This window comes from Phocoena phocoena, chromosome 11 (assembly GCF_963924675.1).
Source record: "Phocoena phocoena chromosome 11, mPhoPho1.1, whole genome shotgun sequence".
Lineage (NCBI taxonomy): Eukaryota > Metazoa > Chordata > Mammalia > Artiodactyla > Phocoenidae > Phocoena > Phocoena phocoena.
In genome coordinates this window covers 64,804,476-64,872,907 of record NC_089229.1, presented here as the reverse complement: position 1 = coordinate 64,872,907, position 68,432 = coordinate 64,804,476, and the positions used below count along the sequence as shown (strand labels likewise).

Sequence of the window (68,432 nt, the reverse complement as noted above, 5' to 3'; positions counted from 1 at the left end):
AATTCTGCCCCACTCCACCGCCCATGGCCCTGCAGGGATCTCCACCGACTCCCGGTATGAGACTACGGACTCTGGATGCCCCAGAAATGCAGCTTCAGCTCAAACCATTCGTTTCTCCACCTCCCTCACCCCTGACCAAGCCTCTCTCTCCCACCCCAACTCCCCGACCGTGCCAGCTTCCTCTCCGGCTCCTCCTCCCCCTAACACCACCTTACCCACCTTCATATTCCTCCTCGAGCTCGCACAGCCGTGCAGCCTCTAGCAAAAGGCGGGGGCTGACGGGAGACCCTCCGCCCCAGCTTCCCCCCGCCAACAGCGAGCCCCTGCTGTAAGTCCCAGGCGAAGTGAGCAGGCCAATTCCTGGCTGGACCCGCTGCCAGGGCAGCCCGAGCCAGGCTGGGTTGAGAGTCTCCTCTTGGGTGGGGGGAAAGCTGGGGACTTGAGGGGCGGTGTTCCCCCACCCCCAGCGACAAGGAGCCCCGAGCCTCCCCTCCGTCCCAGACGAAAGAGCCAGCTGGCACCGGGCGCTGAAGCGAGGCTGCAGCTGGCACTGGTCCAGGCGGGAGCTGTCACACCCCCTGCGTGGCCCGCCCTCTTCCCTTCCCGCGACGGACCGGGAGGGCGGGGAGGACGCGCCAGGCCTTACGGTAGGGAAGGGGGCGGGGGCGGGGGCGGGGGCGGGGGAGGGCACGGGCGAGGGGCGGAGTCTCGAGCCCAGGGTGAGCCGAGCCGGCGGGAGCCCGGGCCCCGAGAAACCCTGGTGGGCCGGAGCGCCCTTGGGTTGCGAGCCGGGGCCGCGGCGGCGGGGGTGTCGGGCTAGGGGCTGCGGGCCGCTACACCGGCCGCCACGTGGCCGGGAGGAGAAATGCAAACAAGGAAACCGGGGGAAGGGGGAAGGGGGTGAGTCATTGCGGCCCCACCCGGGAGGGAAATCCGGGCTGGGGCCGCTTCCCGGCCGGCCGGGGGCCTCCTGCCTCCTGTTTCGGTTCAGGGTCTCGAACAGGCCGGGGGAGGGATGGGGCCGTTTTCCCGCAGGGAATCCCGCTGCCGAGCCTCCCACTGCCGCGCTTCTATGCACACACCCCGTCCGCCCCCTCCTCCCCGCCCTACACACACACACACCCGCCGCGGGTGGGGACACTGAGGCTGGAGAGGAAGGACGGCGCTCGGGGACTGTGGGCGCTGGAGGTGGGGCTGAGATCCCAGAGGAGCTGGGCTAGAAGGCCACGCCCCCCGGCGGGTGAAGGTCGAGCTCGGGATTCCAGAGTCCTAGGCGGGCTCTTTGTGGAAAGCCATCGCCTCCCTGGGCCTCAGTTCCCACCGCCGCGCTGCTGGCCCAGCGCCCCCTCTTCGCTGCACTCCTGCTTCTGAGTCCGCGGAGAGACAGTGGCTCCGGGACAGCAGCTCCCCCAGCGCCGGCGCCGTAACTGCTCAGGGCGTCACCGAGGGTTTTGGAAGGAGTCGCACGCCTCGCCCCGCCCCCCCCCCCCCCCCCCCGGCTTTCTAGGACTCACCCCCTTTTTGCCCCACCTGTGTCCCTTTCCCTTTGCCGCTGAGCCTGCCTGGACAGAGGAAGACATATCTCTAACAATCCATGTCCCCTGCTGTTTCACCGATGATTATTTTCTTGGAGGGGGGGTTAATTGTGATTAAAATCAATTTTAATGTGTCTTTGAAAATCCTTCCAGGAGTTTATCAGATTGTAAGTTCCATCCCCTCAAATTCAGATTCAGTCCTATTGGCATGAAGTGGAAAATCTATATTTTGAACAAATACCCCAATCTGCTGGGTTCCCACTTTGAGAAATGAGAGTGGAGTTTTAAATGACCCCCTCAGGGAAGGAGGGGAGCCCAAAAATGAATCTGGCCCCCAGACCAAACCCATCCACTCAGGTTTGGGGAATTTGGAAGAAGGAAGAACAGCTTGAAGGGATAACAGCCTGGGGTCACAGGTGTCCATGGGGAAGAGAGTAGAGAGGGAGTGGGGCTGGGGGAGTGAGTTGAAATTTCAGGTCTCTGGTGCCAGTGACCTGGTCTAGAAGTCCTTGCAGGGGAGTTTCCAGAGACTGGCAGTCGGGACAGAAAGGGGTCCCCCCTTTCCTATTCATCCTGCCCCTGCTTTGGGCAAGTGGAAATGGAGCCAGTGGGTGAGGCAGGACATCTGCGTCCCTCTCAGCAGGCCACAATAGTCTGTAAGTGCCTGGCACTGTTCCAAGTGCTTCACAGGTATTCTATCTCTGCCACCACCCTATGAAGTAGTACTACTGTCATTCCCACTTCAGATGGTGAAGCTGAGGCTCGGAGTTATCAAGTAGCTTGCCAAGGTCAAGGGTACAAGGATCCAAAGAAAGTCATTCAAATTGGACCTTCCACTTGTCTCGTTCTTGTCACTGGAGGGCAAAGCCCCCCACCTCCCGCCAAGGCAGGTGATGGAGCAGGTGTTTCCTTCTCAGGATTCCTGGTTGGGACTGGCCTGTGAAATGAATGCTCGGTAGGTGTTTGATGGAGCCTAAGACCTGGAGGGGGCAGGGGACTAGGGGAGTGTGTCTGAGGAAGACACTTTAAGCCAGATGGTGAGTCATCACAGGGAAAATCGTGCCATACCCTGGTGCAGCCTCCACCCTCCTCTGACTATCTTTAGATGCCTGGAAGTTGTGTTGGGACAGATAAATGATAGCAATAGTTAACATGCACCAGGCCCTGTTCTTGGTACTTGTTATACTGGTTGATGTTCTTGATACATTCGCTGATTTAATCATCACAAGAATCCTATGAGATAGGTATTATTGTTATCCCATGTTGCAGGCGAGGAAGTGACATGGAAAAGTTAACTGACACACCCAAGTTTCCACAAGTAAGATGTGGAGCAGTGAGTGATTCTCCCCAAGCACTTAGAGGAGTCTGTATGCTTTACCACTCTGTAATCCTGCCTCTCAAATATACTGACAGCTCCTGCAAAGGGAGAGAAGCCCACATCCAGAGTCATTTCCCTCACACTTGGGTGCACAGGCTCCAGACGTACGGGGAGGGACAGACAGATAATGGAGGCTGACTAGCAGGGCCTCTTCACGCTGTCCACCCACATGATGAGCTCTCTGCCAGGGCATGAGCCTTATGGAACCCTGCCTCACTCCCTCGGGCAGGTGGCAGGGGACGGCAGAGGCTCCCAGGGAATAGTCCAGGAGGGTTAATGGGAAAGGAGGGCTTCTTGGCCGGCTGTGACTCTGGGCTGTATTCCTCCCACCGAAGCCTCTTTGCTGAACTCTACACTCGTGGAGCCCACAGCTTCCTGAATCTTCACACTACACGAGTCTAAAACTCCCTTCCCACCCCAGCTGCCTCTCCTCCCACCTGGCCTCTCTCAGCTCCCTGCTCCAGGACCCCCACCACTGCCTAAGCAAGGCACCTGATACCTCGCTCCCTCCCTCTCCCACATCTCATCAGCCTGCAATTCTGGTTGATTCAACCAATGGATAACCTCTTGCATCCACCCATCATGCCCCATCCCCACTCAAACTGCTCTAGCAGAACGATGGTCTCTTCCATCACTTACTATGTACTGTGTACTCTGTTTACTACTTTATAGACATCATCTTTTAATCCTCAGAACAATCACTATTTACAAGTGAGGAACAGAACTGAAGAACAGAGAGGTGAAGTAACTTGGCCAAGGTCACACAGCTAGTAAGTAGCAACGCCAAACTCAGTCTGACGGCAGAGCCTACCCTCTTAATCACTCTTTGGTGATCACTACTCTCAATCTTGCCTTCCTCAGTCCTTCCTGTGCAGTGCCACAAGAATCTTTAATTCCTTCAACGGCATTTACTGTAAGTTCCAGCAACTCTGCTGTAAACTGGAGATCTAAAACTGGGCAGATACTGGGCTCCAGGGCCACGGAGCCTGGTGGAATTTTCTGGTAGCTCACTAACACACTAATCTGGTCAGGCCTCCATACCCAGCACAGTGTCTGGCATAAAGCAGGTGCTCAGTGATTCCGGGTGGAAATGAGCTGAAGTCGGTGGGATGGTCAGCTGGGGCCTGCTGTGGGCCTGTACCAAGGGCAGGGCAGAAGGGAGAGGGGCTGCTTTCCCAGTTCATTTTTTGGACAGTTTGTTTCACCTCCCTCCCGGCTGCTTCTTTGTCTCCTATCTTTTCTCCTTCTGTGCTGCAAACCTTGCTTACGAGGCTCAGCTGTGTCCCTTGAGGTTGCTGGTGGGTTGGAGGGTGGGAGGTTGGAGGACGTCTTAGCTGATAGGCTGGCAGCGGGACTGAGGAAAAGGGCCAGCTTGGAGGCCAGAGGATATAAGGGCTGTGCCTGGGTACCTTGGCCTGCTGCAGCTTCCCTCAGCATCCTGATGTGATCCCCTGGCCATGGCTTACCAACAAATGGAGAGGGACTGAGAAGAGAGCCCAGGTACCCTCACCTGGGCTCTACCTCCCGGCTCTGGAAGGTTGAAGGTCCTCTGGCACTTGTCCAGGCTTCTGGCCCCGAGGATGGTTCCAGTCCAGTTCCCCCATCTCCTCCCCTGCCCATTCCTGGGGGGCTGAGGCAGGGAGCTGGAACACTGATGGGCACCAAGCCAACCCTTCCTGGGACCAGCAGGTCACAGCCAGTCACTCTTGAGCCACTGTGACAGTGGTAGAGCAGGGACGCAGAGGAGAGATGGGCTCCTACTTCTCCAGGAAGTGGGGGGCAAGCTGGAGGGAGGTCTGTGAGGGCGGGACAGGGCTGGGGAGCAGTGGGGAGCTGACTGAGGCGAGAACAGAGTCCCCACACTTTCCTGGAGGCACATTCTTCTGGCTGGTGGTCAAGCTACCCGTGCATGACAGGAGCAAGGAAACGGTCACCAGACAGGCCTGTGGTGCTGATGGCGGTAGCCAGAGGGTGAGGAGAGGCTGGCAGAGCAGGGCAGAAGGCAGGGGCAGGTCTGGAGCTGTGCTAAAGGGAGGGGAACAGGCCTGCCTAGCAGGCAAGTTTGGTGGTATTTGAATGTGCAGGAAGTGCTTTCTCCCTCCAGCTTCTGCTTCTCAAGTGTGTGTGTGTGTGTGTGTGTGTGTGTGTGTGTGTGTGTGTGTGTGTGTGTGTGTGTGTGTATTCCACATATCCAGTGTGTATGTGTGTGTGTGTGTGTGTGTGTGTGTATTCCACATATCCAGGAGACACTGCATCTGCCCTTTCAGTGCTCTGAAACCGTGGCTCCAGCCCAGTCGTGACCACTTTCCCTCAGGCCCAGAGCCCTCTCCTTGGCTCCCTCGCCTGCACCCCTGTTGGGGCTTCCAGTCTGCCCTTGCCGGCCCACACCACTCCCCCGCCTCTCCCTGGGGCTCACTGCCCGCACTACCTCCTCCCCACATCCCCAGCCTTCCCCGGACCCTCATCTCAGGGGCTCCCATCTTCCCTGGGCCCTTGCTCAGGACTCGAACTCTGCACCCACTTTGCCCTTTTAGAGACTTAGGCAGGGGCAGCTGCAGTAGCCCGAGGGAGGGTTCCGTGTGGATCCAGAGCCCTGGCCAAGGAGAGGGCAAGGCTGTGAGTAACCAGGCAAGCAGGCCATGCAGAGAAGGCCCTCCCTAGCATCAGAGCAGACCCCAATCCTGCCCCCAAATCCCACTCGGGAAGTGCTGGGGCCAGAGGAAGCTGAGCACTCCAAAGACTCGGCACCAGAACCACTGTCCGTTTCCTCCCTCCAGAGAGGACGCAGCGAAAGGCCAGGGGAGGCTGCAGAGATGGGGTCTGTAGAGGGAAACAGAAAAGAGAGGTGACGTCTGCAGGTCTGACTGAGAGAGAAGGCCGCAGGCCACTCCCTCCCCTCCTGGGATCAGTCCTCGGCTCCAGGATGGAGAGGCGGCCACCAGCGGCTCAGACTTCCCACCCAGGCCTCAGGAAGTGCTTCCTGCTCCTGCCTCGGAGCCCCCTCAACTAGGAGCTTTACCTCCAGAGAAATGGAGAGGCAGCGGACTCCCCTTAAACCTGCTGCAGGGCGGGCATGGAGCCCACCTCAGCATTCCCCCTCTCATTCCACAGAGGACTGGATCCTGATTTAATCTCCAGTCTCCCCCAGGCCTCAGCTGACGGTGCCGGCTGGGGTCCTGGGTGCCAGGCGAAGCAGCCACTGCTGTGCCCCTGCCGGGTTCTTCTCCTCCCACAGAGCCCGGCTTGTGTCAGCTCCTCCTGCAGGGCCCCATTTCTCTACCACACGCCTGGCACTCACCACAACTACAATTAGAAATCCAGGCCGCGTGCTTAGCACAGCCAGGGCTGTGGGCACAGGGGCCCTCAGGAGAGGCTGCTTCTTATTTGTTTATTTATTTATTTCTCGTTGGTGCGCGGGCTTCTCGTTGTGGTGGCTTCTCTTGTTGTGGAGCACAGGCCCTAGGCACACGGGCTTCAGTAGCTGCAACATGCAGGCTCAGTAGTTGTAGCTCGCAGCTGTAGAGCACAGGCTCAGTAGTTGTGGCACACGGGCTTAGTTGCTCCGTGGCATGTGGGATCTTCCCGGACCAGGGCTTGAACCCGTGTCCCCTGCATTGGCAGGAGAATTCTTCACCACTGCGCCACCAGGGAAGACCCAGGAGAGGCCTCCTGAGTGGAATAGGTGAACTCATCTCCCCCTCTCCTGCCATGGGTCCTTCTACCTTTCTCATGGGTCCCCCAGGTCTGCCTCTCCTTCTTTCTGTTACCTTTCCAACCGGTTCTTGGCCCATCTCTGTTCCTCGCACTGCCTCAGTCTGTCTCTAGCCCATCCTCTCCCTCCTCCAGGGAGTGCCCTCAGGTTCGCACCTCAAACCTCTCTAGGGTGCTATTCATGGGTCCCGAGCGCTGGACTAAGCACAGGTGTCAAGCTTTTGGGGGATCTGTGTGTACTGATCAAGCCTCCGTGGTGACTTTCTCATTCAATAAATCTAGTCCCTAAACTCAAATCTGAAGGACAAATATGTACTAATCCCTGTGCCGGGCTTTGTCCTTTAGGGAGAGTTGATGCCCTCCCCTCCTGGCCTCAGCCTTTGTATTCGCTCACTCCCCACAGCCGGAGGCTCCAGTCCATGCAGAGGTTAACTCCTGGCTTTATCTCTCTCTGTCTCTTTCTCTCTCTCCCTCTTTCTCCCCTCACCCAACAACAACCCCACAGCGAAAGGGAAAGGAAAAGAGCGAGCGCATTGGAGGACGCACCTGTGATTGGGGGTTCAGGTCAGCAGATGGAAGTCACCAGAGGACAAGGAGAGGCGAGCAGGCCTAGGCCCCGGGCCCCTCCTTGTTGCCCTTCCAAATGCCGCGGCGGCTGTGATCGCTAACACGCGTACACGCTCACGCATTCTCCCTCTCCACACTTAGCCGTCTCTGATGCTCATCTAGCTCTGGAGCTCAAAGACCTGCTGCTTCCTCTCAGCATCTTCTCACTCAGCATCCTGTCCTCTGCGTGGACCTCCAGGTTGTCAGTGGGCAGGCAGAGGAAGTGGGGTCTCAGTGAGAAGCCGGACTGTGAATGGTTTCACTCTAGCCGTAAAAGGTGAAGATGTCCCCTTCTAGGGGCAGAAGGCAGCCACGGCCCCAGGGAGCAGTGCTGGGGGAGGGGTGGCCAAGGTGACCCCCTGGATCTGAGTCCTTAACTCGGGATTACTTCCTGCAGTCTGGGCAGCTGCGCTGCTCATGACGGGGCCAGCTCTTCCCTGCAATGAGCCACCCGCTCTTCCTCTCTAGAATGGTCCTTTCAGCTCTGTGGTCTATAAGCCTGACCTCAAGAGGAAGACGAAGCTGCAGGGGGACCAGCTGAGGCGGGCTGGGCCCAGGGAATCCACCTCCGTGTCAGGCACGGCCTGGGGGGCTGCCTTAACCAGGGTCCTTAGCCTTGAACTCCACAAGGGCTGGAGGTGAGCAAAGGGACCACGTAAGTTCTGGGGAAAATCTTGCAAATAAGATTTTTAGCCCAACCTTGCAGAGCTCCGTCTCAAGACACAAGGGTGGAGAAGGCTGCCCCCTAGAGCCAGGATCAAAGAATTCTTTATGGACAGCCAGCCATTCTTGCCTTTATTTATCGCACAGATATTTATTGAGTTCCTACCTAAGCCCCTGGCATTAGACTAGGTACTGGGGATACAGAAGTGATCAAGGAAGACAATAGGATGACAACCATCAGAGTTTTCCCTAGACTCAGGGGTTTCCTGGAATGTTGGACGTGTGTTGGTAAAGCCAGGACAGTCCTAGGCAAACTGAGAGGAGTTGGTCCCTAAAAGGTAAAGCTCCTGCCCTCATGGAGGCTATATTCCAATGGGATGGCAAGGGTGGAGCTGGAAAGGATAAACAAATACGCAAGACAATTTCACATAGTGCTATCACTTATCACAAGATGTAAGACAGAGTAGGGGACTGTACTTTAGAGAGGAAGGACAGGATTGCCTTTCTGAGGAAGTAACATGTGACCTGAGGCTTGAATGACAAGCAAGCCTTATGAATCTTATAAGCACTCAGAGGAGAGCTTTCCAGATGCAAAGTTACCAAGACCCCGGGGCGGGAACAAGCTGGGCACATTCAAGAAACAGAAAGAAGGCCAGTGTGCCTGGAGTGAAATGGGCAGAGGTGAGACTAGTTGGAGTTGGCAACTGATTTGTTTACCCCAATTGCTATGGAATCTTTTGGAGGGATTTAAGCAGGGGACTGCCATGTTCTGGTTGTTATTTTTAAAAGACTATTCCAGCTGCTGGCTGGAGAGTGGATTGGAGGGGAAAGAACGAGCAGAGGAGGACCACGTAGGGAGCTGCTACAAGTGGGGAGGTGGTGATGATGGTGCCTGGACTAAGCAGTGTCTCGGGGAGAAAGGACAGGGCGGACCCAACCGTGCTTGCTAATGAAGTGCACATAGCGGGTAAAGGAAGGAGAGGACCAAGTGGTGCCTAGGTTTGGGGCTGGAGCTACAGTAAACAAGGATATACCCCAAAGGACATCAGAGGTCCCTCTGTGTGGGGATTAAGAAGCAGAGAGGAGGAAGCCCTCACACGTCCAAGAAACTCAATGAACTGTCATATAGCTTGGTAGGGGTATCCTTGATGTAGCATTGTGGGAGGAGATCTATGTCTGGAATGTGCCTGCTTTGGGGGAATGAGAAAGAAATGTCTTAGGAGACAAGATGTCTGTGGGTGGGAGTCAGGAGTCTGTCTTAATACTGGTGGGGCCCAATTTAAAAGTGACTTCGGAGGGATTGGTAGTTCAGACAGGTTATCTGTATAAGAGACGTTTTCATGGCCTGAAATGGAATGAGGGATGGTGTGTTAGGGTAATGAGGTTAGCTGTAATGACCCCGAAATCTCAGTGGCTTAGCACGAAGAAAAGGGTGTATTTTTCATTCATATTACAGTCCGAAGCAGGTTTGGGGAATGGAGTGGGTAGTTCTGTTCATTCATTCATTCAAGGGTCCCAGGCTCTTTCCATCATGTGGCGCAGCTGTCTTCAACATGTGGCCTCTAAAATCATCACAGAATGGGAAGAGGGAATGAGGGCTGCATGGGAGATTGTATGGGTCCAGCCTGGAAATGGTACACATTGCTTCTGCTTTGATTCCATTGCTCAGAACTCACTCTCATGGCATCAGTTTAACTGCAAGGAAGCTGGGAAGTGTTCAAAGTTCCTATTTAGTAGGTCATGCGCCAGAAGAAGGATGCTAATGGTGGACACTGGTGGTCTTGTCACAAGCAGGGAGAATGGCTATCTCTCTTGGGGTTGGGGGCGGGTGGGCAGTGGTGTCTGTCTTGGGTTGGGATGGGAGTGCACTCTCTGAAAGCACCTTGGAAAGGAAGCTGATGTGGGGAGAAGAGCATGCGTGGTGCATACCAGTGTGCTTTGCAGCTTCATAACCCTCCCGTGCTTTCCCTTCTCGTGGCCTTTCTCCAGATAAGATCTTAATGATCCCACATCTCACCACAGAAATAGCCTTGTGAACGCTTTCTCTTCTACAATTTTCTTTTCCCATCAAATCCAACTTGGATACCAAATAATCTTCTTGAGGCATGGTTTATGTCATGCTAGCCCTGTTCAATAATAACAATAACAAGTTTCAACAACAGTGATAATAATTTGTCAAATTACCGTGTTGAGTGCTCTAACTGCGGTATCTCAATATCTCCCGATTGCTGTAACAAGCCAATGATGTATCATCATTCCCACTACACAGATGGAGCGACAGGGGTTCCGAGAAGTTCCTGTGCTGTCAAAGATGGTAGCCACTAGCCACGTGTGCCTATTTAAATTAAAATCAATTAAAACCTCAGTTCTTCAGTCATACTAGGCACATATCAAATACTCAACAGCCACATGTGACTAGTAGCTGCCATTCTGAAGAGGGCAGATATAGAATATTTTCTTCTTGGCAGAAAGTTCTCCTGAGTTAGGGGAAAACTGCCCAGGTCGCACAGTAAGTGGTGATCCCATCTGAACATAAAATCCTTCAACAGCTCCGTACTGCTTCTACATGCAAGAAAAAGTGTCAGCCTGCTGGTAACCTACATCCTGGGCCCAAGCTACTGTTACATAATTATCTCTCGTTATTTTCTTTCACAACCTCACTCTCCAGTGTAACGAGTTTGTTAACTCCTCTCCAATACTCCTGACGTGTGCACTCATAATAAATATTTTTGCTCTCCTCCTTTCTGTCTGCCCAGCTAATTAATTAATTGCTACCTGACCTTAAGGTTCAAATAGCTTAAATATTTCTTGAATCAGTCCCCTCTTCCCCATTCTCACTGCCTCAGCCTGAACCACCTTTCAGGCTCTCCTCATGTGGCAACCTTTCTGGTGCTACTAACCATACTTGCTGACATTTATTAAGCACCTGCTACATACTTGCCACTCTTCTAAGCACTGCCTCTTCATCGTAACACGTTGAAGTAGACATCACAGCTGTGCCCTGTCCCCATTTTACAGACGGAGTACCTAAAGCACAGGGAGGTGAAGAATTTGTCCGAATGACCTCTCTGCTTTCTAGTCCTTTCGAAGGAAGTTCACCCTCACACTATTACCCTGGCCACATTTCTAAAACACAGAACGGTTACTTCCCTCCCCTGGCTTCACAGAGACAGGGGAAAGCCTTTTCAGCAGAGCAAGCAAGGCCCTTTATGTTCAGAACATTTCCAACCTCAAAATCCATCACTCCACCCACAGACCACAAACTACTTACAGTTTCCCGAACCTGCCATGTTATTTCTTCCTTCTGGGCTGTCACACAGGCTGCTCCCACTGCGTGGAGGACTGTTATCCCTGCCAGCCAGCTCTGGAACCATCCGTGGCAGTGTACTCTGGACCACAGGGCTCGCTCCCTCCTCTGAACAGCCAGCACTAACTCTCTCCATCAGTGGCTCCCAAAGGAGGGCTGGATGCCGAGCTCACCTCATTAAAATCACTTCTCATTAAATATATATATATACTCCCAAGATTCAAATTTACTGTCAGGGGTGGAGTCTGGGGGTCTTTTTTTTTTTTTTTTTTAAATGAAGCTCCCTAGACTATTCTGAAGTGAGGCAAATGTGGTTTACATTGCTCGCTTGGCAATTAATCATGTCCTGCCTAGATTTCTTGTGTATGATCCCCTTTATTGTTATTTGATTCTTACCTTCATTCACTCACATTCATCTATTCGACAAATGTTTACTAAAGGGCTACTATGTGCTGTGAACTCTTCTATGTGTTGGTGTGAATGAAAGAGGCACAGTCGCTATTCACGGAGATTACATTCCAGAGAGGTGTGATAGCAGAATAATGGCCCCCCGAGATGTCAATGTCCTGATCCCCGGAATTTGTGAATACGTTACTTTACATGGCAAAAAGGATTTTGCTGATGTGATTAAGTTAAGCATCTTGAGATGGGGAAATTATTCTGGATTATCCAGTTTCTTAATCATAAGGGTCCTTATAAGGGAAAAGAAGGAGGCAGCAGAGCTGGCAGGAGAAAAGGAGATGATGTAATGACAGAAGCAGAGGTCCGAGGGGTGTGTTTGCTTTGAAGATGAAGGAAGACCTTCAGGAGTCAAGGGATGTGGGCAGCTCTAGAAGCTGGAAAAGGCAAAGAAACAGATTTTCCCCTCGAGCCTCCGAAAGGAAGGCAGCCCTGCCATCCCCTAGACTTTAGCCCTCTGAGTTCCTTTTTTGGACACCTACCTACAGAACTGTAGGATAATAAATGTGTGTTGTTTGAAGCCACTAGATCTGTGGTACTCTGTTACAGCAGTGAAAAGAAGTAAATACAAGGTATATTGGCTACTTATTTTGTGCCAGTATGTGACGGGCCTCCCCAACTAGATTATAAGTGTTTGAGGGCTCCGTGTGTTGTGGTTTTTGATTTTCCCTGCCGGCTCCCAGCGTGGCACTGGGCCCACGGAGGGAGCTCAGTAGACACCTGCTATAGATTCCAGCCTCTATCTGATGGGAGTGATGTTTGGTAGATTTGGGGTGGGAGGATGAGGCTTGCGGAGATTAAAGGAGAAGGGAGCTGTCCTTGAGGGTGAGGTGTTTGACGTCAGAAGACGGGGCAGATGTTCCGTGAGAAGAATCTTCTGAGAATCGCTTAATCCCTGAGGAGGGAACCTGATGGATAGATAGGGGCGAAAGAAATCATACTCACTGTGTACTTTCATCTATCTCAATTTTTATATCTTGAATTTTAACGAGAAATTTACATCTTAAATTTTAAAGGAGAACGTGATAAATTTTAGAAGTAATCACGGCAGCTGGCTTGGACACCCGTACATTTCCGGGCCCCGCCAGGGACCAAATATCCTGTAGCTCAGAGGACGAACCCCGGAACCTGCCTTTTTAGGCGGCATCCCCAAATGATCAGGGGGCCCGAGGACTCAAGGCCAAGCCCAGGACGCGCCCTCCACTGTGGTTCCGGGCGCGGGCGGCCTCCGGCCGGGGAGGGCGCTGTGCCGGCGGCGCAGGGGGCGGGCCGGGGGCGGAGCGCGGGCGGCCGGCCGCTACGGCTCGGCCCCCGGCTCCCGGCTCCCGGCTCCTGCTCCGGGCCCTGCACCTGTGACCGTCGGCCACGCTCGCCTTCTGCGCCCGGCGCCCGCAGCCCCATGGCCCCGTCCCGCCTGCAGCTCGGCCTCCGCGCCGCCTACTCCGGCCTCAGCTCCGTGGCCGGCTTCTCCATCTTCCTCGTCTGGACGGTGGTCTACAGACAGCCGGCGACCGCGGCCATGGGGGGGCTCGCAGGTACCCCGGGGCGCGCGGGGGTCGCTGGGTCCCGGCTCCGGCCGCGCGGACGCGGGCGCGCGGCTGCGGGGAGGAGCCGGCGGCTGCTCCGCAGGCTCCTCGCGGGCGGCGCTTCCCGGGGGAGCGGGTGGGGTGTTTACCCAAAACTGGCCGTGGGCAGAGCAGGCCCCGCGCGGGCCCGGGCTCCTGGACATCCTCGGGGGTCCTCAGGGACTCAATGCCCGCCCGAGGCGCCGACGTCCCGTATGTGCCATTTGCACCAGCCCCGGCGCCCCCGGGTTAGCCCGTCCGCCCTCCACCCTGGGCCCAGTGACAGCGTCCTCCCTGCACGCCCGCTGCTCTCGCCACCTCCTTCGCGCAGCCAGGTGTGAAGACCCGGCGGTCTTCACACACACACACACACTTGTGCTGGGGGATCCGCGCCCCTTCCCTGGGGACTGGGTGAGGGCAGAGAAGAAGTAAGTGGAAAGGAGGGCTGGGGGTTCCCGGGGAAGCCCATGTGCCTCCTAACAGGGTGGAGTCCACCGCCAACGGAGTCGCCCTCGGAGTCCTCGGCGGAGCCCCGGAGGACCGCGCTAGGGATCTGATGGAAACGACTTTTTTTCCCACCACGTTGGTGTCTCTTTGCCACTCTTCTGCTGTGGCTCCTGGGCCAGGGTCGGCTAAGCCCCGCCGACCGCCCTTTCTGTGCCTCAAGGAGGCCAGAGGAGGCTTGTACCGGAGTTGAGAACGTCAGTGCGCTGGTGGAGGTCCGGTGCTTACCGGTTCCCTGTACTCGCTGTGCACCTTTGGGCATGTTGTTAACCTCTCTGTGTTGTAGAATTGGTGTGAAGACGAAGCATATCATTTCTACTTGCTAACTTTTTTTTTTTTAAATGCTTCCTATGTGTCAGACACTGTTAAGCAAACTGCTTCCATCATCTCATTTAATCCTTACATTAGTCCTAGGAAGTAGGCGTTATTATTGGGTCCATTTTACAGGTCAGGCTTACACTGAGGCTTAGTGTAAATAAATAGCTTACCTAGGGTTACACAGCTACATGAAATTATACGTGTGGGGAAAGCACTTGGGGAAAAAATACACGTAAGGTTCATAGTTCTGCACAGGGTGATCTGACTCCATAATTAAACTCCTCTGCCAAGGAGCCCTAAATGGACTAACTAAAAATAACGAGATCTGCTCATGGCCCCAAAGCTTACTGAGTGCCATACCTGGGTCAAGAAGGGATGGGAGGTGGGACTTCTGCCCTGTCAGAGGGGTGTAGGTAACCACGGCCTAAGCAATGCCAGGCAGAGCACTTGGGCTCTCCGAGGAAGGGCGCGTGGTCGCCTGGCTGGGCTGTGCTCACGCCTGCCTAGATGCCCCACCTGTGGTTCCTCCCGGGGGGGCCGGCCTGCCCACCTCTGCTCAGTTATCTGCACCCCCTTCCCCGCTGCACCCCACCGCCCACCACGTTCCTCATGATTCTCTGGTCTTTGCAGTGCTTTCCTGTTTCCTGTCGGCCTGCTGCTTTCCCCTCAGGAAGGCGGTGTGACTCTTCAGGCGAGGCCCAGGGGTTGCCCTGATGAGACTTGAGATGAGGGGACTGGTTGGGGGTGAGGAGGGAGGGCTGCCCCTGGGATTAGAGCCGGGTGTGTTGGAGTCTGGCCTGGTGGAGTGAGCCCCACCGAGCTGTGTGACCGTGGGCACATCGATGCCTCCTGGGCCTCAGTTTCCTCATCCGTAGGGAATGGAAGGAGATTCCGCTGACAGGGGTGCTGTGTGAGACCCCATTCAGGTCTGGAGTGCTACAGCTGTATGTCCTCTCCCCGAATCATCCATCTTTCAGCTGCCCGTCGGGGGGCAGCTCCAGGGAGTCCCAGGGTTTCCCTCTGACCTGAGCCCTGCCCTCTCTCCCTCCCTGCAGATTTCCCTTGGCCTCTGAGGCAGGCCAGCTGTGGAGCCGCCCACAGCAAGAGGTGCTAGGGCAGCGACCAGCTAGAGCGGGGTCCTGGCACCTCCCTGACAGCCATCGCAGAACCAAAGCCGCCTGGTGACGGTGGTGGTGGTGGCAGTGTGGCAGGTGGGGGAGGGTTGCCGGGGCCACACACCCTCTGCGCCCTGAATGGGTGCTGAGAGGGTCTGCAGCCAGTCAGCCTCTTCCTCTTTTGGGGATGAAGCATCTGCAGATTTGTGAGTACCCGCTTCTGACTTGGCATTTTCCAGAAACTGCTGAGTCACCAGAGGGCAGCCCCAGTGTGCTCCTTCCCCTGTGTGCCAGGTGGGCTGCTGGGGGCTGTTGATTTCCTGGGGACCTGGGAGAAACGTTCATGGGTAGAGACCCAGTCTCTCCCATCCCGGTGTGCGTCTGGGAAGACCTGGCTTGGAGGAGAGGCGGAAGAAATAGTTTTGCTGTGGGAACGCTTGGGAAAAAGACTTGCTCTAGTCTAGTAGACCGAGGAAAGGACAAGAATAGAAAAGTTGCCCAGGAGTCTAATCAGCTCTGTGTTCTTCCCCATGAGCTGAGAAAGGACAGGGGTGAAGGGGAGGGGTGGAGGCAGAGAGTAGGGCCTGGGTCCAGTGGCTCACTTGTCTGTTTCCCTGTGAGCTCCCCTGGGCTCCTGGCCCCTCACCTCCAACCCAGCCGCTGGGCGTACTTTCACTGACCATCTTTGTGCCTTCCTTGTGCTGGGCCTGTCAGCTCTGAGCCCCGAGCCACCGAGCAGAGCCCTGCTCCTTGAAGCAGGTGGGGTAGAGCGAGGGGTGAGGTCTGGTGTGGACATGCATCCGGGTGGGCCTGGGAAACCGTCCGTTCTGCCCTGAGTTATGCAGACCAGGCTTCCTGGAGTCCAGAGTGTCCCAGGGAAGTGAGCAGGGCTGAGGTGTGGGAGGGACCGGCGGGGGGCTTGTGCTCCTTCACTGACCCCATGGATGGAGTTGGGGGAGATCCCTCTTCTAAGGACAGAGGCGGGAGCCAGGGCCGGTGGGGACGGGCCTGCTTCCAGATGTGGCCTGTGTTTATCTGGAGGCCAGGGCTGTGTGCAGGGCAAGTGAGAGGTGGGGCAGGATGTGCCTGCTTATTAAGAGAGAGCTGGGGCCTGGCACACCCAAAATGGTCATCTTCCTCTTCTGCTCAGCCCTCTTTGGTACATGGATGTATGTGTGTGTGTGGGGGTGTTCTGGGGGCACCACTGGAGCGTGGCCAGTGGACTAAGAGAGGGCATCCCACAGGCCCCTATTTCAACACTTCCTAACCTAGAAATTGCTGAGTCACGGGGGAATTGCTCTGACCTTATTTTTCCCCTAAGCTGGCTTCTAGAATCTTTGAGTGGTAGAGCGTCTGAGAGCCATCTCTCTCAGCCCCTCCGTGGCATAGTGAGCAGATAGAGGGCAAGTGGAGCGGTCGCAAAGGTACCCGTCTGACGGTTCCTTGGATGTGCTCAGTGACAATACGCTTCCTTCCGTGGGCCCTTTAAGAGACCAAACAGCTCCCCCAGTGAACACTTAGGACCTGTGTGAGAGGATTGGGAAACACTTCTGGAAAAGGTGGCTAGCACACCGTCCATCCAGATCACGGAAGACGTTAAGCTGAAGCCGGGGGATTGTTATTCTTTCCACCTCTGGCCTGCTTCCACTTCCTCCCTAGGCAGGGACGGAGACAAGCTTGTCTTGCCTCACCCTGATCCCAGGGCTGCAGGGACCCATGTTCCAGGCCCCCAACCTCTGAGGAAGGCTGAGGGTGGGCGAGGGCAGAGCTGGGAGAGTGTGGGTCAAACAGCGTGGGAAGGGAAGCGGCAGGTGTTGGCAGAGCTGAGTCCTCACTAGCAGGGAGCCCTGGGTCACCGTTTCCAGGCTGGCGGGACCTTCGGGCTCCCCCACTCGCAGATGTGGAAGCGCCGAGGCTCTGAGAGTCACGAGCAGCACATCGGTGCCAGGCCCAGGTCTCCTGGTTGGCAGTCTCGTGGTTTTCTGGCCCTTGCCAGGCTGCCTGAATTGTGACAGCTTCTGAGCCGGTAATCAGAGCAGAGATCTGGGATGACATTCCCCCCTGCCTTTTGATTTTCCCCCAACTTAAAAAAACATTATGAAATATTGCAGGCAAGTAAAAAAGGACAGGCAATTTGGTGAACTCCCTCGTTCTTACCATTCAGCCTAAAAAAATAAAACGTCATAGATTCAGTCAAAGCACTCTCCCACCCCGATCTCCCTGTCACCTTCTCTTCCTTCGCTCCCTTGCCAGAGCTGACCACTTTCCCCAGCCTTCCTGTGCTACTCTGCGTGCTGCGTGTACGGCTCACTCTTTGGAGGGCCTCCTGACTCCTAGGATCCAGCGGCCTACACACAGGTGGACAGCTTGCAGCTGGCTCTGCCCTGTCCCTCGTTCGTCCCTTGTCGGGACCCTGCGGCCCTGCCCTGGACCCTTGCCAATGGAACTGCTATTTGCTCCACTCTCTGGGCTGCGGCGGCAGGCACGGCCCGGCACAGAGGGCATTCATTGTATTGTCTGAGCGGCAGCTGGCATCGTAGGGGAACTGCCCAGCCGGGCCCAGAGGGCAGGCCCAGGACCGGCTGGGGGCATCTGGCCTGCCCTTTCAGCAAACGACTTAGTAGAATGGAGTCTGGCTAGGGGACTTCCCTGGCGGTCCAGTGGTTAAGACTCTGCACTTCCACTTCAGGGAGCACGGGTTGATCCGTGGTCAGGGAACTTAGACTCCGCGTGCCTCGTGGTGTGGCCTAAAAAGGAAATTAATAAAATGGAGTCTGGCCAAGGGCAAGAAGAAGGCCACTTGGGTACTGGGTGGCCCTGGGGGTTTTAACCACTGGGCCTCCCCATCCCATAACACCAATACATGGAATTTGGGAAGAGCCCCACTGCCAAGAGCTCAGCCACAGGCCTTGCAACGTTACGGTGGTGGCCTCTGAAGGCTGGGAGAGCAGAAGCATCAGGGCGGGAGGAATGCTTCTCACAGCTGTGGTCCCCAGGGTGGGTAGTGGGGAGTCCCCGGAAAGCAGGCTGGGCTGCAGCAGTCCTCAAACTTTCTGACTTTAGGACCCCTTTACACTCTTTAAAAAGTGGTGAGACCCCAAGGAAATTTTGTTTATGTGGGTTATATCTATCGATATGGACTGTATTAGAAATTAAAACTGAGAACAGTTTTAAGCATTTTAAAGTAATATTAAAAATAACATTGTGGGCTTCCCCGGTGGCGCAGTGGTTGAGAGTCCGCCTGCCGATGCAGGGGACACGGGTTCGTGCCCCGGTCCGGGAGGATCCCACGTGCCGCGGAGCGGCTGGGCCCGTAAGCCATGGCCGCTGAGCCCGCGCGTCTGGAGCTTGTGCTCCGCAACGGGAGAGGCCACGACAGTGAGAGGCCCGCGTACCGCAAAAAATATAATAATAATAACATTGTGTTAACATAAGTAACATTTTTTTGTAAGAAGTATTCACGTTTTCCAAAACAAAAAAATTAGGGAGAAGAATGACATAGTTTTATATTTTTTGCAGATCTCGTTAATGTGTGGCTTAGTAAAAGGCAGCCAGATTCTCCTAGCTGCTTTTGCGTTCACGTCCTCTTCATATCACAGGCCACGTGGCCTCCAGCAAACTCCACTTTACCGGGAGAGTGAAAAGGCCAACACTACTGTTATTATGCGAAGAGCCTGGCCTGGGGGACCTGCAGGGCACTGGGGGGTCGGCAGGTGAGGAGAGGGGCGCTGCCTGAGCCGTCTCTCCCGGCAGGTGTGCTAGCGCTGTGGGTCCTGGTGACGCACGTGATGTACATGCAGGATTACTGGAGGACGTGGCTCAAGGGGCTGCGTGGCTTCTTCTTCGTGGGCGTCCTCTTCTCGGCCGTCTCCGTCGCCACTTTCTGCACCTTTCTTGTGCTGGCCGTCACCGGACACCAGAGTAAGGGCCTCCACAAAGGGAGGGCGTGGGAGGGCCGGTGGGTGGAGCACTCAGGAGGCCCGGGATTCCTGTCCTGGGTTCAACACTTACGCCCAAGGGACTGGACAGACCACTTAACCTCCCTGTGCCGGAGTGGGGAGAATGGACGCCCCCCATCCCCGCCCCTGGGTTGGAAGGGGTCAATGAAACACGTGGGAAGTGTGTGCTGCATTTCAGCACCCAGGAGTGTGTGGTTAGCCGCCCTTTTTAGCCTCCAGCGGAGGGTATGGGAGCGCCCCCTGGTGGCTGCAGTCTGCAAGTAGCCAAAGGCTCTTCCTGCCCGCTCTGATGCTGAAGCACATTGGAAGGCAGTGGGCCTGGGGTCAGTGTCACAGAAGCAGAGCGGATGATACAGCCCAGTGATTAGCCAACCCCCTGACCTTCCCTCATCCCCACTGCTTCCTGCCTGCAAACTCTGAGCGCTCTGAAACCTCTATCACACCTGACCTCTCCATTGGCTCAGTTCAGCCTCTGTTGGAGGTTGTGGGGAAGGATGGCCCGGGGCTTGTGGCATGGTGGCTAGGGTCAAGGGCAAGGTCCTCTCAAGTCACGGTTGGGTTCCTCTCCCCTGCAGGCCTCACAGACCCCAACAGCTACTACCTCTCCTGTGTGTGGAGCTTCATTTCCTTCAAATGGGCCTTCCTGCTCAGCCTCTACGCCCACCGCTACCGGGCTGACTTTGCCGACATCAGCATCCTTAGCGATTTCTGACCTGAGCGATGAGGTCTCCGCACCCTGGTGGTCCTCAGGACCTGGACTCAGCCTCTTGAGACAGCAGGAGGGCCTGTACACCCCCTGGGAACCCCAGAACCGGGGCAGAAAGTATACAGCAGGAGGACGGTGGTCTCCCTGGGAGCTGTCCTGTCCCCTTGGGGGGAACCCTGTGTGCCGTGGAAAGGGGTCCTGCCACGTTGCTCATCAGCCTGACTGGAGAGCGGCTTTAGACCTTTTCAAGTGGATCTATTTTCTTAGCACTCAGTGGGCAATCTTTCTAAGTAGGGCCAGGGCAACAGGCAAGGGGTAGGGCAGTGGGGCCTTGACCTGTGCCTGGGGGCAGGGGTCCCTGCTGCCCTAGACACTCTCCCTCAGGTGGGACGGGACCCTGGGGAGGTCAGGTCAGGTAAGGGATCTCTAGTAGAGACTTCGCAGCCCCTTACCCCAGCACCCCCATCTTGTTGTCCCCCAAGAGTCAGGTAGCTGAACTCATTGGTCCCAGGGATGGTGACACTTGCTTTTCTTTTCCCAAGGCCTGGGGACCCGAGGGGAGTTCAGTGTCCCTCTTTCCACCCACCCTGTTCCTCGCAGAGGTGGTTCCCATGAGTATGCTAGAGCCATCCTCCCCTTCACCACACACCCCAGAGCCGGACGCCCCAAATGAGGCCAGAATAAGGGTCTTGGGGAAGGTGCTTCTGCCCCCCGAAGGGCTTTGGGGAAGGGGGCAGCACGGGGTGGGCTAGAAAGAACCCTCAAACCTGTACCAGGCACCTCCAGCCCCACATTTCCACTTGGCCTTCTCATGCCTGCCCCTCATGGCACCCAGACTGCCCCTGGCCCCGAGATGCCTCCCCCACTCCTGCCCCTGCCCTTCACCCAGAGCTTTTCTCTTTTAAAATCTCCCTTCTGAAGGACAAAATCTGCTTTACTGCCTATACACTGGCCCAAGGGCTCACCTAACTCGGAAGGGAAGGGGGTCCATCCATCTTTTTGTCTTAGGTTGTCATTTTGCACGGTCTGCCCCCTTCCCACCTGATGTGTCCTGCCCCTCAGCTCTTTGCCTTATCTGTGTCACTGTCACTTTAGCAGAAATACAGCAGCCATTTGTTATCAGCTAGCCTCTGGTGCTTTCTTATGGGGTGGACTGTGGGAGCGGTGGGTGGGAATGGGGGTCTCCAGTCATCTCATCAAGCCATTTCCTTAGCTCAGAGGGGACCCTCTCCCTCTGGTCCCACTTGGCATGGGGGAACCCACAGTTCAGCTCTCTTCCTCCAGCCCCCTCAGCAAACCCCCCAGCCAGGGCGAGGATGCCCCCCGGGCACAGTCTCAGCAACGTCTGTGGGATTGAGTGCCTATCGCCCCAAGAGGCCAGGACAGATGGGAAGGGGATGAACGTGCTTCCCCTCGTATTCTCCAGGCTGTGAGGGGCTTGGGCCCAGGTCGGAGGTGATGAGGCCGCTCCTTCTGCTGGCTGAAGAAGCCTGGCCGCCTCGGAACCATAAAGACAGGCGCCACTGGATGAGCTCGCCCAGGCCCACCGTCTCACCCGTTCTTCTCTTCTAGACTCAGCACATGCTTAAGAAGTCATGGTACATTAGAGCAGGAAGGAACCAAACAGTATCTATTTCGGGAGCCTTTAACTGATAAACAGAGGCCCCAGGAGGTGACGTGACTTACCTGAGCTCCCAGCTGGGACTTGAACCCAGGTACGTCTGATTCAGGACTCTTTAGGGGAGCCTTAGCGAGCCGGGTCTGCAGGCATCCATGTTCCCCACGCCCTTCCGGGCCCTCTGTCTATGGACTCAGCCCAGAGCTGCCGCCTCTTCACTACCCAGAGGTGGGGCAGGCGGGGGCAGCCAGGGTGTGTTCAGAATGGATTCTTCCTGCAAGGCAGCGGCCACAGAAGGCCAAGGAGCTGGAGGGGGGCTGCCCCACGGCCCAACCTGTCCCTTCTCTTCCACAATGAATCAGGCACAGGCTGTGCTGTGTAGCTGTAGGCCCGCTGCCCACCCCTCAACCCCCGGAGGCCCTTTCACATGAACCTTTAAAGCAAATAAAACATTTATTGTTCAGATTTTTTTTCCATTTTTTTTTCTTTTTTACAAAAACATGCATACATACACAGGGCATGGTGGTCCTCAGGAAGACACACTCGTGCACACACATACAAACCCTCCTCTTACTCGCTGTCTCTCTCTCTCTCTCACACACACACACACACACACACACACACACACACACTTTCCTTCTTGGCCCCAGGCCTGGACCCCAGAAGCCTCGAAGTCTTTGCCAGGGCAGCCTCCCCTCCCCCATGTCTTCCATTCACTCTCCCACCCCCTTTCCCCTCAGCCAAGCTAGTCCTATGTAGGGCAGGAGTCAGCTGGGGTGGGGGAGACCCCAGAAAGAGAAGGCTCACGGAGGCGGGTGGTGACTACTGAGGGGTCCCTGGGGGTCATGCCGTGCTTCTGAGGGGAGATGAGGGGTTTGGCACCATTGGATCAGGAAGCAAAGAACTCCAGGAGCACCTGTCTGCTACACCAGAGCCCTGAGATGGCTGACGCAGGTGGCCTCTGGCAGGGGCAGGGACCAGATGGGAGGCCTGCCGATGACTGCTCTCAGAGGGAGGTCTGTCTCACTGCCCAGTGGTGGGGAGGAAGCTTCCAGAGTCATCTGAGGAAGCAGGAGAGGAGGGACTCCCCCTGCACGCAGGGACATGGGACCCCTCTGCCCCTGCTACCCATCCTCCCTCCCCCAGAGCCTAGGAAGGGCCACTCTGGCAGAGGCCGAGTTCACATTTCTGTGTGGAGCCTGGGGCTGTGTGCAAAGTCGGGGGTCTACAGAACCAGGAATAGTGGTTGTGAGCGGGCCCGGCTGTGCCAGTCCTCCTCTGTGCAGGCCTGAGGGTCGGGGGCCCAGCTAGGGGCCCAGACCCCAGAGGGGTAGACTGTGCTTCGGGGAGAGCCCTACTGGGTCCCGGCTGGCTACGCAGCCGGCCTCCTGTCAGGGTCTTCTTTGGTCCCTATGCTAGACCCAGGGGCCTTCCCAGGCTCCTTGGGGTGACTGTCGAGAGGCTGTTCTCTGGCCCCGACTACCTGCCCGAAGGATCTCTGAAGACCCCGGGAACGGGTACTGTTGCCAGAGGTTGGAAGAGAACCGGGTCCGAAGGGCAGGGCGGGGCGGGGCGCGGCAGGGGCAGATCCGTCCTGGAGCCTAAAGATTCATGGGTTCTTCCTCCTCCACCAGCTGCTCTGAGGTCCTGGGGGAGGGAAAGGGGGGGGGGGTTGCTGCTGAAGAGCCAGGGGAAAGGCCTGAGCCCAGCTTCCCAGGAAGCCCGAGAAGGCCGTCGTGGCTGGGCTGAAGCCTGGGCTCCGCAGGTTGGGAGGGTCCGAGGGGGTGGAGGGGCTGTGAGCCAGGGGTCTGGCATTACCGCTCTTCAGTCAGGATGCCCACGGAGAGGGATGCCAGTGCAGTTACTGCCTCCACTTCTTCTGCATCGGCCCCTGGCACCCTGGGCACCCAGGAGTCTGGACAGGAGGCCAGGCGCTGCATGCAGCCCCAGTATTCACCTGGGTAAGAAGCCGGGTCAGAAAGGGCTGGGCACAAGGCGCTCCACCTGCCCACCACGCATCCCAGACCGATCCTGAGGGTGCACATCTGAGGCCCAGGAGTAGCGGACGCGTCCTCGGTGTGGGGTCAGCTCTCACCTGCCTCCACCCTCGGGCAACACGCTCCCTGACTCGGCCCCCCAAGCCCCGACAGGGTGAGCAGTGCGGATTCAGTGTGGCAGTGAGGGGCCCTCGCAGAGGTCCAAGCCAGTGCCACACGGCTTTGGCTGGAAGGCCACCGCTAACCCATTCCCAGGGGTGTGGGGTTCCTAAGTGCCCCACTGGGGCCTCCCTTCCCCCAGGTGGGGTCTGTGTCGTGGTGACCTCACGGAGCCCTGAGCCCTGGCCTGCTGGAGCCCAGGGTCCCCCTCACACGCAGCCCCTGGCAACGCTCAGCGCAGCACAGGCGTGGGAGGCCAGAGGACACAGTGCCGGGGGGGGCCGACACTGCGGCCACTCTGTCTGGCTGTTGGCAAGCCACTTACCACCCTGGACTCCCACCGCCCCATCTAGACCACGGACACGACCGTCCCGCCTGCCGTGGCGAGAAATAACGTCCGCGGAACACGCCCGGCCCAGAGCCCGGCCCAGCGGGAGGGCTCCGTACCGAGTACCCGCGGCAGCTTCGCTGTCACGTACAACAGCCCTACTGAGCCCGGGTGTGGGATTTCCCCGGATGTGGGAAACCTATTTTGTTCATTTTTGTATCCCTGGCCTAGATCACGGGTCTGTACGTAAAGAGCTCCACAGATGCTGAGCTGAAGCTGAAAATTTAAAGTGCTTTCCAAATGTGGGGTTAACCTAAGACTCAGCCCCCAAAGCACCCCGGAGCTCCTAAGACCCTGCGGCCAGGTTTGAGGGTTAGGGTGGGAACCAGCACTTCCACAAACAAGGCCTGAGTGTTGCTGTGGGCGGGGCCCTGGCCTAGGGCAGCAGCTGGGGATGGGAGGCCAGTCCTGCCTGGTCCCCACTGGGTCCATCTGGAGGGCTCCGAGGGTATCCACTCATGGTGGTGGTGTGGGGGGGCTGCTTCCCATTATCGTGGGGTACTTGATAGGAAGCCTACTCCAGAGCAGCAGTACCCCTGGTCACTGGGGGCAGCAGAGCCCCAAGTTTCTCCCAAGTCTGGGGTCAGCGGTGTCCTCCGTCCACACTCACTGTGCACCCGGATCACAGCTTCCAGAGAGCGGATGGCATTGAGGTTGGGTTTCTGTTTCCAGCCTTCTTCTGAGAGGGGATCCACCTACAGAAGAAAGGAGTACACATCAGTCACCCATCTCTCAGGGACCCCCAGGCCCAGCTCTCTCCCACCCCCGGGCCCCCGCTTTCCGAGCGCAAACAGGCATGTGCTCCCGGCTCTCCCTAGGGCAGGGGACGCCGGCCCTGCGCCTGACCTGGGGAAGAGGCATCCACGCCGCTCCCCTCATCCCAGGCCCGGCCACCCCCACCCCGCCCATCTGCATGCCCTCAGGGAGGCGCCCTGTCTACCTGCTCCCTGGGGCACTCCTGGGAGAGCCGGACGCCCTGCCCCACCGGCGCACGGATCAGGGGCAGGCACCTCACCTTGTTGCCTAGAAGAGCAGCCACACAGGCCTCAGAGGCGTCACAGATGGCTGTGAGATCGTGGCCACCCTCCAAGGCCAGCACCACCGCGCCTCCCGCCAGGCTCATCAGCTGCTGCGTCATGTACCCAAAACCTAGACGGTCGCGCGAGGGTGAGGGGGCGGCGTGGAGGAGGGGGGGCCCTCTCGACCTCTGGTAATTCCCTGCTTGACTCCTCCCTTAGAAAGAGCGACTCACGCATAAATCTCTACTTTCCCAAGTGCTTTCACATGGAATCCCCTGTAAATCCTATTAGTGCCTCACTGAAGGCTCAGAGAGGTTAAGGGCAGCTAGTAGGTGGCAGGGCTAGGACCGGAACCCAGGGCATGGACTCCAGCCCATGTCTCTTTCGCCAAGACACACCATATTCCTCTCTGTCCTCCAGGCCCCGTGGCCCAGTGGGCTGAGTGGGCTCCCTCTGTTCTGAGAACACTGCTCCTCCCCACTGCCCCCCCAGGAGAAGCTGCCAGCCCAGCCTGGGAAGGACACAGCTGGGGTGGGAGGAGTCCTGTGACTGAGCTTCCAGGTCTATGGGACTTCAGCCCCCTGGGTGTGACTTAGGCCTCCCACGGCGAACTGACCTGGTCTGTGCTGGGACCCTGGGCCAGCCACTGCCACCCCCCCCCAGCCTTGGGCTGTGCCGCCACTCCCGGCCTAGCCTTCACTCCCTATACCTGCCCCCTGGCTTGGGCCCTCCTTACATTTGGCGGAAACATGGTAGCCACCCAGTGGGGGTGGGTGACCCTCGGCAGCATCAAACCCAGCTGACACCAGGACCAGGTCCGGAGAGAACTCCCGGGCGATGGGCATCACGACTACCCTGTGTGGGCAGAAGGGGGGCTCGCCACGCTGTGCAGGGCTGCCAGGGGCAGAGCCCTCTCCCACCAACTCTACTGGGGGCACCCTGCTCTTAGGACTCCAAGACACCCACTCTCCCAGCAGGATGGGCATATGCCTCTGACTTCCTTGACCTCGGCCGGCCACCCATGTCCCTGGTACAGCCTACGGACTCAGCCACCCAGGGCACTTCACTGGCGAGAGGCGGGAAGGCACCCGAGGGAACGAAAGAGGAGTGGGCGTGTGGGTGTGTCGGTGGGCAGGGCCTCGGGAAGGGGCAGGTCACTAAGCCTCAGGGAAACACTGGAAACACTCAGCGCTAAGCTGCCGCCCACGTAGGACTGAGTTGGCCACACCTCACCACTCGACCTGAGAGCTGACCAGGGCGACGGACTCCCTCTGAGGTCCCGGGCCACCAGATCCATTCTCGTCCTCTGCCCCCGCTGGCCCCTCACAGCTGCCTCCCTCCATCCCTCACCCAACTCGGGGGTCTATTTTGGTGTCCTTCGAGGCCCCGGGCTCTGGGCACACAGATGCCAGGAACTCCCCAGCCCAGGGCTCCTACAGAATTAGCTCTCATCGAGAACACTCTAGAAAAGTATATGGCGACCTACTTCCAGGGTTCTCTTTTTCCAAATGGAGTATAGGAACCCTCAGAGTGAAAGATATAAGCAATCCTGAGCAAAGCCCCTCTTCTACAACGGCCTTTCTTAAGCAACTCCCCCAGTACGGACGTCACCTGCTTGCTCTCCCTCTTTCTCCACAATTGAAGTTTCTCGGTTCCCGTGCAGAGCTGCTCACTCCACCCTGCCCATCTCCCCGCACTCAGGTCAACACTGGCTCTTGGTAACGTGTGACATTATAAACTTTATAATATAAAGCACCCTTTGACCTTTCACTCTGTGTTTCCTGTCTTCCCACAGGGACTGGAGGCCCCTAGAGGCCAGTGTAACAGTGCCTTTCCCTTTGTTTGTCTCAGTCCATAGGCCCACTCCGGGGCTGGCTTGTAACGTCTAGTAATTGGATGAGGACAGGCTGGCCACCTGATCGCCTCCAACCTGGTGCTGTTGGAAAAGGGGAGGAGAGGGTGGCCCTGCTGGGCCAGGCCTCCTCTGGGTCCCCAGAGCACTTACCTGAAGGCGGCCAGGTACTCAGGATCCCCCACTGGGGGGTCCAGACCTCCAGCCCAGGCCACATTGACATTGAAGCCCTCACCGCTGCCAGCTCCCACCTGGAAAACAGGAGGCAAGAGAGACGTGAGGAGAGCAGAGTCCCAAGAGAGGGATCCCAGGATGTCAGTGCTGCAAGACCAGCTCATCCAGCCTCTTCACTTCCAGATGGAGAAACTGAGGCTCAGAGCGGCTCAACGGTCTGCCCAGATCACACAGCTAGTTGTGACAGGGGCAGAGTAAGGGCCACAACGGAGAGTCAGTGGGGCTGGAAGGTGTGGTTACCTCATCCACAGCCCCACTGCCTGGGAAGAAGTTGCCATCGTCGTGGCGATGAAGGGAGATGTAGAGCACGCTGGGGTCCCGGTAGAAGGTCTGCTGTGTGCCGTTGCCATGGTGAACGTCCTGTGCAGGGAGATGGGCAGTGGATTAGGGCAGGTCTGAAAGCAGAGACATGGAGACTGGGGCAGGTTGGAAAGGTGTCAAGGTCGGTGACCATTCTGAGGGTCAGGAGTCTAGACTGGGGGTGAGAACACGGGGGCTCCTAGGGCTAAACTGTTGCGTGACCCACGGGCACTCTCTGAGCCTCAGTCTCCCCCTGTATGTATAGATGTGTACACAGCACGCTAGGTGGGGGTAGCAATAACACGAAACCCTGAAGGAGAGGAAAGAGTACGTGTCAGGGAAGGATTAGTGCCAGGAGAGGGAAGAGTCCAGGGTCACACAGGTCAGGAACTCTCGCTATTGTGTCTTGCCCAAGGTCATGGAGTGATGCAAGTGATGGAAACCATGCTCCGCAGCAGAGGGGCCGGACCACGAGGCCCAGCGCCGCCCCTCCAGGGAGAGCCGTGGTAACTCACAGGACCACGCGTGGGCGCAAGTGTGGAAAGTTCCTCCACTCTCCTCCATTCTGTGTAGGAATGTCCCATAAGCAGATGTCAATGCAAAGTAGTTAGTTAGATGTCAATGCAAAGCACAGCACGAGGCCGTGCTCCAGAGCTAACAGGCCTTGGTTCAAATCACAGTCTCAGGACTGACGAGGTGTAGAGCTGTGTACAAGTTACCTAACCTCTCTGTGCTCACTTTCCTCATCTGTAAACCAGGTCAGAGTCAGGGTTAAATGTATGAGGCGTGAAACCACCAGTGTCTGGATGCGATTAGTGGTATGTTGACGTTACGTGTTATTACTGGTACTGTGACTACCTGCAGGAGAAAGGCAGAAATGATCAGATCTGCAGAAAGAAGCCAACAGAGGCCAGAAGACGGCATTCAAATGGCCCCTCCCCGTGGGAGCTGAGGCCTTTCCATACACCATCTCCTCTGGGCCTCCCAACAGCCCCGTGATGGGGGCATTATCCTCACCGCATTTCCCCCGTTTTACACAGTGGGGGAACCGAGGCTCGGGGAGGCTAATGTGGAACTAGGCGGGACGTGAAGCCGTGTCTCCTAACTAACGCCAGGCTCAGGGCTCTTTCCACAGGCCTCTTGGACCTGACGGGGCCAGGACCCGGGACCCACCCAGTCCACGATGAGGATCTTGCTGGCCTTGCCCTGTTGTTGCAGCTGCCGGCAGGCGATGGCCACTGAGTTGAAGAAGCAGAAGCCCCTGGAAGGAAAAGAGAGGTCGTGTCAGCCCATTCCCTCCCCGTGCCGCACCCCCTCCCCACCTGCCTCTGGCCCGGCCCAGCCCCAGAAGGCTCAGAGGAAGGAGGGGGAACATCCCAACAGGAGGGCCTTGAGGGCCTGCCCCCTACCTCAGCCCACCCAGGCCTCCCCCAGGCCTTACATGGCTGTGGAATGGTCTGCATGGTGTCCTGGGGGCCGAACCACAGCAAAACCGTTCTGGAAACAGAAAGTACGCTCGTCAACCGAACAGCCAGACCTCTGACCCGCACCTCCATGAACCTGCCCCCGCCCAGCCCATCCCCAGGCTCCTCCCCCCGAGAAGGGACCACAGGGCAAGAGCTGCCAGTGTGATTGACCATGACCAGGATGGGTGTCAAGGGCCCTGTGCTGACCCCCCGGCCGTGAACACAGAACCTCCCATCCCGGTGGCTCCTGGCTGTTACCACTTTGGAATCACAACAGCTGTTACTTGTTGGGCCCAATCTATGTGCCTGGCAGTGTGCTGGGTAAATGCTGGACTTCATCCTCACGGCTCTCTGAGATAAACGTTATGTCATCTTCATAAGATAAACATTGTTATTATTATATCTGGTTTACAGACAGCAGAAACCTGGAGCTTCCGCGGGTTTAACAACATGTGCAAAGTTGCCTGGTTGCAGATGATGGAGCCAGGACTTGGGCTGTGAGCTCCTAAACAGCAGGCGGGGGGGGGGGGGGGGGGGGGGCTCGGCACAAGCCCCTGTAAGGTGCCCAGCCCGGAACAAATGAGCGCCAACCCGGTCTGTAAAACCTCAGCATCACCAACGGGCGCTCTGCCAATGCACGGGGCTCCCGAGAGGCCCTGCAACTTGCCCACGGTCCACAGCGGGTCTGTGTTAACCGATCCTGGATGATCGTGACCCTGTCTCTCTTAGAGACCACAGGGCCAGGGGCACAGTGGCTTGCTTCCCCACCAGGTAACAGGAGCCTAGGGTTCAGATCTCATCTTGGTCCCCAGAGCTCTCAATTTCCCTTTCGAAACCCTGTGGTGATATCCAAGAGGAATGTGATGCTGGGTGTCGGGTCTGGCCTTCCCCGCTACCCCATCCTCTGCCTCCTTCCTCCGTGGCTTGCCCACCCTCCACTCGAACCTCCTACCTTTAGCTCTCGGGAAGCCACTTTGAAGGCGAGGTCAGTGACGCTGCCGGCAGCCCAGCGGGCCGCATTGGAGGAGTGCAGCTCGTTCCAGATGGTGTCGGTATCCACCTGCGGGGGCCAGAGTCAGGGCCCGCATCATCCAAGGCCTCCCACGGCAGCCAGGGCCCGGGGGGCGGTGCCCACCCCACGGCCAGGACCCCAGGGGCAGGGAGCTGGGCAGACGGCGCTGCCGCCCCACTGCCCCGCCGCCCAGAAAAGCAAGGCCTCCCGTGTCCCCCAGTCCCGGCACGACTTCTCCTTCCCAGCTTCAGTCCATATCACCAGCCCGCAACTGGCCAGCACTCTGCCGGCAGCATCGCGCCTGCCCCCCGGTCAGAGGAGGGGGCATGGCGTTACCTGGGCGGGACTTGGGGTTTGGGCCTGGAGGGGGTTTTAAGCCCCAGCTGACTCTGCTCAGGCCCTCGGGACCGTCGGAGCTCGAGGGGCCGTCTGCACCACTGTCTTCCACTCGGGGCCCCTAGCCCAGGCTGGGAGGCCCCCCAAACCCAGTCCCTGGGCCTCAAGGCTAGGGAGGGGCCGGGGGGCGTGATGGGGAGATGGGGAGGGCGAGGCGGACCGAGAGAGGCGAGGAAGGCAGAGAGAGTCGCAAGAGGCTGGAGAAAGAGAGAGAGACAGAGACAGAGAGGGAGCGGAGGGAGGAGAAAACAGAAGCAACAACAGTTGGAAAAATCAGAAAGTGGCAAGAAATGGGAAGTTGTGAACAGGGCGCTGACCGGCTCCCACGCAGCCCCCCAGCGACAGCTCCCATTTCCCTCCAGGACCGGGCCTCCGTCCCCTGCCTCCACACGCCCGGTTTGGTTTGCGCAGGGACCTTTTGAGGGGAGGAGAGCACTGCCACCAGGCAGAAGTCCCCCGGAGGGGTGAGAGGGAGCAGGGAAAGCTAGGGCGTGGGAGGGACAGGCCTGGGTCGCCAAGGACACCAGAGGCATCCCTGCAGCCCCAGGCCGGGCAGCCCACTCCAGGGACGCAAAGCAGCCTGGAGGCCAGCGTGCTCACGACGGGAGACGAGCCCCGGGCCCGGGCCCGGCCCTGCTCCTTGGGCCTCCTCAACATCCACCAAATGCCTTGCAAGTGTGAGGGATGGGACTCCACCCTCAGGAGGACATGCCCGCCACAGGGAGCTTCCAGCCGGCACAGGGGCGCTACGGGAGAGCCCCTGGCCCACGGGGCCCGGCAGAACCACAAGAACAAGCAGGCAGGGGCTGGGCCTGGGAGAACGCAAGGGAGGAGGTCTGAGAGCCCGTGGCCACGCGCGCTCAAGACCTCGGCACACTTACCCCAACGCCACCGCAGGGCAGCATCACGAACATCCGCTGTGCCAGGAGCCCTGTGGGGAGAGGTCCAGGTGTGTGAGCCCAATCTGCTCTGCCTCCGGCTGGGAGCGGGGAAGCTCTGAGAAGAGGGCCAGGTGGGGTGGGCAGGGAGGGGTGCAGGTGGGCAGCAGAGGGACTAAGGGCGGCATGGGGGTGTCCCGGACGCTGGAGGGACAGGCTGGGCGGAGCTAGGACTAGAGCACAGGGGATGCTCAGGCTGGGTGAGCCAGGGGAGGTCTGGGGGCCCCACGCGCCATCGGTCCCCTACCTGCCAGCTTCCCATTGTCCAGTTTGAGGCGGCTGAGCGGGTTGGTGCCATAGAGGAGCACATGCCGCTCCGAGTGCACTGACTGCAGCTCCTCCAGGGAGGCCTTCCGGCCCCGGAGAGACTGAGGAAGGACCCACAGAGCTCCTGAGCCCCTGCTCGGCCCCTTCCCCGCCACTCCCACCACCCCGCCGCCCCTCATCTCACTCTGGCTCCAGGGCCTCCCAGCCCCTTCCCCTTCTGTGACCCTCAGCTCCTCCGACCCCACAGCCCCTACGCTGCCTCCTTACCTCACACTGGCTCCGGAGCCCCCGCTCCAGCAGCCGGGACCAGATGCTCTGGATGCGGCCTGCGTGCTCCGGGTGCCGGCTGTTGTCTCCGCAAGAACACTGGTGCTTCAGCATTACTGAGTCATAGACCAGCCCTGTGGGGAGCAGGGGTCAGGGCCAGGGCCCCGGGGAGTCCCCACCCCCAGCCCCACCATGGAGCCAGGCCGGGCACGCCCTCCACACCCCCGCACAGCCCCACATGCCCCCTCCTGCCCCTCGGAGCCCGTACGCACACCCCCAGCTGCTTACCCAGGCGGCCTTGGGTACCTCACCCACACACCACGCAGCCCCGGCCAGCACAACCGCCACCCAGCCGCTGCCTTCCCGACTCACTGGCCCCCCTCACGTGGCCCAGGGACAATGACCATGACCTCAAGAGCTCAGAGCCTAACACAGGGAGGCCTGATGCCAGGGGCTCGCACTGGATGTCAGGACCCAAATAGGCGCCCCCAAACTGGGAGCTGGGAAGTCCACAGTGGGCCACGTGACAGGACAGATGCAGTTTTGGGGAAGTGACCGTTTCAGCCTGACCAGCAGGACGCCCAGGGGAGGGCCCTGCACGCTGCCGGTGGGAGGGTCACTTTCAGAACATCTCAGGACATTAGGACCTTCAGAATGCTCACAGCATTTGACCCGGGGATGCCACTCCTCGACAGTGACCCTCGGGAAACAATCCCAGGGATAAGGGGAGATTTATAGAAATTTACAAGGGAAGTCAAATGAGCAAAAATGAGTAACCACCTAACTGCTCAACCCATAGGAAATCTTGAAACAAAAATACTGTGATGACATACTACAAGATCTCATTTTTAAAGTTTAATTATATCACAAGGTGTTCATAACGTGCAAACCGAATGAAGCAGGGTACAAAATGTAGCCACAAAATGTACGACTGTATGTGGGATTTATAGATGTGGCTAAAACAAAGACTGGCTTGAAATATGGCAGCATTTACAAAGGGTTGCCTCCGGGTGGCGGGGATACTGGCTGGTGATTTTTGTTCCATTCTCAGGCTTTTCTGTATTCTTCAAAATTTCTAAAATGCTCTTGAGTTATTTTCACAAGCAGAACAACAATAATAAATATCACTTTTGAAGGCCCGGGCTAGTCGTCCGGAGACCTGAGTTCTTAGCTTGACCTGACTGCCAGCTTGCTGTCCCCTTCGATTTCCTGAACCTGGGTCTCCTCAGTTGTAAAATGAGAAGAGCCAGTTGCTCCACGGGACACTGGGGGGATCTCATAAGACTAAGAAAGTGTTCTGCGGCCTCGAAAAATGTCCTGAGTGAACCATGACACAGACACGGTCCTCTGCCCCGAGGCTCCGTGTGCACCCAGCCACTTCCTCCTGCCCTCCAATCCGGGCCTTACCTGTGGTGAAGGGCAGGGTCCGGGCAGGGGTCTCTGAGCTGGGCAGGACACGGGCCTGGCTGGTGGGCTCTGGGGTTGGCAGGGAGGCAGGCGCGGCTGGGGAAGACTGAGCCCTGGACAGAGGCCGGTGACCGCCCTGGGCCAGGGGAGGCAGCACGGAGTCCCCAGTGGCTCCCCGGGGGAGCCGCCCAGCCAGTCGCTGCTGCTCCCAGAGGTACACCTGAGGGACACAGGGGTCTCAGTCTCCAGGTTCTCAGTACCCTGCTCCATCCACCTCTGCCCACAGCCTTGGAAACCTCCAGGCAGGCCCCTTTTCTGCAGAAGCCTCTGGCCCTGCCTCCCAGCTGGGCTCTGGCCTTTGAGTCGCTGAGCTCCCTGCCCCCACCAACCCCCCGAAAGGTCTGCACCCCAGACTGACCACCCTATTCCACCAGAGCTTCCTGGGCCCTCGAGACTCCAAGGTGAGAACCTGGGTGAGGGGCCTCAGGCTGGCTCTGACCAGGATCTCCTTGTCTCCAAGGACTGCCAACCACCCAAGGACACAGGGACCTGAGTGAGCCTACACATGTGTGGCCTGCTACCACGTCTTACGGGCTGAGTTGTGTCCCCTCCCACCTCATATTTAGGATGGAAATCCTAACCCCCAGTCCCTCAGAATGCGACCTGATTTGGAGACAGGGTCTTTACAGAGGTACTCAAGTTAAAAATGAGATCATTAGGGTCAGCTCCAACACGACTCTGGTCCTTATGAAAAGGGGAAATGGGGACACAGACGTGGACAAGAAGAAAGACGATGTGCAGACCCAGGGAGAAGGTGGCCGTCTACAAGCCAAGGAGAGAGGCCTGGGACGGCTCCGTCCCTCACAGCCCTCAGAAGGAGCAACCCTGCCAACACCTTGATTTCAGACCTCTAGCCTCCAGAACTGTGGGAAAATAAGCCCTGTTGTTTAAGCCACCCAGTTTGCAGCACTTGTTACAACAGCTCCAGCAAACCAATAACCCACGGCTTGACTTGCACAGTTGAAGGGCTGAGCCCATCTCTGCCACACCTCCTGCCCCAGCACCTTCCTGGAAACAGTACAAGCGCTCACAGGGGAGAAGTCCTAGGGCAGGAATGTGTGGGGCTCTGTGAAAGGCCAGTCTCGCTGCTGGACGAGGGACACGGCTTCGCCCTGAGATGGGAAGGCTGCTGGAGGGTGCGGCACGTGTATGTGTGCATGTGTCTGTCTGTCTGTCTGTCTGTAACTTGCTGTGGATTTGGGAGAGGAACTGTGGGTCCCAGAGCTGTCCCCTGCGCTGATATCCCATCTCCCTCCCTTCCATCTTTACCAGGCCCCAGAGTCTCCTGACTATGCCTTCCACCGAGGGGCACCTGGGCACTACCACACCTGCTGGTGCTGCTGGAGAGGAACAGGGCCTCGGGCCTCATGCTGCCCATGGCTGGACTCCCTGTGTTCCAGGCCGTCATCCCCCAGTGGCCCCACTCCCCCGCCATCTGTCTCGAGGTCCTCAGCCGAGGGTATCTGCTGCAGTCGGGGCTTCTCACTCGGCTTGGCTGGCCTCTGGGGAAGGGAGATGCTAGCTGAGAGACATGCTGGGCCCCCAGGAGCCACACGTCCTCCCTCTGACCCTCCAGATCTCTCCCCTCCTAAGTCTCCCTTCTTTCAGCCCCCAGGGTCCCAGTTTAGCAACCCCTCACCACCTGCCCTACCCAGTTCCACTCACCTTGATCAGCTGCACATGAGGTTTGAGCCGCTCCAGGCGGGGCTGCAGGGGGCCCAGCAGTGGGGGGGCAGTGGCGCTTGGGGGCAGGGGCTCTGAGCGGGTCCGGCTCAGCGGCCGGTGGAGGCCTGACCCGGAGGGCCGCTCGGTGGTCAGTAAGGACTGGGCAAAGTGGAAGGGCAGGGGCCCAAGCCCGGGCACTGGAAAGAACGGGGTGGGGGGCATAAGGAGGGAACCACAGGGAGGGGCAGAAGGAAGCAAGGGTGGGCCGGGGAGGGGGGAGGGGGCGAGCCAGGAGGAAGGGACCCTGCCCACGCTTGGCCTTCAGCAGGGTGCAGGGATCCAGCCCCTCTCCTGTAGAAGCTGGGACTCACCAGTCAGCAGAGGGGCGTGAGAGACCGAAGGATCCAGGAGGAGAATGGGCTGCAGGCGAGAGGGCAGGGGGCCTCCAGCCTCGGGCTCCAAGCCATGGGGCAGGAAGAGGGGAGCATGGGGACTCGCCAGGACTGGTCCCCGAGGGCCCAGAGTCGCATGGGTCCTGCGGTCACCATCAGCCTGGAGGAGAGGTGGGGAGCATCACAGGGGAGAAGATCCCAGCAGGGAGACGGTGAAGGCCATCAGGTGGGGTGTAGAAGAAGGGAGAGAGAGATCTCGGGCGCTTGGGGTGGGGGAGGGCGCCTCAGCCACTCACCCTGGCAGGGGCGGGCAGCCCCAGCGTGATTGTGGGCAGCAAGGCGAACGGAGCCAGAGAGGTCTCCTGCAGCCGCAGCCGCTGGCCCAAGAGCGCCTGCCATGGGAGCAGGGCAGGGGTCACCGGTCCCAGACCTCCACCCCTGGGCACGCCTTCCCCAGAACCCCCAGGAGGCTCCGGTGGGGGCTGCCCAGACCCTGCGGCCCCAGCCTGGTCGGCCGCCTGCTGAGAGGAGCCTCAGAACTGCCCCCGAGAGCCCAGCCTGGCAAGGCCTTACCTCGGAGCCCAGGACCGGGTTGGGGCCGTGCTCGCTGTCATTGGGGGAGCTGCACCCTGACGCCGGCGTGCTGCTACTACTGGGGGAGGAGTCTGAGGGTTGGGGAGAGGGGGACGCGCAGTCAGGGGCCAGGAGGCGGGGCCAGGAGGCGGGGCCAGGAACAAACCCCTTCCCCAGTGGGCGGGCTCTGCTTCCTGCTTTCTTCCCAGCAGGGCGGGCAGAAGGGAGGCCGCCACCAGTCTCCAGTGCGTTTGGACACTTATTCGTTTAGCGTGCCCCTTCTTCAGGTCAGGCGGCAGCTTAGCCAACAAAGCAAGGAGCCGGGGGGTTCAGCCCCAACTTGCGCCCTGGCGAGTGTGTAGGACACCCCCCGACAGATACCCATGGCAGCCCTGAGGCGGGCATCCCTTGTCTGGGTGGGGCCTGACCCAAAGGGACCGGGCCTGCCACCCGCCCACCGCGCCGGGCCTCACCGCCGAGGGTCTCTGCCGGCCGCCGCCGGAGGCTGGGCGGGGCGCTCTCCTTCCGCAGCAGCGGGTTCTTCCTCCGCTCCAGGGACTTTTTGGGCTTGTAGCGCAGCTTCAGGTTGGGCTCAGAGACTGTAGGAACACCGGCGTTACTAGGCCCACACCCCCCACACACACCCCACCCCGGTCTCTGGCCTACGCCCTCCCTCCCAGTCCTCTCTGAGAGAGGCCAGAGAAGGCAGTGCCAGAGAGAAAGCCCACCGGGTGCAGACTGTCCCCCGCCCAGCCAGGCCCCCCTCCCTGACCCTCATCCAAGGTCCTTCCTTTCCCCTGGAGGTCCCTGCCGGCCTGTCCCACGCACCTGTCTTACGCAGAGGGAAGTGTTCGGGGGGGTCGCTGGGCAGGCTGGGTACAGGAGGCAGGAAGCTGCTGAGTATGGAACGGGCAGCTCCTTCCGTCTCCAAGGGCTCAAGAGTTCTGTGGAGTGAGGGCCAAGGCTGCTTCAGAGGGGCAGGCATGCCCAGAGGCCTGACAGCCATCTCATTCCACCCTTTGGGACCTGCTAAGGAAGGCAGCAGCCCGCAGGGTCAGGAAGTGCCTCGCCGGCAGGAATACCGGCCATCTCCAGGTGGCAGCATTGGGCCACCCATCCTACCTGCAGCCCACTGGTGATGCCGCCCTCGGACCTAGGCATAGGAGCCAGGGTCCGGGGCTTGGATAAGGGCCAGACACAATGGCGGGATCCTGTTCTAGGAATCAGGATGTTTTTGTGATTACAGGAAGATATAAAGAGAAAAGAAAGCTAGCGTGGTGTGTGTGTGAGAGTGTGTGCGACAGGCGGGGGAGGAGCGATAATTAAAGGACGAGAGAGCAGGTATCAGTTGGGAGAGGGGTTCGGGGCAGGCCTTATGATTAGAAGTGAGGGGTGGGGATCAGGTGATGGGCAGCTGGGAGGAAGAGGGGGCGAGTGTACGTGTGCTCACAGGTTGACATCCAGGGAGGAGGGGCGCGGCAGGGACACGAGGGGGCAGGTGGGAGAGGAAGTTACCTGTAGGGAACGCTGGGGCTATTGGGATGGACCGTCCTCTCTAAGGCTGCCTGCTGTTTCTTCAGAATCACCTCTGCCAGCTTCTGCTTGACCACACTGCTGGCTACGGCACCTGCAGGGGCAGAAATCATCAGTGGGCTGGGGGTGGGTGGACTGGTGGCCTCCCGGGAACATTCTCTGCCCGTTGCCCCGGCCACGCCCCCAGGACGAGGCATCCCAGGGACCCCCTCAGGCAAGAGCCAAGCCTGAGGCCCCACCTCTTCCGTGAAGCCTACGGGTCCGCCTTCACCCCCACCCACTTTCGCCGGCAGCGCCCAGCAAGCAGAGGGGGGCCCCGGCCGGCACTCCCCGCTCCCGTGCCCACGAAGGAGGCCGTGGACACCGGCTGGGGAGGCCTCCACGCTTACTGCGCTTGCTCTTGTCCTTATTGAGAAGCTGCCGCAGCTCCTGTTCCTGCTGCCCCACCTGCGACTCGGGCAACGGCGCGTCCATTGAGAGCTGTGGGGAGGGCCGGCCGCCCGGGGAGGGGCGAGGAGTTGGAGATGGAGGCGAGGGTCTGGGGAGGCTGAAGGGAGGGAGGGGTGCCGGGTCTGAGCTCGAGGCTGCTGCGTGCGTGGGGAGCTCTATCTTTACCCTCATGGTCTCCGCCGAGCGCTGGGTCTGCAGGCCAGCCAGGAAGAGGTGGTGGTGCAGGCGCTGGGGGTGCTGCAGGGCCAGCAGCGTGGGCTCCGGCGGGGGCTCCACCGGGGGCCGCTGGCCCACCCGCAGGTCCATGGGCTGGGGCTGAGGGCCTGGCGTGTCTGCGCAGGGCCTGGGGCAGCCTGAGCACACAGAGAGGGCAGGGTCGGCCGGAAAGCTCTGCAGGTGCACGGTTACCTCATCAGCCTCCTTCAGATTCACTTGACGATGGTAAAACACCCTCCAGGGACCTCTTCCGCACTGCACCCTCCCCACAGTCCTGCACGGCAGTTATTTTCAAGCCTGTTTCACCCATGAGAAAGGAGGTCATATAAACTACACAGTCTGTCGCTGGTGCTGTGTGGATTGAGCTTTCTGACTCCAAGCATAGAGTTTTCCACGAAATACGCTGCCTCTCCAGGCCAGGATTGGGGGCTGTAGGGATTTAGAGAGGGGCTGAGGGCCCTTTAGTGATACATTCTGGGCCCTGGCCTCTCCTTCCCTTCTGCCCACCCTGGAAGGAGGATTGGGCCCAGCTGCCCTCTGATGAGCTGTGCTCGGACACAGCGATCGGACAGGCAGTCCCCTTTGTTCAGCCTCCAACCCCAAAGGGCGTCCCAGGCCCTCTCCGTTGCCATCCTCCCTACTCTATCCTAGGCCACAGGATAAAGGAGAGGTGCCTCAAAGCCACAGCCAGCCCTGGCCTGCACCCTGGGCCTGCACAGCCCACATGCCCGTGGAGCCTGCGCCCAGGTACCCTCACGCCAGCTCTGGGCCTCAGCAGCCTCAGCTGCCTCTTCTCGAGTGTCCCCTGCACCCATGCCAGGAGCACCCTGCCAAGGCTGTGGATGCAGGGGCTATTTATAACTAGCTGCCCGACCAGGTCCTATGCCCGCATCGCCTGCTGGGCCAGGCCGGGCTCAGCAGCCAGAGACATTCTGAGGTGCTCAGAGGTGGACAGTTATCCTGGAGAAGGGGAAGCAGGTGGGGCTGGGAGCAGGTGCCCTCAGACAGGGCACACAAGCGGGGAAGCCTTTCCGGAGAGGCCTCCTTCAGCTCATCCAACGCTGGGCCTCCCCGATGGGGGCAGCCACAGGCCGTCCTCTGGGCCTGAGCCGGACTGGAAGGACTGAGGAGGACTGTGGCAAAGACCAGCTGGGGAGTCAGGAAATGCGGCATCTGGGCCCAACTCAACCATTATCTTAACATCCATAGCACACGTGCACAATCGCTGCAAACCCTTCTACCTCATCACCCCTGTAGGCCCTGGGAGGTAGTTATTACTATTCCCACGTGAGGAAACTGAGGCGCAGGTGAAGGGACCTGGCCAAGGCCACCCAGCTCGGGGCACAGTGAGCTCGGGTTCCGTCCTGCTGAGGCCACTGCTCCGTCTCCGTCTTCCCACTGACTTCCAGGAAGTCACCTCCCCTGCCCCACCCCCAGAGGGGTCTCTCACTGGGCAAAGGCAGAGGGGCTTGCAGTAGGTGGTCACTAAGCGGTGTCTGTTCTCACATTCTCTGACCGTGAGATGGACACAAGAGAGGAGCAGAGGAGGGAGATGCCCTCACGACTCTCTGGATGTCAAGAGACCGGAGCGGGTGTCTGGGCACCCGATATGGCCAAGAGCAGGCAATGCACTGCTTTGATGTTCCCACCTCTTGTTCATGTGTCCACCCAGGGACCCCAAATTCTCATTCTGGTTCCGTCTGGGCCTCTGATGCCATTGCACTCCCGCCCCAGGAAAGGTCTCAGTCTTCCCACGTCAGGTGTCCTGGCTTTCCGGGGTGACTCCCCGGTGACGCAAGAGGGCCCTCAGGGCACCCAGGCCAGGCCACCCAGACTTCAGCCATACAGACTGGGAGCGGCCCCCTCCCTCTCTCCCAGCAATGCCTCGGCCTCCAGAGCAGAAGGCTGCTGGGAACATGGGAGGGGCTCTGCCTGCAACCCTGGCAACGCCTCTCAGGGTGACTCAGCATTTGGGGGTCTCCATGGTCTGATGCTAAGCCGGCTTCTGTCAGCTTTGCCTCCCACATCTGAACACGGACCCTCCGCCTCAGCCGTCTGCTCCCGTCCAGTCACAGCCCATGTACCTCTGAGCTTTAGCTCACAACGTCCCCCTGCTGGTGCCGTCCTCCTCCCTCGAGTCTACTTTTCCAGATCCTACCCTGACTTCCAAGCCCAGCTGGAGTCTTCCCTCTTTCCTGGACCCAGCCCAGTGCCCTGCTGGGTCAAGCCCTCTTCTGGATTTCCACCACACTGGCTGCTCTGTGCCCTGAAAGCACCGCCCAGGCAGGTACCAAATCTGAATTAAGCTCCAAGGGCAGGGACTTGGTTTTGCCTACTGCTCGCTATCCCATCACCTAGAATAGTACCTAGCAAGCAACAGGCACTCAATAAATACTGTTTGATTCGATGAATAAATCTCTATATCCTCGGTGCCCTGGAACAGAGGTGGGGTTCATTAATGTTTCTTTTTCCAATTTCTGTCTTTAAGTTTTTAGAAAATTACACAACTAGGAGAACTAAATAACAGTAGGTGGTGAACTTACTGTTTCTTGAATGGATGGACAAACTCCTTAATCAGCTGCCCCCTCCTTTGGAACTGGTCACATATCGCATTCGACTATTATTTCCCTTTTTACTTGTGTATCTTGTCTCCCCACCTGCCTGTAAGCTTTTGACGGCTAGGACTGAATCAAAGAGGATAGCGGCCTTCCTTTCTCCCTGCCGTAGTTTGGGTGTCAGGTGTGCACTTTGCACCCAACAGGCCCTCGTCCGGTCCAGCCCCCGCCCCCGCCCCATGGGCACGTCCTAAACTCTCCTCACCCAGCACAGCCTAACAGCAGCGGGGACAGGGAATGGTGAGAGACCCACGGAGAGGGGTCCTCTCCCTCCCGCCCGAGCAGCACGAGGCCTCTTCCCACCCCGCAGGGCTGGTGTGAGGACTGCAGAGCCCACAAACGAGAACGCGACGCCTCGCCCAGAGCCCCCGAGGCAGGGGTCCCAGCATAAGTATTGGCTTCCTACTTGCCTTCCTGTTTCACTGCACCAGCATGGACAAGGAGAGCACCCTACCTCTCCTTTTCCTGTTGTGCTTCCCAGCTCTGGGGCCAACCTGGATCCAGAGTTGCCGCTCTTATCCCCCCTCTTACCCCTTCCCCACAAAACCCCAACTTCGCCCCTCCCCCAGAACCCCAACCTCCCAACTCTCTGGCCAATCAGCCAGCCACCGTTCTGAACCACCCCTGAGCTCCTCGCCCCGCTTCTGTCCTTTCCAGTGCATCTTCCACTCCCCACCACACTCTCCCTCAGGCCCACTCTTACCTGTGCCAGGGGGACTGGGGCAGTGAGCACCCGGGCTCACCTGGGTCCCATCTGTAGAGAGAAGAGAGATGGAGTGAGGCGGCTGCCGGGAGGGGCAGGGGAGGAGGAAGAGAAAGGGCCAAGCCAGGCAGGCCGCCTGCTGGTCCAGGAGGCCCCACTCCAGCCCGAGGGCACCTCCACCAGAAGCTAAGGGAAAAGACAAGACCCCACCCCATTCCTTTCCTCGGACTCCCATGCCGCCTGAGAGCGATCCCCAGCTCCATCTTCCTCATCTGATCTTTCAAGCGGCTCAGGTATCTTTCTCCGCCGGAGCTCAGTCCACAGCAAGAAACTCAGGAGGCCCTGGTTTACGCAACGGTGCCCTCAGCCCTCCCTGATGTGCTCAGATACGATCTTCCTTGGGCAGCCAAACCAGGCTCCCCTAGCCCGAAGGGGGAGAAGAGGGCTGGGAGGTGAGGTGGGAGAGCACGGCTGCTAAGACTGCACTAAGGATGCCAGGAGGGAGATGGGGAGAAAGGGAGAGCAGGCCGGGAAGGGGAGCTGGGGCCCCCTCTGAGGCTTCCACAGTGCGGGAGGGACCGGGTCGTGGCCTGGAGGTCAAGTCAGATCTGGTGGGAGCTGTGAAGTGGTGGGTCTGGAATGCATGGCTCGAGGGCCCCACGGTAGGAACCCCTTTCCTCCTCCTGCCCCATCCTGGGTCCTGCAGCCTCTGTGCCCCCCGAGAAGAGAACCATTCAGCCTTTTTCATGGATGACCTCAAAAAGAAGTCTTTCCTTCTGGACATGGTCACCTCTCCCAGGCTCCTAGGCTCAGCCCAGGGCCCTCCATTCCGTTCAGAACCCACGGAACCCCACGGTAGGGCCGGTGCTGTCGGCAGCCGAGAGGCCCGGGGATCCCAGGGACTGGCTGGGGTGGGGAAAGACAGAGCTGAGCCCCGAGGCCACCTTTCCCTCCTGCTGTCCCAGCTCAGGGCCAAGGGGATGGAACCTGGAGCCTGGAGGCCTCCTGGAGGGGGATGTGGTAGAAGCCCTCCTCAGGCAGAAGGGGTATCTTCTGAAGGACAACCGACGGGCGCTGCACTACTGCCTAAGGGGCAGCCCCAGTCCTCTTCCAGAAGCTGGAAAAGGAGAATTCCCTGCAGGCGGGAGCCTCTGGGGGAGGCGGCAACTCTGGGCACAGAGAGACTCCCACCAACTGCCCTCAGACACTAGTGGCCTGCGCTTCGGATGACGACATTTGGTAGGGAAATGCCGCTCCACCTGTTCAAATGCTGCCTGTTGTTTGAAGTCCAGCACGAGGCCACTCCTCATGAAGCTCACCCTGACCACACCCCCCCTTACCATCCACAGCACCCACTCTGTGCCCACCACCTCGACACTCCATTAATCAAGGTCTCTGCGGTGTCACGGCTAAGCCATGCCCATCTGCTCCCAACACCTTGCTGGGCACCTGGCATGCTCTGTTAGGAACTGGAGACTTGAACACAATGACGCTCCCCTGGCCCCCTGCCTAGCACATGGCATGCGTATTTCTCAGGGTTTGTGAGCCTCAAGGAACAGGAGTAGGGGAGGCAGCCTCCCCTCCCCAGGATGTGGTAGCCCCCTACCCTGGACTCTCTTAGGACCTCCCCTTTCTTCTGCGGGACCTGGTCCTCCAAGAGAGGTTTCTGAACTGGACTTCTGGGTGCAGTCCCGGAGACCGTGTCTGGCCTGGAGTCCTTGGCCTCCAGTCCCTACCTCCTGGGAATTCTCCCCTAGCTCCCTCGGTCCCTGCCTGAGGGCTGGCCAGCAACACTCACGCGTGGGAGCACAGCCAGCTTCTCTGTGCCCAGCTCCCCTGGTAACCATGGATTCCGGACACCGTGCACCCTGTGGATAGGACAAAAGCTAATGGCCCTGAACTCTGTCGTGTTTGTTACGGGGCCCAAAAGGGATGTTCTGTGATGATGATCTATGATGATATAAACTCTGTTCAGAAAAGCTGTGTGTGTGTGTGTGTGTGTGTGTGTATATGTGTGTGTGTGTGTATTGCCGACAGGGGCAGCTTCTAAAAGCAATGCCTCGAAAAAGTTCTGCTTCTCCTCCAACCCCCTAGGTTTGTACTGAGAGCCTTTGGATTCAGAAGAGCCCAGAGCAACAGAGATAAGATCTGGGGGACAGCTCTCCTGTGTACCAGAGAGAGGAGAGTATCTAAAGGCACCCAGTCAGTGGCTGAACTGAAAGCAGAAAGCGGCATCCCAGGCTTGGGGATGAATCTGGGGACCCCTCTTCTCATCAGCCCCTCTCAGAGCGCTGTTACCATTAATTTGGGGTCAGACTGAAATAAAATCAGGAGTGAATGGACCCGAGGGACAGAAAACACTGCGTAGGGCTAGACCCTTCTCCACACAGCTCCGGACCTGGGTGGAGAGCTCTCATTTCTGGAATCCTGGCCACCCCCCTATTTCTACCTTCTTTGGAAGCAACTCTGGTCAGGATGAAGAGGCAGTTTACCTCGTGCTGCGGTTCCTATCAAGTCACCTTCCCCAACCAGACACCTGATCTTACCCAGAAATCCCACCCTAATGGGTCCACCCCGGCCCTCAGCAACCTCCAGGGCAGACACAAATGCCACTCTTCTGTCCCCTAAGCACAAGCTGGCCTCTCACTCCTCCCTTGTTGCCCCAGGCCCTCACCTGCCCAGCAGATGCGACTGGAAACCCGAGCCTGGCCTGACCGCCTGCTCTCCCGGTGCTGCCAGCCCTGCATCAGGGGAGGGCTTCCCCAGGAGCAACGCCACCCACGAGCCCCCTCCTGACGCCTCTGATGTCTTTGTCGAGGCTGTGTCCCCCTCCCTGGTCTCCTGAGGAGCTGAAAAAGGAGAAGCAGGCAGACCCAGGCCCTGCAGGCAGAGGAAAACAAGCAGGAGCAAGAGGCCAAGCCCTGGGTCCAGGGCCGACTCCCTCCACCACCCCCCTGCCCTCCTCAGCTCGGGTCTGCTTCCCTTGACATGGGCAGACGAAGTTTGACTTCGCGGGGGGCTGGCAAAGAAGACAAAGCTGGGGGTGAAGTGGCTTCAGGAAGGCCCAAGAATAAACAGACAGAGGAGAGAACATCATGGTTGCCTGACTCTCCGACACAGTGAGGGCGGTGCAGTGTACGTTAGGACCTGACGGGCCTTAGAGATTGTGCAGGCCAACACGCTCACTTCCCAGAGAGGGAAAGAAAGAGGGCAAGGGGCTATGTCATGGTCACCCAGCAGGTCAGTGGTACAGCCAGGCCAGACCAGACCAGTGCAGGGGGAAACCCGAGAAGTGGATCCCAAGAGCAGGCACTTAGTACCTCTGTGTGAGGTCACTGGTCCAGGTCTTTTTTTTTTTTTTTTTTTTTTTGCGGTACGCGGGCCTCTCACTGCTGTGGCCTCTCCCGTTGTGGAAGCACAGGCTCCGGACGCGCAGGCTCAGCGGCCATGGCTCACGGGCCCAGCCGCTCCGCGGCATGCGGGATCTTCCCGGACCGGGGCACGAACCCGCGTCCCCTGCATCGGCAGGCGGAGTCTCAACCACTGCGCCACCAGGGAAGCCCTGGTCCAGGTCTTGAAGGGATGGAAAAGTGAATAAAACCTGGCTCTCACTTTAAGGAGTTTAAGGTACAGCCCACAGGTGTTTTTTTTAATTGAAAAGTGTACTACTTGCAGACACTAAAGTAATTCAAAGAGCCCCTGAAAGTATGAAACCAGAAGTTTCTCACTCATCCAACTCCCTAGAACTTCCCTAGACTCAACCCTTTTAACAGTTTCTTGTGTTCCCTTCCAGAAATTCTCTGCTGGTTATTGATTCTATTGCTCGTTATCTTGGCACCAAGCTGCTTATTACTCAGATTTATCCAGAGCCCAGTGGGCTGCATGCTGGCTGGAAACTCCTGCCCCATGAAGTGATAGAAGCGAGGGTCCACAGAACAGAGGACATTGGGTTTTGAGGTCAGATGGACCTGGGTTCAAACTCTGACTCCCTCAGTGACCGGCAGGGAGAGCCAGGGACACGTTGCAGCCTGGGCAAGCCTTGGCTATGCCTCTGAAATAAGAGGATAAGGAACAGGGACTGGGAAGAGGTCGTGTGAGATGAGCAGTGCTGTGTGTGAAGCAGGGAGCACATGGCGGGTGCTCCCGCAATGGTCGTGATTCATACTGCTTGCTCCCGAACCAGTCTGCAGCCTCCCTCTGGCACAAGCATTTCAGTGTCTGGTACCACCTGTGTCCTCCCGTCGTCTGCCACAGTCCACTGTCTCCCAGATGTATTCCCGGTCCCATCTCTTATCCCGACTCTCCCAACCACACGCTCTTCTCTTTCTCCGCCATCTGAACTTTTGTAAACTAATACTTTACTGTGTGCCGGGAGTCGTTCTAGGTGCCCTACGTCTGCTTATTTGCCTAACCCTCATGACAAACCTATGAGGTGGTTACTGTTTTTATCCCCATTATATAGACTAGTCAACTGAGGCCCAGCAGTATTAAATAACTTGTCTGAAGGCACATAACATGGGAGTGGCTGAGCTAGGACTCGAGCCAGGCGACTGGGCTCCAGAATCCATGTGCTCAAGCAATCCTCTCCACTGCCGCTCCCCAGCACTTCCACTGCCACAGGCCAGCGGGTGGACAGCAAATGCAGGACCCGGCAGGGCACAGGGAAGGATCAAAAAATCCCGTAGCCCCCCCCCAGAGACCCGAACCGGCGGCCAACTCCAGCCCTGCTGCGGGTTAGAGGGCAGAAGCTGCCTGTTCCACCTTTGGGCCCCCGTGAAGACAATCCCCCCAAATCACTTAGAGATAGCAACTGTTGACTCTGCAGATTCTAAGAAATGATTTCGTACTGTATGTGGGGACAGGAGCCGGCGACCTTGCAAGAGCACCGTCTTCATCTTCCAGGCGGTCGGGTGCCCTGCCCTGTCCCTTCTTTAGTAGCTCCCAAGTCCCTCTGAGGCTTTCTCAAAGCACGCTCCGCTGGGAGGGCGGGCAGGGCGGGCAGGGCGGGCAGAGGCTCGGCTCCCAGGTGAGCGGCCTGGGATGTGGACCTGCCCAGACAAAGGCCTCCAGTCAGGCCGAGGCAGGGGGCCGCCGCTCCGCAGGATCAGCAGCTGTGCGCCAGGCAGGAGGAGGCTGGACGTGAGGGCCGCGAAGCCGGCCCTCCGCCTCCGCAGCCAGCATGCCCCTTTCCCCGCGCCTGGGGCCCTGGGGCAGCTATTTTTAGCTCTTGACACCTGGGTATTTTGCAGCCGCAGGATGTCCGGTTTGGAGTCTCTTTCTGGGAATCCCACATGGGGCAGTTGTAAACAGCCCCACGCAGCGGTGGCCTGAGCTGGGAGCTGGCACCCCGCTTTCTGCTGTTTGAGATGAATCAAACAGGAAGCAGACGTAACCATGGCAGCGGCAGCTTGCGCTCCCTGGGGGTGGGAAAGCGTCCTCCCTGGCTCCTTGTCCCTGCCCCAAGTCCATTCCATTTTGTGGCCTCTCCTCACAGATGGCAGGGGGAGCTGGGCCGTTCTGAGTTGTGAGCGGCCGTCAGTTCCTGGGACTGGCGCTCCCTGGAGAGCCTCACTGCCCTCTGGCAAAGAAAAACAGAAGTCCCTCCAAGCCCGGCCCGCCCCCGCTCGCTCCCGGGGCCTCTCAGACCACCACTCAGTCTTCCCTGGCTGCCCTCTGTGAAGGTGGGAAAGGGAGGGCAGAGCCACTCGCTCAGGGGCTCAGGGTGTGCAACATCCCCGAGCAGACAGGTTCCTCCAGTCCCAGGCCCAGCCCCCTGGTCCAGCCTGCCCTAGGGTTTCCCAGGTCCCGAAAGGCCTCAAAAACTCCAGTTCCCACTTACCCTCACTCCCCTGTTCCAGGAGCACCAATCCCTGAAACAGGAAGTTCAGGGTGATGTCTAACCACCATCTTTCCTATCATAAGCAAAACAGCCCGAGCAGTCAAGATGGGGCCCCCATCTGTAACACGGGGAGAAGAGTCGAGTTTCTATCAGCTTCTGCCTTTGTCTCTCCCCCTCCCCCACCCCCTGGTGCCCCACTTAGACCAGCTGCTCCCTCTTAGCCGCCCGCCAGCCCCAGCCAGTCTTTCTCAAGGGCCAGCGCTTGCCCCAACAGGAAGCACAGTCACCGCCCCGGGGCTGTCTCGGAGCCGCTCCTTTCTCCCCTCCGAGGTCTCCTGTTCATGCCCGCGCCCTCACTGATCCCTCAGCTTCTGGAGACCCTGCTTCCCTGTGCACCCCACCTCTGCCTCCCACCGGTTCTGCCTCTCCCAGATGTGCCTTCCTGGCTCCCCTCACCTCTGCCACCCACGAGGCCACTCAGCCCGCTCCCGAGACTGCCAGGGAAAAGCTTCAGCTATGACATTCATGTCCATCATTATTATTTTATTATTAGCAGTAACTAGTAATATTAGTATGAGCGATAACCACGTGCTGAATGCCTACTGGGTGCTGGTTACTGTGCTAAGTGTCTGATTGTACTGTCTCCTTTGGTCCTCACACCCACCCTATGAGGTCGATACTGCTACCAGCCTCACGTCACAAAGGAAGGAAACTGAGGCTCAGAGAGGTTAAGAGACTTGCCGAGGTCACACAGGTGGTAAGTGGGGCTTCTGGGACTCCAGAACCTAAGCTATAATCACTACACTGGTGTTTACAACTAGTCCCACCCACCAAGGTGAGGTAAGGCCACCAAGGGGTCACACAGGACATAGTGCGGTCCCAACATCTGAAGGCCTGGGCGTGACTCACATGTTCTCACAGTGCCGGTACTCCATCCAGAAAACAACAACAACAAAAAAAAACTGAATCATCTCTGCCCGTGTCCCTCACATGCTTTTTCATGTCCAGGAGGCACTCCCCGACCCCAACCTCACTTCCTTTTTCATCTTACGTTTTCCCTGCTTTTTAAATGTACATATTACCATTTTATCATTTCCTGTAAGCTGCCCCCAGCAGGGTATAACTAAACAAGCAAACCCCCAGGTGCCATGGAGCATCAACGCTGTGTGAAAGCCCTCTGGAAACTGTCAAGCCCTGTCTAAAATGCAGGTTGCATAACCAGAGCAAGACCCCCACAGAGCGGCTACTTGGGAGTGAACCGAATCCCCCAGGGAGGGGATGGGTGCACTCTCTCTCTCTCTCTCTTTCTCTCTCCCTCTCTTGCCCAGGCCTCACACACCCGGGCAGGCCACGGGCAAGGATGGAGGCGCCCACAAGTGCAAAAGGGAGCACCCATCTTCAGGGCAGGCTCCTGGGAACTAGGAACATAACCAAACAGCCATCAGCACCCTTGGACCTGGGGCAGGGAGAGACAGAGGCCACAGCGAGACCCCGGCCTGCTCCATGGCCTGGGGCATCACGGATATGAGTCCGTGAATAGCAACAAGCTATGAATGCTGGCACTCACAGGGATGCCACATTAATATTCATGACAGTGAATACCAGATCCCCATCCCAGTTATGCCCCAGAATCCCACTCATTTTCCCTGTTATTTTTGGAAGATGGCAGAACTCTGGCGGGTAGATTCTCCAGGTGACACGATTCCCTTTTGTGGCCAGGGCTGCCCTTGAGACTCACTCAGCTGGGGTTCTTCCAGACCACAGATCCAGCCAGGGTGCTTAACACAGCTTTCAGGGAATTCAAAAGCCAGATGCATAGTCCTGGGTACAGATTTGGACAAACCAGCTGTGAAGGACAATTTCTAGCCAACTGCGAATTCGATGAGATGAAAATTTACTGCACTGGAAGGTGGAGATCACTGACTGAAAAAAATGGCATACGTGGTATGGTCTTGTTTTGGTAAGAAGCACGATATATAAAGGCATGTCAGGAGATGGGAAGGCGTACACTGAGGTACTGTGGCAGTGATCTCCCACTGCTGGGATTGGGATGTTTCTTATTCTTTCATTTTTGCTCCTCTGTGTTGTCTGATTGTCTACGATGCATAGGAACTGCCTCTGTAATAATAAAACAGAACTGATATGTATAGGTACACCCACACAATATCAAGATGGCACTGCCAATGGGCGGCAAAGTCAGGATGCGACCTCTGGTTCCCGTGAGAACTAGGACATAGGGCTTTCACTGATTCCACGTGTTATATTCTTGGAGCCCATATCCTCTGGAGTTCCACATTATCTACAGCTCAGCAGAGCTGCTTCTCCCGAATCACACAGAGGGCCTGGCACAGGCCTGGGCACAAAGTCAGGACTGACTGAATGGATGCCTGTAGGCTGAATAATGATCATTTCCTGAAAGAAACGCCTGCTGCCTCTTCCAGGGCCACTGTGCTGGGAATACAGACTGCTGACATCACTGACCTTCTCATCCCTCCTCTGCCTCACGCTCCTCCTTAAAAGCTGCCAGGGAGGGGGCTAAAATAAAGGTCACCCCAACAGATGCTGGCAAGGTACTTACTCCACAGCAGGGCCATCAGGGCCAGTCCCATCCCAGACCCTCCCTGGTGCCAGCTGGCAGCGAGGCCCTCAGGTTCCCCCGCATCCTGCCTCACTGGGAGAGGCCAGGGGTGGGGGAGTGAAAGAGAGAAGGGGTCCACCCTGCGACTTCTGGCCATAGACTCCTGCCGTTCCAGGCCCTTATGGGTGGAGGAATCTGGAACAGTGAATTTGGCCTGGTTTTTCCTGTGAACGGGGGCCGAGCCCAGTTTCTGTTCTTCATGTCTTTAACATTCCCTATCCCTGACCTTCAAAAATATGAACAATAACAGTGATAATATTCTGTGTGTACTGACTTCATACCAGACACAGTGCTAACCTTACTTACTTTAATCTTGAGAACAACTCCAGGAGCTTGAAACTATGATTATTTTCATATTACAGAGATGGAGAAACTGAGGCACAGAGAGCCGTGTGCCCAAGGTTACACTTAGTGGTTTGCAGGAGAAACGGGGACACTGCCACATTCCTCCCTCCGTGTCGTCACTCGGAAGGCCCTTCTGCCAAGCTTTGCAATGGGCACGGGAGAGTCGAGGGCGACCATTCACACCTGTAGGGTGCGTTAGAATCCACCGAGAGTTAACACGCGCATGTGAGCAAATCCCCACATGAAAGACTAGGAAATCAAGTCTCAGAGCCCTTGGCAGCCTTGCACGAGGTCCCATAGCCATTCAGCTGGGATTCAAACCCAGGTCTTTGGTATGAGAACGGCAAGCTTCTTCCCCTCTATCACACAATCTCCTTGGCCCAACTCTCAAGATGGCTCTGAAGGCCTGGAAGGGAGATGCACAGCCTCCAGCACCCTGGAGATGAAGCCTGCGCCCAGCCCCTCGCCCGGTGGGGGTGGGGTGCTGTGCCAGCACCTCATCTGCGACTCCACCGTGACTCACTCCTGGGACCCAGGGGAAACACAGCCCTGAGCTGCGGGCAAACACGGCCTGCCGCCTGCCCCGCCTGCCCCGCCTCCAGCTCCCCGCCTCCACATTTGCTAACCGAAACCCGGCTGTTGCTATTTTTAACCCTCCAGCTCCCCCTGGCCTGGGGCTCCCCCCTTCACCCCACCCCCACCCCCTGCCCCAACCGGGTGCTACCAGCCCGTCATTCTGAGAGCAGTTCCACGACCTGAACGCCCAGGAGGGCGCAGCGGATGCCCGTGCAGGTTTGTGGGGCGAGCAAAACAAGACAGTTACGGCCCGTCGCCGAATTCCCCCACCCCGACGCTTTCCGAACCTGTGGCTCCCCGCCTGCCCCGCTTCTCCCTGTCATCCTGGCAGCGGGGGAGGGAGGAATGGGACTTCCAGGGCTGGGGCGGCGGGGTGCTGCAGGAGCCAGAGCTGGCCTCCTCGGGGTGCAAGAGAGCTGAGCTGGACTCCCGAAGAGAGATGGGGTCCCCCTCATTTCCTCCGGGGCACCAGGCTCGCCCTGAAAGCCCAGGGTCTCTGCCCACCAGGGTTTCCAATCCCTGCAGGCAACATGGGGAAAAAAGGAAGTGGCTGGTGAAGGGGTGGGGATGGTGAGTTTAGCCCAGGGCCCTCCTCATGGGATGTCCCCTCCCCATCCTGGGCAGAAGGCCTGGGAGACACAGGAGTCCAGGGGGTGACTGCACCCAGCGGCCTAAAGGAGGCCAGGGTTGAAAGACTCCAGGCAGCGGGTTGGAGGGTAGGAGGCCAGACGGGGCCTCTTCTCTCACGTGAGGGCTCCTCTGATACTCAGCTCTCTGAGCAAAGGGCCCGACCACCCTGCAGCCGCCTCTCTGGGGCCCCAGGGAAGAGCTACCACGAGAAGGTGAGAGGGTCTCAAGGCTGCTCGCTGATGTGAAAGTGAACCTCCTGAGACGGGGGTGAAGAGGTGGGGCTGCCGGGGGACCGGGGGGGGGGCACTGCCTTCTAGCTGTCACCCGCTGCCCCCACCCAACACCTCCCAAGCCCCCCGCTCAGAGGCTCACCCAGTTTGAGGAACAGATTCCAAGGGCCCAGGAGAAGCTCTGGAGCGCCCAGCCAAACATCTCCTCTGCTCCCTCTCTCCTGCCCCGGCCCCCTGCTCGGCCAGCCTCGGCCCTCCCTCTGCCCTGTCCTTGCTGGCCCCTGCCCCAGCCCTTCTTTCTGGTGTGTCCTCTCTTCCAGGGCCCAGCTCCTCTCTAAGCCTTGACACCCACCCCCCCCACAGTGATTCCTGAGCCAGGTAAATAAATCCCAGTGGCCACAGAGGCAGCCAGGCTAGACCAAGAGAGGAGGGACTTGGCACTGGAGTTGTAGGGTGGGGAGATGGGGAGGAAGGGAACGAGGTGGGAGGAAGGTGAGGCGGGAGGGTCAGGAATGGGCTGGCACTTGAGAGAGGCTGCCGCCTTCCCAACACCCGACATGTCGACAGGGCCCTGGACTCGGCCGCACGACGGGGAAGAGGCTGCTCCCCCAAGCGCCGAAGCAGGCTGGGTCCAGCCCTGTCCAGTTCTCCCTCCTCCTCTCCCCTTCTGCCAGCCTCTGGGGATGGCTTGAGCAGCCGAGACCCTGCTGTTCCATGCCAGGCAAAAGGCTGGAGATTGGGCTCCAGTCCTCTGCCAGCACTCAGCCCAGGTCTCTCACATGGACCCAGGCGGTTGCCAAGAATGGCTCAGAAGCTCTGAGGGCTCACTTCTGGTCTGGGGAGGTGAGAGCAGGCATCGATGTCACTTCTCAAGCAGGCCTCCCCTGGCCGCCCTGTCTAAGGAAGTGCCACCTTGTTATTCTCTGTTGCTGCACCTGGTTCATTTCCTTCTTAGGGTTTATCGCAGTGGGTAACTAGATGTATATACTCATTCCTTTACTTGCCTACTTGTCTTACTGTCTCCTCCACTAGAGTGGAAGTTCCCTGAGGGCAGATGCCCTGCCTCTGTGTTCACTGTGTATCTGTGGCTGGGACCTGGCACACAGCAAGGCTCGGTAAGCATCCAATGAGTACCTAAATAGCTGAATGCCTGGCTCGGTAAAGGGGGCCTTCTGGTTGCCAACCTCACTTTTAGGACTGACGAGCAACAGTTCCAGGATTTCCCCAGGGAGGAGGAAGCAGGATATAACAGGCAGAGCAAGGTCAGGAAGCCCGGGACCCCAGGGAAAAGGTCAAGGCCCAGTAAGCATCCGCACGAGTCCCATCTGGTCCACGGCAGCACGCTGAGTATGGACATGTACACAAATGCACACGCAGGGGACGCATGGGTGGGTCCTGGACTGGTCTTGAAAGGCTTGAATTTTGTCCTGGTTCTTCCTCTTAATATCCCTGTGTCCTTGGACAAACCACATACCTTCTGTGGGTCTCAGTTTCCTCAAAAGAAAATATGAAGAGATTGGCGGTCCTCAAACACGGCTTTGCACCGGCTCATTGAAGCGCATGTCAAACTCCAGATTCCTAGGCCCAACCCCTGCAGACTCTGAGTCTATCTGAAATGGGGCCTGAAGATCTTTATTTTTAATACATTCCCAGGTGACTCTAAAGCAAATGCTCCGGGAACCGGCATTTGAGGAGGGATGAAAATGCTTTCCAGCAAATACCTGGACTTCTATTAAAAAAGCCACTCCTGGGCTCCCCTGGTGGCGCAGTGGTTGAGAGTCCGCCTGCCGATGCAGGGGACACGGGTTCGTGCCCCGGTCCGGGAAGATCCCACATGCCACGGAGCGGCTGGGCCCGTGAGCCATGGCCGCTGGGCCTGCGCGTCTGGAGCCTGTGCTCCGCAACGGGAGAGGCCACGACAGTGAGAGGCCCGCGTACCGCAGAAAAAAAAAAAAAAAAAAGCCACTCCTGCACAGGCATACATCCCCCCAAAACGTGTCCACATACCCCACGCAGAGCCATGAATTGCAAAGGTACACAACTCTACAGACGACACACATCTGCACTACACGTGTGCGTGTTCCCCAGACACCCAACAGAGAGCCACCACGTGGATCACCACCTCTACATACACAGCCCAGGGGCACACATGCAGGCCCACCACCACATACCCGGTGTGCACACACACCCATCACATGTTGACCCACACTAAACAGACACTATCCTGAATTTATTTTGCCTCTGGGAACTGGTCCAGGACCAAGGGAGCTATGCTCTGCTGATGAAAACATCCCTCCCGCCTCTGCCACCCCCCACCCCTTGCCCCAGGCAGCATGCTGTCCAGCTCCCCCTTCGAAGGGGGAGAGCTGCTGGAGGACAGTAGGGAGATGGGATGAGGGGAGGCACAGAGCCCTCCCCAAAGTCCAGCAGGCCCTCTCTTTCCCGTCCCCCCCGGGGAGGTGCAAAAGGGCCTCCACCCAGCCCAGCCCCCCACCCCGACCCCCAGTGCTCACTCAACCCACTTGCCTAGATTCCCAAGCCCTGGGCCGAGGCGGCCAAAATGGCAAAGGAGGTGGCCAGATTGAGGGACTCCTCCTAATACTCAGACCTCTAAGGAAAGGGCTGTCTGGGGGCACTTTCCTGCAGCTCGAAAGCCTGGGTCCCCCAGGGAAGGTTGCCACAGAAACAGGGGGAAATATCACAGGGAAACACAATACCCGGTAGGGTCACCTGCTGACCAGGCTTCCTGCTGTGTTGCCCACCCCCCAGTCTCATTGCCTTCTTGGCCTCCTACTCTGGCCTTAGCCTAGGCCTCCTCACCAATGCTCTCCTTCCTGCCTCCCCTGGGTGAGGGAAAGCAGCCTTATGCAGAAACTCTGCCCCTTTGGTTCCAAACAACAACATCAGGGATGGCCCAGAGCTGAGTCCCCCGCTTCTAATCCTACCAGCATCCCCACCACAGGAAATCAAAGCTTCCTGCCCCAGAGGAAGTGCCCCATCTAGTGAACAAATCCAACACATAAACGCACAGTCCCAGAGCCTTGGGGAGGACAGAGGCCAGCTCCCACGCCTTACCCCGGCCCTGTTTCCAGCAATACCCCACACCCCACTACAGGCCCCAGTCTCAACGCCGACTGAGGACAGGTCAGGGCCGAGGTGTGAAGGGGTCATGGGCAGGACCTGAGCCAGTCCAGGGGAGGAGAAGGCCAGGAGAAATGTGCATGGGCAGAGTTAGAAGGTCTGGTCCCAGCCCTGCTCAGCCTGCCATTCCCTGGCTGGGTGACCCTGGGCCTTGCATTAGCTCATCTTCTCTCAGACCCCTGCCAACTTCAAAATTACTAGCTCTTAAAATGAAAGGTCAGGAGAAGGAAGACAAAGAGATGCCAGGGGTTACGCAGGCTTTGGCCTTGGGCAAGGACGCCTGCAGCTACAGGAGGGTCCCCTGCTCATACGCCCATCACACATGCGTTTCTCACTTCCAAGGGCTTCATATCCGAATTGAGGAGGGGATGGACAAAGAGAAAGTTCCAACTCTCATTCCCAGACCAGGATGAAAGCTGGGGTCCATTATTCCTGAAGGAAGTGGTGGGCATAATAGCCCCCACAGATCCATCTCCTCCTCTGTGGTCATTTTACTGATGGGGAAACTGAGCTCCAGCATAAAAGCGGAGCGACCAGTTTAGATTCTTGGAATAGTCAGTGCAAGACCTGAATGCAACCTTCTCAGCCTCAGGATCACAGCTTAAGACTTGGTGGCCAGAGAGACACCCGCCCCTGGGCTCAAGCTAAGGAACACAGAGACCTCGGGAGGACACTTCCCGGGGCCATTCCAGATGTTATACCAAGAAGCAGCTCTGAGCCTGCCTCTGAACCTGGCCAAGCCAGGGATGAGAACCATCAGGGGACTAAAGGCAGGGGAGGAGTCCCAGCAGGTCCAGGACCTGGTTCCAGTCCAGGTTCACTGCGAAGAACACAGCAAGACTGCTTTGTGCCTTAGTTTCCCCAGAAGTGACTCCACAGAGGAGGAAACTTACTTATTCAGATGGGTAGAGGGAACAGAGAGCAGAGTAGGGAGGTTGAGATGCTGAGCAAGGAGGAGCTAAGAGATGTGTAGCAGAGGCTGGAGAAGGAGCTTCCAAGAGGGCTGGTATGAGGACAGGAGTGTGTGGCAGCCTAAACCACTTGGAGGACCTGGCCTGTGGGGTGCTATGGGGGAGAAATGGGCCACCAAGGTGGCCCATTAGGAGGTAGGAAACTGAGTCACATTCTCTTTTCTTTCAGCCCAGTGGCTGGGCAGGGGTCTTAGGAAGGTTCCCATGGATCCAGGTGCAAGTCCAGGGAACAGGCTGATGAATCCAGATGTTGAGTCCCCAGCAGGGCCACTGAAACTGGTAGGCAGAGCTGGGCCTCAAGCAGATGTTGAATGAGGGTGTGGGGAGGGATGGGCAGCAGCAAGACAGCCAGTGTCCAGATGCAGGGGGAGGCCTCTGAGGTATGCGGGACAACCAGCAGGGACGGGGAATGGCCTGGACTTGGTGGGAGGAGCACCAGTGGCTGGCAAGGTCAGATCCGAATGGGTAACCTGGGCAGCGGGAGGGAAGGAAATGGGGGTAGGGGGAGTTGGGCGGCCTGCAAGCCCCAGAGGTCGGTCTCTCTCTCTGTCGGTCTCTCTCTCTCTCTCTCTCTCTCTCTCTCTCTCTCTCTCTCTCTCTCTCTCGGCCCACAGGCCTAGAAACTCTGGGCGTCAGGGCCCAGCCCAGCTGCCAGATTTGCTGCTCTTACTCCCCAGGACCAACAGACCGCAGGCTTGGGGGGCACACATCCTGTCCCCCACCACTCACTACACAGCCTGCGGTCACCATCTTCCCGCGCCCCTCCAGCACCTCCGCAGCTCACTCGGGCACAGGTGTCTCTTCACCCTGATGGGTGAGCAAAGGTGGGGGGCGGGAGCGGTGCTGAGAGAAACCTCGCTGTCAGAGACCCTCCCTCCCAGGGATCACACTCTTCCCAGCGGAGGGGTCGGAGTACGGTCCGGCCGGGATTCGCGGGATGGGGGCGCTGATGTCCGGGGCTAAGAGCCCGGCCCCAACTCAATGGGTCCTGCCCTTTGCCCTGCGCTTCCCAACCTTCCGCTCCGGAGCACCGCCCCCTCCCGGGGCCGCGGCAGCCGTCCCTCACTCCCGGGTCCCCCGGTCCGTTCTCCCCGCAAACGGGGGTGATGAGACGCCGGGCCCGCGCACCGGCGGCCCGGGGCCTCCAACTCCCTCCCTCGGGCCTGTCGCTGCCCCGCGGCTGGCGGATGTGGGCGCCCCGCTGGAGGCCCGAACCCTCCGGCCCCGGAACCAGCCCGGGCCGGGAGCCTGCCAGAGCCCCGCGGAGACGGGCGGGGCGGGCACGGGCGCGGGGGGGCGCACGCCGGGCCGGGCCCGCGGGGCCGCCCGGAGCCCGAGCCGGAGCCCGAGCCGGAGCCCGAGCCCGGGCGGGCGGCGCTGGGTGCCGCGCGCAGGGCGGGGCGGGCGGGGGGCGACAGCCCAGTACTCACCAGCGCCGGGGCTGTGCATCCAGGGGCCGGGGCCCTCAGAGCGGGGGGCTCATGGCGGGGCGGGGGGCTGGGGCGCCGGCCTCACATCCCCCCGGTCGCCGGAGGCTGCGGAGCGACTGTGAGACGGCGAGAGGAAGGGAGGGGGCCGGGAGGGGGAGGGCCCTGGCAGCCCGGCCAGCCGGGTAGGATGACAATGGAAGGAAATGCTTTATCTGAGTCTGAGAGCGGGCCAAGGGGGAGGGGAGGGAGGGGGCCGGCGCTCGCGGCCCGGGGACACACCACCTCGCAGACACGGCGCGGCGCCCGGGCTGGCGGGCGGCGGACACCCCGCGCGGCCGGCTCGCGGGGAGGCAGCGCCGAACCCGGAATGTGGGACGCGGCCCCGACCCGCCCGCGGATGCCGCGCTGCCGCCCAGCCCCGGCCGCCGCGCGGCGCAGCGACCCGCGCACAATTCCCGGAAACTCAGATACCTGAGCGCACGCACCCTCGCAGACACCACGTACGCGAGCACACATCCATGTTTACCCGGGGCAGACTCGTTCACACAGACACTCTGCAGGGGAGGACCCCCGCGCTCACAAGCACACATACGTACGGCCCACCAGCCAACAGTTACACAGGGGGACGGCGGGACACGCGTGGAGCCCCCGGTCCCGGCGAGGAGTCCCAGATAGACACCCCCGCCCCCCGCCCCAAGCACGACTTGCCTGAGGAAAGTTCCAGGATCTGATTTGAATCACTGCCCAGCCCTCCCCCTCTGCCACCTCCTCCCACCACCACCCCCCCCCCCGCCCCGACCTCGCCAGCTGAGGGGAATCGAAGGGTCCAGCCTGTTCCTATTAAAAGAAAAAGGGGGGTGGGGGTGGTGCGGATTTTGAAAGTTCTCTTTTTTTAAAGAAATTTCTCAAGGGATTTCCTTCCCTCCTCTCCTCTTCCTCTCTTCCTCCCATTCCTCTCCCCCCACCACCCTCCCCCCTACTTTCCCCCTCCCGGTCCCTATGAGTCAAACTTCAGCAATGTGCCCAGTGTCTCCCAGTGCATTACAGCGGATCACAGAAATGTTCCAGTCTGTGAGTCGGAATGCAGCCGCCTCCAGCCCTCCCTCAGCTAATAAACTCAGCTCCGGGCTGGCTTTACGCAGCAGCCCTCCCTGCCCCCCCTCCCTTTTAGCGGGACCAGAAGGTCAGAGTCAGGGGTCAGGGGCTGAGGACCTCGCCATTGTGCTTCCCGGCCTAGTCTATCAGCCCTGTCGCCTTTGGCAATCTGCTGGGTCAGAGACACAGCGGCTCCCGGGAAGGGGAGAGGTCTGCGACGGAAACGCTGGGCTCTCCTGCGCTGGGGGCCTCGCTGCTAGAAGGCAGAGCGCAGCTTCCCTCCGTCCCCATCCTGCCTCCCTCGGTCCTGGAAAGCCAGAGTCCCAGGATTCTACAGAAGAAGAAGAAATTGAGGCTGAGCCAGCGGCGGAGCCATGACAAATTAGAAGCAAGAGTCCCAGTGGCCTAGGGGGGCTTGGCCGTGCCAAGGTCCAATATGACCATAGACTCCTTGCTCCCGCCAGACCGGCTCCGGCCTCACCACCTGTTGCTCCTGCTTCCTACTTCAGGCCTTTTCCTGGTCACAGCGCTCACTCAGCAGGCAGGTCCAACCCCTCTGCGCTTGTTCACTTATCCTCACAGACCCCTTTCCTGGCATCCAAGATCTCCTACAACATGGCACCGCACTACACGCCTCTCTCTCTCTCTCTCTCTCTCTTCCCACCCCTTCTGCTGTTCTGCTCAGTACCTCCTGGTACTTAGTGCTCACTGATGTTAGTTGCTATGATTACTGTTATTATTTCAGCCATACTGGGCTACTGGCTGCTCCCCATCGTGTCCTCATGCTTTCCCACTCCCCTACTTTGGCTCAGCGCATCCCCTCCCAGCCCCTTCCTCCTCCTGTTGAAATCTGTCCAATCCTCAACGTCTATATCACCTTCTCCGGGAATCTTTCCCTGATTCCCATAGCCAGAGAGATTCTTTCCTTCCCTCGAAGGATCCCACTCCAGCACCTTGTCAATCTTTCCCTGTACTTTGACCGTCACCCACTGTATACTTGTCTCAACTCTCTCCTCCTTCCCAAGAATGTTCAAGAGTGGACATCCCCTGAGCCCAGCTATGACCTTAGTCATGGGTGCATTCCTTGTGGTGTCTTGCTGAGTACCTTGCACAGAATTCAGGCTCCCTCTGAGTTATTTGTTAAATTGGAACAGATGTTCATGGCCTTCAAGGACCATCCCCCAGCTGGACACCCCAATATGCCTTTTTTCCCTATGACTCCCCATACTGACTCTGAAAGACACATGTTCTTCCACCTCAGGTGTGTTTTTCCCAGCACCGCCCCCCCCCCCTTCCTAATTGAATCCCTCTCCTTGCCCACAGCCTCCAGAAAAATGGCTTGGTTGCTTCAGACTCCCAGCCTCTCCCCCGCTTTTTTTCTCCTTTAGCCTCACAATGCCCCCTCCTGACACCCCCCCCCAGGACTCCCGTAGTTATTTCTGGACTGAAATCAGGCCCTTGTTTGCTCATGTCTATCATGTGCATCATTTATGTATTTGTTTGTGAGTTTTCTTTCTCTTTTTGACCTAATCACTGAGTTCCAGGAGGTTTGAGCACAAAGGGTATCTCCTCCTGCCTCTGCCTGTCCCCACATTACCCAGCACATGGCTTTCTACACACACCAGAACTCCCTGCCCCCGAAGTCTAGGCAGAGAGAAAGACAGCAGGTGAGTCCTACAACCAGGAAGCTGGACTGTGCCCCTCCTTCTCTTGCCCCTTTACTTACCACCCCACCATCCCCACCCAGAGGACAAGTCTTAAGCCAGTTTCTAAATCACGCGTCCCTTTCTGGGATGTGTTAGAGAGCCTCCAGGAAAGAGACATGAGGCAGAAAAGTGCAGGCTACCTCTCTCTCCTCTACCCTGGTTACCATGGGGAGGTTTTTTGTTGTTGTTGTTGTTGTTTTTTTGTTTTTCTTTTTTTGCGGTACGCGGGCCTCTCACTGCTGTGGCCTCTCCCATGGCGGAGCACAGGCTCCAGACGCGCAGGCTCAGCGGCCATGGCTCACGGGCCCAGCCGCTCCACGGCATGTGGGATCTTCCCGGACCGGGGCACGAACCCGTGTCCCCTGCATCGGCAGGCAGACTCTCAACCACTGCGCCACCGAGGAAGCCCCTCTTTTTTTTTTTTTTAAAGGTTCTTGAGTCCAGACCTGTCACAGACTGCTCAACTAAGCACCTGGCGGAAAAGATTAGCCCCATAGGACCTGCCTTGGCTCCCTGGCATCTTCCTTGAGTCTCTGGCCAGTACAAAGCCTGAGGGCACCCGCCTTCTGCTTTCTTTGGGGCTCTGGGTCTACTTGACATCCTCTTTCTCCTTCTCTCCTCCCCTTACTTAGCTACCTTTTACTGACTATTTTTCATGTAGCAGCCCTATGCCATCCCCCTGGCAAACATTCTTCACAGTTATCCTTGTTATGCTTGTGATTAAAGTACGGCTCATAACAGTTGAGAAACCTGACCAAAGATACACAGCTAGTAAGTGATGAGGCCATTCATTTACTCAACGAGTGTTATTGGGTGCCCTCCTTGTGCCAGGGTTCAAAGCTCCATCCAAAGTCTTCTGGTCTAAACCTCAGGCCTCTGAGACCACTCCTGACCCAGTTTTCTAGATGTGGTGGCTGAAGCCGCAATCCCTCCCCTAACCCGCACTTCCCCCACACTTTCCACAAGGCCAATCAGAAGGTGTTCATCCCTGGCCTGGGTGAGATCTCAGAGGGACAGCACTTCCTTGGGTGGGTTCGGCATTGCATTCCAGTTTCTGAACCTAGAATCAGGTGCCAATGCGCAGGATTTGGACTTCCATATAAATAGAGGCAGTAGATCCCCCACTCCATAGAGGGTTTCATGGGATCAGATGTAACAAGTGGAAGGAAGGAAGGAAGGAAGGAAGGAAGGGAGGGAGGGTAATTTGGATTTACTGAGCATCTTTTTTGTATCATGTGCTGTTCAAAGCCCTTTCACTTATATCTCATTATTATCCCCTTTGTTTTAGTTAGCGAACTAAAGCTCAGAAAGACAAAATGATTTGCCCAAGGCCATAGAACCAGTAAGTGACTTAATCCCAAATATGCCTGATTCAGAGCCTGTGCAGTTTCTTCTAGCAGGTCAAAACAGTGCAGAAGCTGCAATCAGGTCTCCCGCTCCAGTGCAGCCTGGTTACTAGAGGTCCCGCTCATCTAGGAGTGACATTCTAGATGCCAAGTTTCCTTCCTCACTGACCCCAGCCTTGTCCTCTCATCCCTGGTTCCCACCTTTGTCTGCTACGTTGCCCAGGAGGGATCAGAGGAGCTATGTAAGTATTCTGGCTAGGATTGAGGGGTATGGCTTTGGGGTACAGCTAGGCAGATCCCATCCAGGATTTTAGGATCTGACAGAAGAGGCCATATATCCTCCTGGGCCAGAATTGGATAGATAAATCAATAAGAGGCTGGGGCATGGCTACAAGTTCAGATAGCCTGAGCTGGGAGGTGAGATGACTGTGGGGGCAGAGGCAGGTGGAGAGAACTAAGCAAGTTCCTTCCCTGTCCCCCTACCTCCCTCCAGTGTCAACAAAGGTGATGTGGTTTCCCCTGTGGTCTGTTGCCCTAGACACCTGCAGTTCTGAGTATATTTGTGTATGTGTCTATGTGCCAACCATGCCATGGGGGGACACAAGGAGAAAGCAGTGGGACGGTATGGGGAGCGGCAGAAAGCCAAAGGCAAGGTCTCCTCAACCCCAAGGTGAAGAATGCACAGTGAACGAGGAAGATGGCAGAGACCACCCCCTTGGCTACCCCAGGTCCCGGCCAGGAACCTCAGGAGAGCATCGTGGGTGTCAGGGCCCTGGGCTGGGACTAGGAGGCAGGGAACTTGAGTTCTGCCATTGACTTCCTGGGTCAAACGTTTCTAAGTCTCAGTTTCCTGCTCTGTAAAATAGCAAGGCCTTGGTTACCTACCTCACAGGGCTGGTCTGAGATCATATGAATAATATATGCAAAAGTTTGTATCACTTTGAGTTTTAGAACTATTACAATTGCCCCCCACACACACACACCACAGTGGAGATAAAAAACAAAAGCAAAAATGAAAACAAAAACACAGCCTCTGCCCTCATATTGATCACATTGTATTGAGGAAATAAAACAAAACATAAAATATTTGAAAGCCTCTCGTGAAGCCAACTATTTCAAAAACTCTCACTACTGTGTGATCTTGGCCAAGCTAAGACCTCTCTGGGCCTCAGGTTGGTTTCTCATCTATCAAATGAGTGAGCTGGTTTAGATCATCTCTACTTATTTTTCTGAGTCTAAAAGCAGTTTTCTGATCGTGTTATTTCGAGTGCAGATGACAAAGAGGAAAGACCTGAGCAGATCACAGCCTAAATGAAGTTGGTGAGTTCTGGCTGGGTTTTCAAAGAGCCCAGAAATGTGAATCGGTGCGGGGAGAGGGGGTGACATTCCAGGTAGAGAGAATGGCATGTGCAAGGGCGAGGCAAGGAAGCAGAGGGTGACAGGTTAGCGAGGCTTAGGAATGGGGTTGGTGAGGACTGAGGGAGCCTGGGGAGGAAATGGGGACAGGAGGAGGAGAAAGGGGCAGTCCCAAGGGCTGAGGCCACTGAGACTGAAAGTGGGGGAGGAACATGGATGGGAAGATCCTCTCCCAGCTCCAGAGGCGGGTGCCAAAGCCCATCCAGCCAAACTCCACCCAGGAGAGAGAGACAGAAAGATCCCCTGGCCAAGAGGCCCCACCTACAGGGATGGCCCATTCCTCCCTTCCCCTCTCTCCCAGCTCCACTCCTGCCTGGAGGTAAGCAAGGGCCCCTCCAAGCCAGAGCCCTGTTAGTGACAGAAACAGGCAGATGGGGGCACTGCCATGTCCCTCCATAACAATAATGCCAGCGGCAAAATAATAACAGCAATAGTGATGATGATGGTCGGAACATTGAAAATTGAGATATCGAAACACCGCGTTGGGTAACAGGAACTAACATAGCGTTGTAGGTAAACTATACTTCAAAACAAACACACAAACAAGCTCCTAGAAAAAGAGATCAGATTTGTGGTCACCAGAGGCAGGGGGTGGGTGTGAGGGGCGGAGGGTTGGAGGGAGGGGGAATTGGAGGAAGGTAGTCGAAAGTTACAAACTTCCAGTAATAAAACAAATAAGTACCAGGGATACATGATAAATATAATTAATACTGCTTTATATGCGCTTTATATCTATGAAAATTATTAAGAGAGTAAATCCTGAGTTCTCATCACAGGAAAAAACCTTTTTTTTCTATTTCTTTAATCTTGTGTCTATATGAGATGAGGTATGTTCACTAGCTTGTAATAATCATTTTACGATGTATGCGAATGAAATCATCGTGGTGTACACCTTATACAATGCTGTATGTCAATTATATCTCAATAAAACTGGCAAAAAATAGTAATTGACGGTCATGATGAAATAAATCACTCATCACTTGCCCTCTGATAAAACCCCGCAGCACCAAAACCTCTTGTTATGGCCATTCCATTTACTAGAATCTTTGCTTCTAAGAGCTGTTAGTGATTTATAAGATTATCTAGTGTGTAGGATCCCCCAAACCTGACATTATATCAGAGTCACGTGGAAGAACCTGTGAAAAACAGATTCTGGGGCTCTCTCACAGTCTGCATCAGTCTCTTCGGGGTGGCGGAGGGTACCTAGTAATCTGCAGATCCCCAGGTAATTCTAAGATGTGGTTAGCTTTGGGACGTTCTGATCTAATCAAACCACGCCTTTAGAGATGAGGAAACCAAGGACCCAGTCTCCCTGCCGGAGATGTGATGGTTAATCCATGGCGGGGAGAAGGCAGAGAACTCAGGCATCCCAGCTTCTAGGTCAGCGCTCCTTCCCCAGCCTGCACTGCCCAGCCCCGAGATGCCTGTGCCAGCAGAGATTATGGTCAGGGAGGCAGCCACTGGGCCATACCCTAATCGTGAACGAGAAGAAATTCGTCTGAGTTGCAAAATGCCTTTCTGTAGCCAGCTCACAATTACTCGCTCCAGTGGCCCCTGTAGGGATGCTGCAGTCCACCCACCGGTGGGCTCGGGAGTTCAGCCTTGCTACGTGCCCCCAGCAGGGCCCTCTGTAGGCCCTGTGGCTGTATTGGCTGGAGGGCAGGATCTCACCTTGTTACCAACCTTAACGGTTCCTCTTTGGAGACCCTTACCTCTGGCCCTGGAATCTCCAGGAAAGACCTTGAGGAGGTCCTGGCCTAAGAACACTCACCTCTCTTCCCCAGGAGTGTCTTTTAGGGTGGATTTGGACTAGTAGCCCCTGTGTGTAGGAAAGGAGCTATAAGCTGAGGGGAGGATAAAATGGGGTGAGGGTAGCTATGCAGGGACATGAGTGGGAGCATCCTTGCTGCAACCTTGAAGTGCCCACCCACATACAACCACCATTATACTCATTTTCATTGAGTATAATGTCTTATTTATTGAGCATCTCCTCTGCCCAAGCCAGGTTCTTGGGCACAGAGGCAAAGGGAACTGCAGTCCCTATCCCTGGGGAATTCATCGTCTCCTGGAGAGCAGGATACAGCCAAAGAAAAGATCCTGGAATGGAGAAAACTGTCACCACTGATGCTGCAAGAGTTGTTGGGTTCACAGAGTCGTGGACGCACCACATTGGAAGGGACCTGACGGGCCATCGGGTCCTTGTGGGCGAGGGCAGTGGTCCTGCTCTGACCTGCCCCCCTCTGTGCCTGGAACGGCGGTGACTGTAGTAGTCTCTGCTCCATCCTCGCATCCCTCATTCTAGCCTGGCCTGAGCGGCAGAGGTAGGAGGGGACAGGAGGCAGAGAGACAGCCGCTCTCCCCTTGGGCAGACCCTGAAGCTGGGCTCCAGTCTTCTCTGCACAGAGCTTTCAAGGAACCATTTAAAGGAGGACTGGCTGAGGGAGGCTGTGTTGTACTGTGGTTAAAATTGAGATTCTGGAGTCGGGCTGTTTGGGCTGGAATTTCTCGGTTTCCTCATCTGCAAACTGGGCTATGAAGCGCCTGCCATATTAGGGTTGTCGTGAGGATTGATCAGGACGTGAAGTGCTCAGTGTGGAGCCTCCTGTCCACTGGGCTGTCAGGGATGGAGCCCGATGCTGATGTTAGTAATAGAAGATAGCATCCTGTCCCACTAAACCGCAGTTTTCCCCTACAAATTCAGTCTCTAAATGAGTACTGACCTAATTTACTCAAAGAAATCCAAGCAGGTCTATAGCCCTAGCTGTCCCCTCTGGGAGCCGGGCTATGGGACTGGAGAAAATATGTGGGATCTTCGCCGACCAACCCCCCACCCACAACCCCGTCCCCATACTCAGGTGTTGTTGACTCAGAGTTGAGGAGGGGACCCTGAACCAGGCTGCAGGGAATGCCCACACCAACTGAAGAAGGGGCCTCGCCTGCTCTCCCAAATCCTGGCACTGCACATCTGGAGTGATCTGCACATCTGGCTGCATCCCTGGGGCAATGGCCACAGCTGTTGACATTTGACGGAGGAGAGATCTAGCTCCTCAGTCAGGGCCTGGGGGGCTATAAATAACTAGCTAAGAGGACCAGGGGGATGAGGTTGACCTTTGGGGGGCGGGAGCGGCTGGCGACTTCCCCCAACCCCTCGGGTCCAGAGCCAAAGTTTTAGCAAAACAGGAAGAGGCAGCAGCAGCTGCTGGGAAAGTAGGAGTGGCTCCCCTTCCCCCACTTGCCTGGGGCCTTCGGATCCCAGCCAGGACCTGGGAGAGGTGGAGTCTTCTAGGCTTGGAGGAGAGGAGGGGCACACTCACGCAGACTGTGGCCCCAGCCCCTGGTGCCCTCCTATGGCTCAGCTGGAGCCGGGGCAAGGGAGGATGGGACAGAGCAGGGCAGCCCAGTGAGTTGTGCCTGCCAACCCAGCCGCCTCCTGTTCCCTTTCTGTTTTTCTATCAGTGGGACAACAGGAAGGACAGACATTAGAAATGGAGCATAAAATATGTCTGTGGCCCAGCCGGTGTATCTAGAGGCCCACCATCCTCTCTCATCCCCTCCCAGCCCACAGGTGGGCTGAGCCTAAGCCCGAGTGGGTGGGAGGCAGGGCTCTAGACAAAAGGAAGGATGCTTCCAGGCTTCTGGAGAGGGGCCCAGGGAATGATGGAGATGGAATGATGGAGAGCTTCCCCATGAACTATTGAGGTGGGGAGATCCAAAGCTCTGGGGGACTATTGTTCCTGGACTAACTTGTCCACGGGAACAAGCTCTGTAGAGCCGAGAGCCAGCTAAGGGGGCCTCATGAAGTCCAGGATGAAAGTTGTTGTCCCGGAAATGTTGCTTTGCTTTGCCTTGCCTGGGGGAGACTGGCCACGGCCTGGTTGGTTACATCTGATTCGACCTTCGGCTGGCCCACATCTCCAGTGCGTCTGTATCTGTATCTGTCATGAGCCCTCATTGGAGCCACTCAGCCTGGAGCCCCGCATTTTGCCCGCTAGGAGGGGCTAGACGCGCACCTCCCAATAGAAACGGAATGGGAACCATGTGTGCAACTTTAAATTTTCTTAAAAAATAAAAGTAAAAATACATCAGTGAAGTTCATTTTCATAGTATATTTATTTAACCTAATATATGTAAAAACATCGTTCCAGCCTGCAATCGAAATAAAAAATTGTTAATGAGACATTGTACATTCTCTTTTCATACTACCTCTTGGAAATCCAGTGTGTATTTTACACTTGTGGTACATTGTAGCCATGTTTCAGGTGCTTGATAGCACCTGTGGCTTACTGTATCGAACAGCAGAGGTTTAGACAACAGTAGCTTAACCTCCTCTTCAGCCCTTCTAGTCCCTTGCTGGGGAAGAGGCTCGAGAAGTGGAGGACGAGGCCAGTGAGGTCAATGCCAAGGGTTAATTTGCTCTAGGAGGAAGGCCGCCCACTTTGGCTTTCAAGCATCCGTCTCTAGACCTGGAACCAGTCCCAGTATACAGACAAGCAAGGAGACTGAGTCACAGAGTGACATCTCCCTAGACAACTGGCCGCCTCCTTCTCTTCCCAGCCCTGGTCCTCTCAAGCCAAAGGTTGACAGAATCTCACTAACCCTTCAGATACGCTAGCCTCTGCGTTCCTCTGTCTCCTTCTGGACACATCACCCAAAGGTCCTCGGGCAGCAGAGTTAGGGAATATGGGGGGAGAAGCAAACTTGGAGGAGAAAAACAGTCAAGCTGTGGACACATGGACTGAGGTGCCGGTGGGATGGTCAGGGGGAAGTTGAGTGGACAGTTGCTCTCCGGAGCTCAGAAGAGGAGGGAAGGACAACTAAAGACCAGAGATCATCGGTGAGAGCGGAGAGGGAGCAGTCAGAGATTTAAATGAAGCAAGAGGAAGCGCCGTGTCACAATCCAAAGTGGGGAGAACATCGCGAAGGAGAGATCTGCACTCGATGGCAATGGACGATGCTTTAAAATCCTCATAGAGAGAGCTCACCTCACACAAATTGGTAATAAACACTGAAACAGGGGTGGGCTCAAGCTCAAAGCACAGAAACGACTCTTCAGGGAAAGAGGAAACACAGCCAGTAAGCAATGGTAGGGGAACATTCAACCTGATCACCATCTAAGTAACGCCGATTAAAACAAGATGAGGGCAAGCACCGTTTTCAAACATTAGTGAGAATGTGAAATGTACATGTCGTTATTGGTGGTGTAACTTCTTTTGATATCAATTTGGCAATATATAGTAAGAGCTAGAAGATGTTTTTTTTTGTGTGTGTGGTACGCGGGCCTCTCACTGCTGTGGCCTCTCCCGTTGCGGAGCGCAGGCTCCGGACGCGCAGGCTCAGCGGCCATGGCTCACGGGCCCAGCCGCTCCGCGGCATGTGGGATCTTCCCGGACCGGGGCACGAACCCGTGTCCCCTGCATCGGCAGGCGGACTCTCAACTACTGCGCCACCAGGGAAGCCCCTTAGAAGATGTTTTTACCCTTTGGCTCAATAACCCCACCCAAAGTACCCTAAACTAGATTTCTATAACCAAAATTCAGGGTGGGGCAAGTGGAATATGTGTATAATAACGCTCACCACCACATTCTTTACCATATGGAAAATGAGAGACAACTTTAACACCTACAACTGGAAAATTGCGAAGCAAATCATATTTCCACTCAATAGAAAATTATGAAACAGTTAAAAAGATGTTTTGAATGTGACATAGCATGGCAAG

General features: G+C 57.5%; 3 protein-coding genes across 4 annotated transcripts in view; 1 reads left to right on the top strand and 2 right to left on the bottom strand.

Moving 5' to 3' along the window:
* Positions 1–488, bottom strand: part of RAPGEF3 (Rap guanine nucleotide exchange factor 3) — a 21,945-nt gene extending 21,457 nt beyond the window's left edge. Inside the window, exon 1 of the mRNA XM_065887588.1 lies at positions 220–488. Coding sequence (XP_065743660.1) covers positions 220–225 — 6 coding nt within the window. The 5' untranslated portion in view covers positions 226–488. The remainder of the gene's footprint in view (positions 1–219) is intronic.
* A 12,570-nt stretch (positions 489–13,058) lies between these two features.
* SLC48A1 (solute carrier family 48 member 1) lies at positions 13,059–19,832 on the top strand. The gene is made up of 3 exons (XM_065888186.1): positions 13,059–13,194; positions 18,915–19,082; positions 19,696–19,832. Exons 1-3 carry the CDS (start codon positions 13,059–13,061, stop codon positions 19,830–19,832), a joined length of 441 nt encoding a protein of 146 aa, XP_065744258.1.
* A 2,046-nt stretch (positions 19,833–21,878) lies between these two features.
* On the bottom strand, positions 21,879–52,559 carry HDAC7 (histone deacetylase 7). 2 transcript variants are annotated; one of them, XM_065888011.1, is made up of 26 exons: positions 52,391–52,559; positions 41,354–41,404; positions 37,985–38,172; positions 37,759–37,849; positions 37,352–37,463; positions 36,665–36,780; positions 36,310–36,435; positions 35,837–35,928; positions 35,560–35,655; positions 35,243–35,423; positions 34,872–35,068; positions 34,535–34,708; positions 33,147–33,366; positions 31,740–31,873; positions 31,453–31,573; positions 31,149–31,198; positions 29,812–29,919; positions 28,835–28,890; positions 28,567–28,654; positions 27,334–27,453; positions 27,013–27,110; positions 25,744–25,862; positions 25,004–25,137; positions 24,599–24,683; positions 23,263–23,401; positions 21,879–23,091 (listed from the first exon to the last, which is right to left on the bottom strand). In XM_065888011.1, the coding sequence occupies exons 3-26, from the start codon at positions 38,123–38,125 to the stop codon at positions 23,046–23,048; spliced, it is 2,844 nt and encodes a 947-aa protein (XP_065744083.1). In that variant the 5' UTR covers positions 38,126–38,172; positions 41,354–41,404; positions 52,391–52,559; the 3' UTR covers positions 21,879–23,045. The 2 variants fall into 2 exon arrangements, with proteins under 2 accessions (XP_065744083.1, XP_065744084.1); XM_065888012.1 differs by lacking the exon at positions 52,391–52,559 and having other exon boundaries at positions 21,921–22,011; positions 22,055–23,091; positions 41,354–41,396.
* Between the last annotated feature and the right edge of the window lie 15,873 nt (positions 52,560–68,432).

What these genes read in the sequence shown, in the direction of transcription:
- SLC48A1 (XM_065888186.1), top strand. Translation starts at nt 13,059, where the DNA reads ATGGCCCCGTCCCGCCTGCAGCTCGGCCTCCGCGCCGCCTACTCCGGC. An exon ending in GGCCATGGGGGGGCTCGCAG is followed by an intron (nt 13,195 to 18,914) that starts GTACCCCGGGGC and finishes CTCTCCCGGCAG; the next exon opens with GTGTGCTAGCGCTGTGGGTC. An exon ending in GGCCGTCACCGGACACCAGA is followed by an intron (nt 19,083 to 19,695) that starts GTAAGGGCCTCC and finishes TCTCCCCTGCAG; the next exon opens with GCCTCACAGACCCCAACAGC.
- HDAC7 (XM_065888011.1), bottom strand. Translation starts at nt 38,125, where the DNA reads ATGGACCTGCGGGTGGGCCAGCGGCCCCCGGTGGAGCCCCCGCCGGAG. An exon ending in CTCTCCAGCAGCACCAGCAG is followed by an intron (nt 33,367 to 34,534) that starts GTGTGGTAGTGC and finishes TGTGTCCCTCAG; the next exon opens with GTGTACCTCTGGGAGCAGCA. An exon ending in TGCCCTGCGGTGGCGTTGGG is followed by an intron (nt 29,920 to 31,148) that starts GTAAGTGTGCCG and finishes TGGCCCCCGCAG; the next exon opens with GTGGATACCGACACCATCTG.